This window comes from Puma concolor, chromosome E4 (genome assembly GCF_028749965.1).
Source record: "Puma concolor isolate L17-30 chromosome E4, mPumCon1.1.hap2, whole genome shotgun sequence".
Taxonomy (NCBI): Eukaryota; Metazoa; Chordata; class Mammalia; order Carnivora; family Felidae; genus Puma; species Puma concolor.
The window spans coordinates 3,792,627-3,864,181 of NC_141683.1; the positions used below are offsets into that span (position 1 = coordinate 3,792,627).

The 71,555-nt window shown below is 44.7% G+C and overlaps 4 protein-coding genes and 1 long non-coding RNA gene across 5 annotated transcripts; 1 reads left to right on the forward strand and 4 right to left on the reverse strand.

The window, feature by feature from the left end:
• Positions 1–4,871: 4,871 nt before the first annotated feature.
• OR6K6 (olfactory receptor family 6 subfamily K member 6) lies at positions 4,872–5,829 on the forward strand. Its single transcript, XM_025915143.2, is given in 3 exon segments — positions 4,872–5,205; positions 5,208–5,753; positions 5,756–5,829. Coding segments are annotated over 3 exon segments (954 nt in total).
• Positions 5,830–17,722: 11,893 nt separating this feature from the next.
• OR6N1 (olfactory receptor family 6 subfamily N member 1) lies at positions 17,723–18,926 on the reverse strand. Its single transcript, XM_025915270.2, has one exon. The coding sequence runs from the start codon at positions 18,839–18,841 to the stop codon at positions 17,867–17,869; it is 975 nt and encodes a 324-aa protein (XP_025771055.1). The 5' UTR covers positions 18,842–18,926; the 3' UTR covers positions 17,723–17,866.
• A 9,834-nt stretch (positions 18,927–28,760) lies between these two features.
• Positions 28,761–30,926, reverse strand: OR6N2 (olfactory receptor family 6 subfamily N member 2). The gene is made up of 2 exons (XM_086693491.1): positions 30,355–30,926; positions 28,761–30,103 (listed from the first exon to the last, which is right to left on the reverse strand). The coding sequence occupies exons 1-2, from the start codon at positions 30,809–30,811 to the stop codon at positions 29,616–29,618; spliced, it is 945 nt and encodes a 314-aa protein (XP_086549617.1). The 5' UTR covers positions 30,812–30,926; the 3' UTR covers positions 28,761–29,615.
• Positions 30,927–40,516: 9,590 nt separating this feature from the next.
• Positions 40,517–48,408, reverse strand: LOC147572250 (uncharacterized). Its single transcript, XR_015246094.1, has 2 exons — positions 47,889–48,408; positions 40,517–41,176 (listed from the first exon to the last, which is right to left on the reverse strand). It is a non-coding gene; the product is annotated as an uncharacterized LOC147572250 (long non-coding RNA).
• A 3,069-nt stretch (positions 48,409–51,477) lies between these two features.
• LOC112851657 (olfactory receptor 10C1-like) lies at positions 51,478–56,275 on the reverse strand. Its single transcript, XM_086693380.1, has one exon. It carries the CDS (start codon positions 55,597–55,599, stop codon positions 54,655–54,657), a length of 945 nt encoding a protein of 314 aa, XP_086549506.1. The 5' UTR covers positions 55,600–56,275; the 3' UTR covers positions 51,478–54,654.
• Positions 56,276–71,555: the final 15,280 nt, after the last annotated feature.

The window sequence follows — 71,555 nt, forward strand, 5'->3', positions numbered from 1 at the left end:
CTATTTATGGTTGCTTTTGGGCTATTGCATGGCCTTCATTTCCCCCTTCTTGCTTTTCTTTAGAGAGTAGTTTACCTTCTTATGTCCATTTTGCTTTACATTTTTACCTCTCATTCACACGAACCCATGACCCCAGGTAAGAAAGAACATTATTAATAACTTTGAAGTCCACTAAACGCCCCTCCTCAATCCAATCCTTGCCCCCAAACCCTCAAATGCTGCATATCACCGTTAACCTGGATGTTGTGTTCATTACCCTGTAAGCGCGTGGATATTCAGTCAAAGACAACCCAGTGTTTAGTTTTGTCTATTTAACTCTGTGTAAATTGAATGATATTTTAGGTGTTATTGCGCAACTTGCTTATTCACTCAGCATATTTTTGAGAATCATTCATATCAACCTATGTGGCTGCAGCTCTAAATACATCCTTCCATCTCGTGTTAATGGGGCACAAATTAATCATTCGTTAGGTGTGAACATTTTGTGTTGTCGAGCATTTACGTCTTCAGCTCTGTGAGAGACGGCCAAATTGTTTTTCAACGTCTGTATTCCATCAATGAAGCATGAATTTCTACTACTGTTCATCATTGTGTGTGGCCACATTTGTTGCTGTTCAGTTGTACGTATAAATAATGCACTATTTTTTCGATTTGCATTTCCCTGCTTATCAGTGAGGTTGAGTGTATATGTGTGCATCTGCATGTATATTATATGCATGTATTCACCTGGTTTTTAAAATCATTTTCTTTTTAGGGGCCCCTGGGTGGCTCAGTCGGTTGAGCAACCTGACTCTGGGTCAGGTCGTGATTTTGCCGTTCATGGGTTACAGCCCCGCGACCGGCTCTGTGCTGACAGCTCGGAGCCTGGATCCTGCTTCGGATTCTGTGTCTCCCTCTCTCTCTGCCCCTCCCTGGCTTACACTATGTCTCTCTCTCCCTCTCAAAAATAAATAAACATTTAAAAAACTTAAAAAAACATCATTTTCTTTTTAATTTGCAGGAGCTATTTACAAATACTGTTGTCAGTTATATCATTTACAAATACAGCTTCCTAACAGGAACTTTGTCTTTTTATTTTCTCAATGGTACCATTTGGTAAATGGAAATACTAATATACCTGAATTTAATGATCTTTTCCTTTGTAATTTATATTTCTATTGACTTAAGATTTTTTCCCTATGTGAAGTAATAAAATAGTCTCTCAAATTTCATTTTAAGTATTAAAGTTTTAAAACTAAAAAAAATTTTTTTCAAAGGGAGGCACCTGGCTGGCTCAGTCAGTAGAGCATGTGACTCTTGATCGCAAGGTTGTGAGTTCAAGCCCCATGTTGGGTGTAGAGATTACTTAAAAATAAAATCTTTAAAAAAAAAGCATTAAAGTTGATTTCTCATATTAGACCTTCATTCTACCTGTAGCTGTATGGGAATGTAATGTCAGGACGAGTTTTATTTTATGTCTCTAGTATGTTTAAATCGAGATTCCCGCACCACTGAGTAATAATCAGCCCTTACTCTGTAGACCCACTGTGCATCTCTGCCCATCCTCCCCCCGTACTCTGCTCTGTGGTTTCTGTTCCGCCATATGTCAAAGCTCCACACTGCGTCGGTCTATTCCCTGGCTTCCATTTGCTTGTTATGTCGCTGTTAAAACCTTTGATCCATAGTAGGACAGGCCTTACCATTTTAATCTTCTCCTTTGAAATATCTTAGTCTTGTCCCTCCTCCTGACGTTCCCCACTCCACCTACCCAAATGGAATTTTGGTGGAAATTGCATTGAAGGAATGGACTCATTTGTGTCGAATTGCCGTGTTTCTGTAATCAAGACATTCTATTCATTAATACATCATACCAATCCATTTATTTGGGTGTTTGATATCTTCCAACATAGTTTTATAAAGTACTGCATCTTTGTGTGACACATCCTTTACAGGTCCTTATTTTTGTTAATGTCCCAAGTGATTCATCATTAGTATTATCATCATCGTTCTGAGAGCAGCAGAGGGAATGGACAGCATGGTGAAAGCTGAGAGAGTGTTTCCAGAGAAGCAGGGCCCCAACTGGTCAGTTCTGACGCCCACCACTACTCCAGCCCCAGGGCCCAGCTCTGTACTCCCCTGTGTGACACAAGGTGATTTGGCCACAAGGAGGCCTTTGAGACCCGACCCTGGGGAACCTCTAATTATTATGTGACACTTTCCCCTTAATTTATCCCTCAGAGGGGGAGAGTCAAATACACCACTTGCCTTCGGATCTTGCATCGTCTAAAGAGAAAGTCCCAGGAGAGGATTTTTTTTCTCTAGAAATTCCCCGAAGGGACTTCTAAGACATCACTACCTCTGCTGACAATCGGCAGGGGCTGGTAGCTGCAGAGACTCTGAAGAACGTCATTGTGGTCTCAGGCAAGGTGAGTGCAAAAGACTGTTGAAAGGAAGTTTTCCAATCTAACTGCTAACCCGCCTCCCCTCCTTCTGCGCCTGCCTACTGCTTTCTTCGTATCCTTAACTCCTCCGGACTCGGATTTGCCCTCGTTTTCCAAGGTAAAGTTTCCTCCATGTCTGGGGTAAAACTTCATATTTTTAGAACTGTATTACATGAGCGAAACGGTCAGAAGAATGAAGCGCAGAATCTAGGAGAGCGGTTTTATTCACCCGCAGCTAGCTCTCGATCCTACGGCAGCGACCGGCACTTAGCGGAAGGTCAGTCAATATGTGAGTGTTAACTGAATAAATGTTTGAACGGTGACCAATGGTGCAGCCTTCCTAGTGAGAAGGGCCTCACTCAGGGCCGCAAAGCGGCCACTCTATTTGCCCGCTATGAGCCACTTAGTGCTGAACTCGCTTCCCTTTTCTCCTAACACCGTAGCCTCCCGCTTTGTCCATCTACGTTCTCCATAAAGACCACTCAGCATGGCCATTGTCTGGCTGCTTCCGGCTGAGAAAGGACAGAGAAGTAAGCGGCTGCTTCAGTCAGAGAGCATTTAGATCTCACAGCTCTCCCAATGCAGGCTCCGCCCTTCTGCTAAGCACTGAAGCTTCCTCCCTTCCAAAGCCTTCTTCGAGGCTTGAGGCTGAAGGCGAGAGGCATTTTATATAAATTGCTTTTCCTAACCTGCAATGCATTTATTTTCATCTGCTTTTGACCTGAAAGAACAAAACCCAACAACGCTCTCATCTCACACTCAGGACAGTCCTGAGGATAGAGAGGTACTCAGGGTACGAAGCAGACAGAATGAACGACTGGTGACTCCGGACCTAAATCCCCCACTGTGGAACAAAAAAATAATCGTGGAATTTTAAGGCCTACAGACCAGGCTCCTAGCACTGTTTGGGATCCCCGAAAAGTGTATTTGAACAAGTTATTTCTCCCCTCTCAGTTCTCAGCTTTTTTACTTATAAAACAATAATAATCTCTCTGTCACAGGTAGAAATAAATGAAATGAAATAATGTAGGGGCAGCTGGGTGGCTCAGTCGGTTGAGCGTCCAACTTCAGCTCAGGTCATGATCTCACGGTCTGTGAGTTCGAGCCCCACATCAGGCTCTGTGCTGACAGCTCAGAGCCTGGAGCCTGCTTTGGATTCTCTCTCTCTCTCTCTCTCTCTCTCTGTCCCTCCCCTGCTCATGCTCTGTCTCTCAAAAAGGAATAAACATTAAAAATTTTTTTTAAAAAATAAACAAAATCAAATAGTCCAGGCGAGAGGTAATGCACCCTGCTCTCACGAACATTAAATAGCCTTACAAAAAGTCTAGTTGGCCCTTCTCCCTAACAGGTAGATGCTGGCCTGATTTCCATTGCGGCTGGTTCTTGTGGCAGGCGTAGTTACGTTAGAAGTGATTTTTTATTTGGAATGATTTCCTTCCTGTTGGCTCTTTGATGTGGCTTAGGAGGTGTACGGTGTGTGGAGTGGAGTTATATGCCTGCCCAAAATTCAGTGACAAATAGTCAGGCGCAAGGTGGTTCTGGAGAGACTCTTGGTCTGAGGAACTGTCAGGATCAAGCACTGAGAGAGGCAGAGAAGGGGGAGAAGGAGAGGGATGTGAGCAGGGGTATTTCCTGGCATCTGGGCACTTGGCATCTAATGAGAAACAGATGTCACCGTGAAACAAAACAGAAACAAAGCAGAAGTGGAGATGACCAGCCCGCCAACCTCACGTTAGGGATCAGGGCCAGAAAAAATGGGAGAGCAGCGTGATGAATTATTGAGACAAGGGCTCCTGACAGTGTCTCTGTATTTTTTTTTTAAAACTCACTGTGAAGAACAGGAGTGGAGAATAGTTGGAAAGAAAGGTACACATTTTAAAGTTAAACACAGAGAGGCAGAGAGTGAGGGGGAGAACCAAGGAATTAAAAAAGTGAGCCCCCAGCAAGTATTTCTGGAGAATTCATTTGTGTGTCGCTTTGTGTTTTCTTTGCATCCGCTGAAGATGTTCACAAAAGATGTATTGAGGGGCACCTCGGTGGCTCAATTGGTTGAGCGTCCGACTCCGGCTCAGGTCATGATCTCGCGGTTCGTGAGTTTGAGCCCCGCGTCGGGCTCTGTGCTGACAGCTCGGAGCCTGGAACCTGCTTCGGATTCCGTGTCTCCCTCTCTCTGCCCCTCCCCGACTCGCGCTTTGTCCATCTCTCCCTCAAAAATAAAGAAACGTTGCAAAAAATTTTTTAAAAGATGCACTGAGGGGTCCCAAAGCCAAGATTACAGATATTTCTAGCAGGTTAGAGATCTCTACAGCTGAGAGATATTTCTAACTATCCTGTCTAGGGTCCCAGAGTCAACTTAGGTAACTTGATCACGGAAAGGAGCGGAGCTGTTTCCGGTGTGTGATCGCCACGCCAATTTCAGGAGTTTCTCTGTCTCTTTTCTTCCCCTGGCAGATGACGGAGTTGGTGACCGGTGGGAATTTGACTACGGTGACTGAGTTCCTCTTCTCTGTGTTCCCACATCTGCCTGAAGGTGGCGTCCTCTTCTTCGTTCTTCTGCTTCTCACCTACGGATTTATCGTAACTGGGAACCTAATGATATTCATCGTCCTCCGGCTGGACAGGGCCCTGCACACCCCCATGTAGTTCTTCATCAGCGTCCTCTCTTTCCTGGAGATCTGGTACACCACGACCACCATCCCCAAGATGCTCTCCAGCCTGATCAGTGAGCACAAGACCATCTCTGTGGCTGGCTGCCTCCTACAGATGTATTTCTTCCACTCCCTGGGCATACAGAAGGCTGCGTCCTGACGGCCATGGCCATTCACAGGTACGTCGCCATCTGCAGGCCTCTCCGGTACGCGACCATCATGACTCCCAGGCTGTGCACCCAGCTGGCCGCTGGGTCCTGCGTCTGTGGCTTCCTCCTTGTGCTTCCCAAGATCGTGTGGATTGCCACCCTGCCTTTCTGGGGCTCCAACCAGATCCGGCAGATATTCTGCGACTTTACGCCCGTGCTGAGCTTGGCCTGCACGGACACGTCCCCGGCGGTCATTGTGGACGCCATCCATGCAGGGGAGATTGTGGCCTCCTTCCTGGCCATCGCCCTATCCTACATCCGGATCGTCTTGGTGATTCTGGGGATGCCCTGGGCCGAGGGCCGCTGCAAGGCCTTTTCTACCTGCACCGCCCACCTGGCTGTGTTCTTGCTGTTTCTCGGCAGTGTCGCTGTCATGTACCTGCGATCCTCAGCCACCTACTCCGTATTTTGGGACACAGCAATTGCTATCACTTTTGTCATCCTTGCCCCCTTCCCGAACCCCGTTATCTACAGCCTCAGAAAGATGCTCTTGGAAGGCTTTTCTGCCGTCGGAGGAGGGCTAGCGGGGTTGGGGATAGATCTAGAGGCTGATAGATAGATCTTGACTTGTTCGTGAGTTTGCTCTGTTTCTATTGGCACAACTACTCACTCTGTTATTACAAACAAGAACAGAAAACTGCTGTGTCCAGGGCATTGGTGGCGATGTCACAGCCCGTTCGCATCCGTGCGCCTGCCATGTTTGTGGTCTCCGAGGCAGCCCAAATAGACTCTGCGGCAGCACAGCACAGGCCAGCTTCCTCTTCGCCCCTCCAGCTGGGCTCCTGGCCTTGTCCTCTGTGGCCCCACATGCAGATGAGGCCAGACAGCAGGACAGAAGAGACATGAAAGACACCGTGGTTCTGAAAATTGCCACCATCAACTCGCCCCCAGCCCTCTCTCCATTCGTGAATCCCCCTGATGCTCAGCACCCCACATTGATAAACCATTTCCCGACACTAAAATCGTCTCCATTTTCAGCTTATTTAACCCACAAACTCGATTCGACATCCGTGCACTGATCTCATACACCAGCCACGATGGAATTCGAGGCTCGTTGGAGTGACATAAAAATGAATAGGGGTGGGACCCCTGGGTGGCTCAGTGGGTTAAGCATCGACTTCAGCTCAGGTCATGATCTCAGGTTCGAGCCCCTCATCGGGCTCTGTGCTGACAGCTCAGAGCTGGAGCCTGCTTCGGATTCTGTGTCTCCCTCTCTCCCTGCCCCTCTGCTGCTCATGCTCTGACTCTCTCTGTCCCTCAGGAACAAATAAATGTTAAATTTTTTTTTAAATGAATTGTGGCAATAGTCTACTTCTCTAGCAATTTCCCATTTGAAATACCTTCACATGTATGAATCCTCTTTAAATTTAAAATGTCCTAAAGCAATTAGGTCAAAAATCACCATTATTTACATGTTGGAACGGAAGCCTAGAGAAATTTACTGACTTGCCTGACGTCACATAGGTACTTAGTGACAGAGCGGGTCTTGACCTCAGGGCTCTACTTTGTGCTACGTCCCTAGTAAATGCTTGGTTTGGATCCGTTTGATCCATTTGGTGTTCAAGAAATGAAATTACTTTCCCCCAAAGTTTCAGAAAACCTACAAGTCTCTGATGAGTCATAGGAGTCATTGACTCTGCTCTCCATGAGCATCCAGCCCTCACTCTGGTCACAGTGGCCTCCCAGAAACACTATCGTTCAGACCAGATTTTACACCTTATTCTGCCACTAAACAGTACTGCGTCTGTAAAGCCTTTGGTTGGATCAGATCAGCGGTTTCCCAAACCAATGGATCATTGGAACTTAGGATTTAGCAAATCTGAAAGTGAAGCCCATGCATCTGCATTTCTGAAGAGCTGACCCAAAAATTCTGAGGGCGGGTTGGGGTTGAAAGCAGCTGCATGAGATGATCGCTAAGATCACCTCCAGCCCTGGGGCCCTTTAGTATTTAGAAGAGCTAACGTGTTTTAATAACATCTGAGCTTGCGGTAAGTACCTTACATGTACTGTCCCTTTTATCCTCACGACAATCCTGTAGAAGCAGTATCAACCCTGAGTTTTCCAAAGGAGAAAAGTGAAGCACAGAATTTCAGTAACTGGTCTGGGTGCCCCGGGTTAATGATGAGGAAATCAGGACAGAAACCCAATGACTCGAGCGCCCGCGGCAAGGGCCAATCGCCGTGCTCTGGGTCCCTTTCATACAGCTTGCCTCCCAAGACAGATCGCTAAACCCAGGAAGAAATCCGGAGGAAATGTGGCCTTTCGGTGAGGCAGTGTGATCACTCATTAGTATACAGGACGTGCTAGAGGGTTTGCTTCTCCAGATTTCAAGATTGATTTCTTAACAACTATTTGCCTGGCAATTCTATGTCAGGGACTGTGTCGGGGGCAGTGGATTCACTTAGTGACCATCACACCGGCAGCTTGGCCTTGGAGGCCTCAGAGCCTAATAATCCATTAGCTGCTCTTACTAAGAATGCCACCAGCCATCCAATTTGCCAGCTTCCTTGGCATGAGATGCGGTGGTCCCTGTGCCTTCATTGCTCCCAGCCATTGTATTTTATTTCCTTCAGACCTTCCGAAATGTGCTATTTGTGTTCCAACTCTCTTTGAATGCGCACCCTTTTTGGTCCTTTCCTCTCTTGGCTCTGTGCCTTGATTCTTTTCTTTTCACAAGAACATCCCAACCTTTGCGATCAAGGCTCGGGAGTGATTCTGTTTCTGCCACTGTTGTTCCCTATTTCTCCACGTTACTCCAACTTGCTGGAATGTTCGAGAAAGATTCCTCACGCTGCTGTTGCTACCACTGGTTTCAGGACCACTGTGAGCCCTGGTTTTGACATGAGTCGCTTTCTGTCTTTCTGCTTTTCTGTGGTTTCCTGTCTGCCCCACACAAACAAGATGTTTGGATGAAAGGCCCACAGACCACAAGGAGAAGATTTCCTTCTGAACACCACACTTCAGCACAGGGTTCTGCCGACTGCCTGTCTGCTAGCCGAACTTTGTTCTTGACTTGTGGACCCACTGATCGACATGCCGGGCTGGCTGAAAGGACAGCCAGATGGATGCAAAGGTAGATGTAAGAGGTAGATGTAAGGGCAAAGGCAACAAAGAGAAGAGCCTTGATGGTGATGACAGACGGTCCCCACATCTGCCCAAGGCAGCAAAAGGAGAAGAAATACGGGAGGGAGGGTCTATCATCTGTGGGGAGGCAGGAGCCAAAGGATCCAGGCTAAGCTAATAATTCCATGTTCTCAATTGCTTTGTTTCCTTGACCGCTTCCTAGTCCCAGCCCCGGTCCAGTACGGGAGCGTCTCTTACGCATAATTACAGTCTTGCTTTTTGCTTAAGTTCATCAGTTTTAGAGAATATCTATTTTCCCCACTTGTTCTGAACTTGAAGCTGCCTTGGGAGACATCCAGCTATCTCTGGATAGAGGAGCAGGAACTCCTCCTCAGCATATCTGAGAAAAAGGTAATCTAGGCTCCATTTGAACACTCTGTCAAGACAGTCTGCTACCAAGTTAGGTAGTTATCAGATAACCCCTCCTTACTGGACTGAATTGAAGGTGGTCACCAAGACGGAGGGCTCTGAGGTCATACTGTCTAAACATGAATCTGGCTTTTGTACTTTTTCCAACGGTACAACTTGGAGAGCTAACAAAGGTGTCCTGAGCCTCGGTGTCCCTATCTATCATTTAGGAGCTTTGAGGACTTTAAAGATCAAAGGCCATGAGGTGTATAAAATGCTGAGCACAGTGGCTATAATATTCGTCAAATATTGCTTATTATTTAATGCTTTTGTTACTCTTACTATCGTCCTGAGCGGAAAATCACTTCCAGGGCCCTCGTGTTGTATCACTCCAGGGGATGACATGCAGTCTTTCCTTTTTGCTTTCCGGGATCTCGGTAGCAGAGGCTGGATCACCTCTATTTCACAAAGTAGGTGTCACAGGGCCCAGAATTACAATGGCTGTATGATTTTTGGCACAGAACAAAAGAGCACCTGGCACGTGCGGATGACAGAGTCCTGTTTAGGATGTGTGATGCTTCCCCGCGTTGGAAATTTATTATCTCTCATAAGCCATGGTTCTTTTTATTTTGGAACTGGAAAATGATCAGTCTTATAACTAAATCCCTTCACACAAGAGTCAGACGTTCTCGGGGCATGGGCTGAAACACTGCTCCTCTGGGTCTAGGACAGGAGATTCTCATCCCAGTTGAAATTTCCTCCCCTCAAACAGGGACTGAAAACACCAGGAAACAAAGCAGCAAGCCTGTCTGAGACACATGTGCTGGCCTTGCAAACCCTTGGTTTGGGTCAGTTTAACCAGTGATATCCCTCCATTCATGTATATTTTTCCTTTTTAAAAATAAATGTTTTTAATTGTTTGTTTTGCTACACTAGACTGCCTTCCATGTGTCTTATATCTTTGGACTAATCAACTCCCATGTTGGGTAAACTGAAAAGTAAGATAATCATGGAAACAGTTATTTTGTTGTTTTTCTCTCCCTTAAATAGTCTCTTCCTCTCCCCCTTGTCCACCTAAAATCATATGTTCGGAGAAAGTAGTCATTAAGGCATCTATATTTCAACAGAGAATTTCTTTTTAACGTTTATTTATTTTTGAGACAGGGAGAGACAGAGCATGAACGGGGGAGGGTCAGAGAGAGAGAGGGAGACACAGAATCTGAAACAGGCTCCAGGCTCCGAGCAGTCAGCACAGAGCCCGACGCGGGGCTCGAGCTCACAGACCGCGAGATCAGGACCTGAGCCGAAGTCGGCCGCTTAACTGACTGAGCCACCCAGGTGCCCCATCAACAGAGAATTTCTTTGTGAGTTGCATGAACTTGATAAATACTTCATATGTATGTGTTTCCTCTTTAAGTTTAATATACATGATCTAGCTATCGATTTATTTATATACACACATACACATGGAACATATATATATATGTATATAACTTTATATGTAACATGTATATAACTTGTATATTATTTTTATGTATGAAATTTATGTAATATGCAACTAAAGCTTAATTACATATAATGTGGTATATATTTATATGATATAATATGCATATTTAAGTGTAAGTTTGATTTTTCCATATCCTCACTTATTATTTGCTTGACACAATTATTTTTAATTCTTTCAGAGAAATGTCAGCAAGTGTTAGTGTCTTCCCCTATTTTTGTCAGCTTTTTACATGCTTCGAAGCTATGTTGTTAAATGCAACCAGGTAAGAATGTTATGTCTGGAATGAAATTTTCCTTATAATATTTTAGAGTTTCTCTCTATATTGCTGCTAATACTTCTTTCTCATAGATTCTATTTTATTTGTTATTATACTGCTACGCCAAACATTTTCTCTTTCTTTCCATACTTTGCATGTCTGTATGTTTAGACAGATCTCTTATAAGCAGCAAATAGCTAAATTAAAAAGACCTCTTATGAGAGACTTTGTATTATAATAAGTACACTTAGCCATTTACATGTTTTGTGATTTAAATAGTCTTGAAAGTGTTTCTCCCAAAATACTTGTGTTTCCTGTTTTTTTCATTCATTTCCAATTTGTTTTTCTTCCTTTCCTTTGCTAACTGGATGGATAAAATTTTCTATATTTTTCCCTACAAACTTTTTTCTCTGCTAGTTTGAAAACACGGATAGTCTTCTTTTAATGTTTATTCTATTTCTTTGTTTTTTAAAGTTTTATTATGCAATATTTGTAAACATTCATGAAAGTGTAGAAAATATTAAACCCATAGATTTCAAAGTTTAATCATACAAAATATTTTGTCATTTCCACTTCGTCTATTTTTTTAATAATTTATTTTATTATATTTTTAAATTTTTATTTCTTTTTTAATTTTTATTTTTTTAACGTTTATTTATTATTGAGAGACAGACCGTGAGCAGGGGAGAGGCAGAGAGCGAGGGAGACACATAATCCAAAGCAGGCTCCAGGCTCTGAGATCTGTCAGCACAGAGCCCAAAGCGGGCCTCGAACTCACAAACTGCAAGATCATGACCTGAGCTGAAGTCAGACGCTTAACCGACTGAGCCAACAGGTGCACCAGTGTTTATTTCTTTATTTTGAGAGAGAGAAAGCACACATGAGTGGGAGGGGCAGAGAGAGAGGGAGACAGAGAATCCTAAGCAGGCTCTAAGCTGTCAGTGCAGAGCCCAACGCAGGGCTTAACCCCACGAACCACAAGATGATGACCTGAGCCACATTCAAGAGCTGGCCGCTTAACTGACTGAGCCACCCAGGCGCCCCTTTTTAAAAATATTTTAAAATAAATTCCAGGGGAGGCAAGAGTCCAGGGCCAGATGGCTTTCCAGGGGAATTCTACCAAACATTTAAGGAACATTTAACACCTATTCTCTTGAAGCTGCTCCAAAAAATAGAAATGGAAGGAAAACTTCCAAACTCTTTCTTGAAGCCAGCATTACCTTGATTCCAAAACCAGACAGAGACCCCACTAAAAAGAACCATAGACCAGTTTCCCTGATGGACATGGATGCAAAAATCCTCAGGGGCGCCTGGGTGGCGCAGTCGGTTAAGCGTCCGACTTCAGCCAGGTCACGATCTCGTGGTCCGTGAGTTCGAGCCCCGCGTCGGGCTCTGGGCTGATGGCTCAGAGCCTGGAGCCTGTTTCCGATTCTGTGTCTCCCTCTCTCTCTGCCCCTCCCCCGTTCATGCTCTGTCTCTCTCTGTCCCAAAAATAAATAAACGTTGAAAAAAAAATTAAAAAAAAAATCCTCAACAAGATATTAGCCAACTGGATCCAACAATACATTAAAAAAATTATTCACCACGACCAAGTGGGATTTATACCTGGGATGGAGGGCTCGTTCAATATCTGCAAAACAATTAACATGATTCATCACATCAATAAAAGAAAGGACAAGAACCATATGATCCTCTCGATAGATGCAGAGAAAGCATTTGACAAAATACAGATCCTGTGTTGATAAAAACCCTCAAGAAAGTAGGGAAAGAAGGAGCATACCTCGAGATCATAAAAGCCATATATGAACAACCCAACGCTAATACCATCTACAACGGAGAAAAACTGAGAGCTTTCACCCCAAGGTCAGGAGCAAGACAGGGATGAATAACTCTTGCCAATGTTATTCAACATAGTATTGGAAGTCTTAGCCTCTGCAATCAGACAACACAAAGAAATAAAAGGCATCCAAATCAGCCAGGAGGAAGTCAAACTTTCACTCTTCGCAGATGACATGATACTCTATATGGAAAACCCAAAAGATTCCACCAAAAAACTGCTAGAATTGACTCATGAATTCAGCAAAGTTGCAGGATATAAAATCAATGCACAGAAGTCGGTTGCATTCCTATACACCAACAATGAAGCAACAGAAAGAGAAATCAAAGAATCGATCCCATGTACAGTTGCACAAAAAACCATAAAATACCTAGGAATAAATCTAACCAAAGAGGTGACAAATCTATGCGCTGAAAACTATAGACAGCTTATGAAAGAAATTGAAGAAGACACAAAAAAATGGAAAAAGAGTCCATGCTTCTGGATAGGAAGAACAAATATTGTTAAAATGTCAATACTACCCAAAGCAATCTACATATTCAAAGCAATCCCTATCGAAGTAATACCAGCATTCTTCACAGAGCTAGAACAAATAATCCTAAAATTTGTATGGAACCAGAAAAGACCCTGAATAGCCAAAGCAATCTTGAAAAAGAAAACCAAAGCAGGAGACATCACAATCCCAGACTTCAAGCTATACTGCAAAGCTGTAATCATCAAGACAGTATGGTACTGGCACAAGAACAGACACTCAGATCAATGGAACAGAATAGAGAACCCAGAAATGCACCCACAAACGTATGGCCAAATAATCTTTGACAAAGCAGGAAAGAATATCCAATGGAATAAAGACAGTCTCTTCAGCAAGTGGTGCTGGGAAAACAGGACAGCGACATGCAGAAGAATGAACCTGGACCACTTTCTTACACCAGTCACAGAAATAAACTCAAAATGGATGAAAGACCTCAATGTAAGACAGGAAGCCATCAAAATACTAGAGGAGAAAGCAGGCAAAAACCTCTCTGACTTCGGCCGCAGCAACTTCTTACTCAACACATCTCTGGAGGCAAGGGAAACAAAAGCAAAAATGAACTACTGGGACCTCATCAAGATAAAAAGCTTCTGCACAGCGAAGGAAGCAATCAGCAAAACTAAAAGGCAACCGACAGAATGGGAGAATATACTTGCAAATGACATATCAGATAAAGGGTTAGTAGCCAAAATCTATAAAGAACTTATCAAACTCAACACCCAAAAAAACAAATAATCCAGTGAAGAAACGGGTGAAAGACATGAATAGACACTTCTCCAAGGAAGACATCCAGACGGCCAACCGACACATGAAAAAATGCTCAACATCACTCATCATCAGGGAAACACAAATCAAAACCACAAACAGATACCACCTTACACCTGTCAGAATGGCTAACATTAACAACTCAGGCAACAACAGATGTTGGCGAGGATGCGGAGAAAGATCTCCTTTGCACTGCTGGTGGAAATGCAAGCTGGTGCAGCCACTCTGGAAAACAGTATGGAGGTTCCTCAAAAAACTAAAAGTAGAACTTTCCTACGACCCAGCAATTGCACTGCTAGGCATTTATCCATGGGATACAGGTGTGCTGTTTCGAAGGGACACACGCACCCCCATGTTTATAGCAGCCCTATCGACAATAGCCAAAGGATGGAAAGAGCCCAAATGTCCATGGATGGATGAATGCATAAAGGAGATGTGATACATACACACACACACACACACACACACACACACACACACACACACACACAATGGAGTATTACTCGGCAATCAAAAAGAATGAAATCTTGCCATTTGCAACTACATGGATGGAACTGGAGGGTATTATGCTAAGTGAAATTTGAGAAAGACAAAAATCATATGACTTCACTCATATGAGGACTTTAAGAGACGAAATAGATGGACATAAGGGAAGGGAAACAAAAATAATATAAAAACAGGGAGGGGGACAAAACAGAAGAGACTCTTGAATATGAAGAACAAACAGTGTTGCTGGAGAGGTTGTGGGAGGGGGGGTGGGCTAAATGGGTCAGGGGCATTAAGGAATCTACTCCTGAAATCATTGTTTCACTATATGCTAATTTGGATGTAAATTTTAAAAAATAAAAAATAAAATTTAAAAAATAAAATAAATTCCGAAGATGTTTACATTTCCCCCTAAACACATTTTCTTCACTAATCACAGTACCATTGCCTCATTCTAAAAATTCAACAATTTCTCAGTATCACCTGATATCTAGTCCATAGTCAAGTGTCTTCACCTGCCCCATAAACGTCCTTTCACGTTTGGTTTATTTGAACCAAGATTCACGTTACTTTGGTTGTTGTCTCTTTTAATTTAGAATAGTTCTCTCGTGTTCACTCACCCTCTACCCCTTCCCCTTTCCACAGGTCATCTCTCTCTCTCTGTCTGTCTCCCTAAGTCTAAAGATCATGTTTAAAGGCTTCTGCCCTGTGGAGACATCTAGAATGAAGTCCATCCTGTCAACAAGCTGCTGGACAGGTTGGCTGTGTTCTGGTGACACTGTGTTCATTCACCTGTTAAGCCCAGAGCATCCCAGAAAACTCCAAACAGTGCACCTCAGTCGGTTTTAAAGCAAATATTCATCAGGTGAGCTTAACTTCAGCCCCATTTTTTAAAACAGGTTTATTGAGATACAATTTACAAACCAGACAACTCACTCATTTTGGTGTAAAATTGAATGGCTTTTTAACATATTCACAGATGTTGCAAAACCATCACTACGATAAACTTCAGGAAGGTTTAAACACCTCAGAAAGAAACTGTATTTTCTAACTATCACCGCTCCCTGGCCAGTTGCCCCCCAGCACACATTTCTGCCACTAATCTAGTTGGGGTTTTCTAGATTTCTCTATTCTGGGTATTTTACGTGAATGATATCACAGAGTATGCGGCCTTTGTTGTGTCTGGATTCTTTCACGTAGAATAAAACTCGCAAGATTCCTCCAGGCCGCAGTGTGTATGGAGACTTCATTGTTTGTTATGTATGAAGATATTCCGTTGTTTAGATATGCACACGTTTAGTTCATTCACTTCTCCGTCGATAGACATCTGGATGGTCTTTTTGTTTTGGCCACTAGAAATAATACTGCCGTAAATATTCATGTATAAATTTCTGTGTGGACATATATTGTCGTTTCTTTTGGATATACACCCATGATTGGAATTGCTGGGTCCTGTGACAACTCTCTGTTTCATCTTTGGAGGAAATCCCAGGCTGTTTTCCAAAGTGCTTATGTCACTTTCTGTTCCCACAAGCCATGTGTGAGGGTACTGCTACTCAAACCCTTTGTTCATTTTTCAATTGTGTTATTTGCCTTTTTGTTATTGAGCTGCAAGAGTGCTTCATACATGCTAGAAACAAGTCCCTTATCAGACACATGGTTTGCAAGTAATTTTTCCTATTCTATGAGTTGTCCTTCACTTTCTTGAAGGTGAGACCCCCTTTCACAACTGCCCCTACAAGTCCTCGGGTGCCAACGTCCTGGGGCTGCCACCGTCTGCTTGTTTCCAGACCCAGAACCCAGTTATCAACTCGTTCAACTGTCACTTTCATCATTTCTCCTTTTCCTGTCCTATCCTGGACCTTTTAACCACTAGAGGCACCAAGCCGGGAGGCTGAAGATTTGTTTTCTTAATCAGAATCTCTGACTGATTTTCTCTGTAGGGTCGGCAAGGTGTTCCCTCCACCTGGGTCTCAATACAGATACAATCATTGCTTTGATGCAATGGCTGATTCGGGTCTATCTCTCAGTTTGCATCTTCATTGTAACCTCCTTGAGAAGAGCGTGTAGGGGTATTTATCACTAATTACCACAATTTTAATTAACTAACAGTAACTAAGTATAAATCAATTGTAATTTTAATATTTATATTCTCAACTCTTTCCAACCAGCCTAAGTGCAGGAACTGGACAGTATCTGTTTTGTTCATCCTTCTGTGGCCTTAACAGACACGTGATGTATGTAGTCAGAGCTAAATAAAGAGCTGAATGGAAAAGATGGGTGGTTGGATGGGTACCTTTCAGATAGTACGAATATCAACTTTGGGATTTTCATAGAAAGTTCTATAAAACTGCAAGCTTTCTAATAGTCAATACTTGACTTTATATTCACAGTAGACATTCAGATGCATGATAACCTCTAACACCAGCTAATAATTCAATCACCATATATGTCATACGTTAAGCTATAGGATTATTTTTCACATATTCTCATATGTTTAAGGACATAAGTAGCTTGAAACAGAATAAAGAAGATGTCCAATGTAAAAAGTAATTGTATTTCTTGCTAGTGGTTAGACTCCTACACTCTCCCTGTGAATGGATGTCAAGGCCACCAAGACTGACATGCACAACCAGGCAGAACCCAAGTGCAGTCAGCTAGCTGACTTCTCAAGTAGACCTCTGGCTCCCTGATTCCTGTCCTTTGGGGAAAAGTATCTGGGAAGTACTTTTGCTTAATGACATTTTCCTGGGTATTGTTCTAAGGCTCAGAGTAATGATGAGAGGTTTGGGGCAGATACACACACGCGCGCGCACGCACACACACACACACACACACATTTATATGTATACACACATATATACATATACATACATGTATATATATATATTCTTTTTGAAAGAGAGAGAGCATGAGTGGGGAAGGGGCAGAGAGAGGGGGAGAGAGGATCCAAAGCAGGCTCTGCCCTGACAGCAGCAAACCTGATGTGGGGCTTGAACTCACAATCTGTGAGATCATGACCTGAGCCAAAGTTGGACTCTCAACCAACTGAGCCATTCAGGTGTCCATATATATATATATATATATATATATATATATATATTATCAGTTGTATCCCAGACACTTTACCTGTGGTATACAGACCTTATCACTAACTCGCAAAATAACCTTCAAAAAATAGTTTTAACAAATGGTGAAATTAAGACTCAGAGAGTTTGAGTTCCTCACTGAAGATCATGTCATCAAAGTAACTGAATGAATTAGGATTTAAACCCGCACGTATACAGTCAAAAACACGCTGTCCTCTACTATACCGGTGTTTTCCATTTCAATACACAAACAAATGGTATACATGCAATACCATTTAAGTGTAAATGGTACATGAAAAAAAAACAGTTATTTTTTGTTCTAAAATGTATCTCAATATTATTCAATATTATTGTTTAGAATACGAGTAAATGTATTTACATTAAATATTTATCAAATTTACTGTATATTGACGTATAGTAGGTAAGGCCCAGATGTGACAAAATTCCATGTATGGTATACAAACATCTGAGATTTGAAAACCACATTCCAATTTCTGGTCTCTGGCCGCGTGTGGCTCCAGTGTGGCGGTTATGTAGACGCTGAGATCCAGGCAACACTTGCCGCAGTTCTGTATCCCACGTAGAAAGGCACTCAATGCTTGACTTCTCATCTGCGGTGACTGGCGACCCCCTGGGTCACCGTACCTCATCTTCTCCCTTGGCCTGCCTTCCCCACCTTCACGTCAATAAGTATCCCTGACCTCTTCAACTGCCTCCTCACGGCCTCCTTAATATCCTTGTTGCGCAAGCTATAGACGAAGGGGTTGAGGAAAGGTGTGAGCACCGAGTAGATCACAGCCAGGGCGCGGTCATAGTCCAGTGAGTAGCTACTCTTCAGCCGCACATACATAAAGAGGATGCTCCCGTAGAAGATGAGAACCACGGTCAGGTGGGAGGCACAGGTGGAGAAGGCCTTGGTCTTGCCTGCAACTGAAGGAATCCTGAGCACCGTGCGGACGATCTGGACATAGGAGCTGAGGATCAACAGGAAGGTGGCCAGGATCTTGCAGGAGTTGATAGCAAAGTCCACTAGGACGTTGATAGATGTGTCGGTACAAGCCAAGCTCAGCACGGGCGGGAAATCACAAAAGATGTGCTGAATGCGATTGGGGCCACAGAAAGGGAGACGGGACACCAGGGAAATCTCAGCCACCGGCCCAGCCAGACCTCCCAGCCAACAGCCAACGGCGATCTTGGCGCAGCGTGCTGGTGTCATGAGGGTGGAGTAGTGGAGGGGCCGGCAGATGGCTAAATACCTGTCATAAGCCATAGCTGTGAGGAGATAGCACTCAGTGGCCCCAAGAGAGTGAAAGAAGTAGATTTGCAGGAGGCATCCGGAGAAAGAAATGGTCTTCTCCTCCCTGAGCAGGTTCGACAGCATCTTGGGGACGGTGGCAGCCGTGTAGCCAAGCTCCAGCAGGGAGAGGATGCTGACAAAGTGGTACATGGGTGTGTGGAGCTGGGAGTCCAGGCAGACCACTAGGAATACCAGCAGGTTTCCCAGTACGGTGGTGAGATAAATTAGAAGTAACAAGACGAAGAGGTAAGCCTGGATACCCTGGAGATGGGGGAAGCCCAAGATGATGAACTCTGTTACCTGGCTCCAATTCCCAGCATCCATGGCTCACCATTCATATTCCTAGACTGTGGGGCATGGAGGGATGAGGAAGAAAGTTGAACCACAGAAATCTTAAGAACAAGATCCGTCAAAGGACTTTATCTCCCCTCTGCCACCTCCCAGCAAATACGTTAAGAGGCCAGAGTTTGGATCCCTTTCTAGCCCTTACCATTGGCAGCAGCTTCCTTCAGAGTATCTGCTCTTATAATCAGACTCTAAGTCCGTCTCTGGTGTCATAGCCCATTTTTTGGCCTCCATAATCCATTGTGTAACCCGGTTATCTTGCTTAATGGAAACTATACGGGTTTTGGATACTTCAGTATTCCTCATCCAAGGTTTATCTTATTATCTACCTATATTCCTTGTCATTTATACTGATAAAATATTGGTAGTATATTGGACCAAGATTACATCATTTCAGTTATATATTTTGATTTGTAATTTCAGTTTATTTTCTTCCTCAACTTTCTGGATACCAAAGCATCAGCCCTTTCACCCTCGGCTCCCTCTCATTTCCTCATGGAGACTCGGGTCTGGCAGCATCCTCCAGGAGCAGGTAGGTCAGGGTTTCACCTGTCTCGGACTCGGGGGTGAATCTCAGTCAAGGCAAGGGGGTTTGAGTTAATATAAGAGCCACAGAAAACAAGGAGGCAAATCTATGTCTTTGCATTTCTATTCCCAGCTGTGGCCACTTTGTTGGTCCTTCCTTCCGCTTTCCTCCTCCACCAAGCTGGAATGTGTTCTTCTGGTTTACTGCTTTTTAGATGGCAAATATTTAACTTTTACTGAGAGGTCCATGTGACAAAAATTTATTGAACATTTTCTGTATTGGAGGTATTGTTCCTAGAACGGGAGCTAAAACAGTAAGTGAAGCTAGGCAACTAATATCCTACTAGAGAAAATAGAGAAGGCCACTCATTGCCAACCAGCTCTGTATTGGAACACTCCATCATCACAGAAACGTGCTCCTGTTGTCACTTGTTAAACAAGTAAAAGACAAGCCCCCCAAATTCCTTCTCTTGACTCACTTATCCCAGAGCCACTGGTCCGTTTCCTCCCCTGTTCCTGCAACAACACCCCCCACACACAAAGAGCTGCCTCCACTCTCATTCCTAATGGTTGGTTTTCTCTTAAACCTTTCCAGTCAGACCTTCACCACCTACCTCTCCATCAGACCACCCCTCTTCACACACACGAGTTATATCACATTTACCACATCCAGTTCCCATTCCTTAGCTTGCCCAGGCTATCCTCCAGCCTTGACAGAGGTCCCTGTCCTGCCCTTTGACACACTCGCCTCATTGGTTCTCAGGGCTACATCTTCCTATCAGAGTGCCATCATTCAGCTTCTTCCTCCTTGACTGGTCCCTCCTTACCTCCTTTGCTAGTTCTTTCTCCCTGACCTACCTTCCTAATTCACAGTGGTCAGTGTCAATTCTCCTTTTTTCCTTTCTCTGTAAACTCACTCCTTGGTCGATGCCATCCAATGTCATGACTGAAAGCACCACAGATGTTTAGACAGCTTTCTAAATAAACTCCCCAGCCAACACGGTCTCCCCTACTAGGCCTCGCCTCTCCCCCATGGACCGTCACAGTCTTGCAGCTCATGGACCCAAATTCTCACAGTTGTCGTTGCTTCTGTATTTCTGCCAAATCCAGGAGCTAGTTTTCACTGGGTTCGAGCCATGACCTCGCTCACCTCCATCACTGTAACGGTCTCCTAACAGATCCTACTTGTGTTGGTCCATCTGTAGCCTTCCTCGACACTGCAGCCACAACTGTCCTTTCCATTTCAAGTCAGGCCCTGCCTTCCCTGCTCAAACCTCTTCAGCGACCTGACGGCTTATAGTCTTTGTTGTAGCTTTCTCTTCCTCGAGCCATTTTCTGCCAAATCTCCCCTTGGGTAGCTTTTTCATTTGTTCCAAGCCTTGGTACAGATCTGGCCTCCCCAGCAGCCCTGCCTGAGCTGCCCTAAATAGAACTGGAGTCTGCCTCCTTCCCCACGCCCAGGTCCTGTCCTAGCACCACCTTTCTGTACTCCCCATTGAATCCTTTCCACGGTACTTACGTGTCCTAACGATACAAATGAGCTTACTTGTCATCTCAACTATCTGTGGTTTCTCTCCCCTATGACAACACAAGCTCCACCAGGGAAGGGAGATTTTCTGTTTTGCTCACTGATGAATCTCAGGTGCCTACAGTTGGGTCTGGACCACGATAATGAATGAATCAAGAAATATTTGTTACATGAATAAGCAAATTGGGTAAGGTGGCTAACTGTTTATTTGCATATGCAGGAGGAGCCATGAATGAGCCCTGGGCTGGAAGTGGAGATCAGGACTACCTCACAGAAGACATCATTTTTTTAAGTTTATTTATTTATTGAGGTGGGGAGGGGAGAGAGAAACTTAAACAGGCTCCATGCTGATGCAGGGCTCAATCTCATCAACCATGAGATCACGAGCTGAGCCAAAATTAAGAGTTGGATGCCCAAGCAACAGAGCCACCAAGGCACATCAGAAGACATCACTTTTATTTGAAGTAAAGGGTCAGAACTGCCAGGTGGAAAAAAATGCAAGAAAGGTATTCTAGGCAGAAAGGAACACTTGCTCAAAGGCAAAGTGTTACAAACGCATCCAGTCTCCTCCTCTGTTCTCCAAGCTGCTTTTCACTTCTCCCTCTCATCCCATCCAAACTTACGTTATTTACCCTGCTTGCTCCTGGCTGCACCGTCTTCTAAACCCAGGCAACATGCCGTCTTCTTGTGCCAAAACTTTCTCATTCCAAAGATAGGATGTTTCTCTACTAAGATGTCAGAAGACCATTTCCGGGCAGGATCCTTCTGAGTGATCTTGCTTCAGCAAAGCCCTAATAACCATCTTAATATTAGAGATTTCCCCTTTGCCTTAGTTTTCTTTGCTTCAAATCCATACCTGCCCATTATCCAATTCTGCCTTTACCTCCTTCAAATCTTAGGTGCAGATGTGCCTCCTATAAAACATTATCCCAACATTCCTATCCAACTCAGATCATATTTATTCTAGGCTTTTTACATTCCTTCCCTTCCAAGTATAAATATAAAGTTTCTGCTCCATCTCTGGCCTCCCAACCACACTCAAGATGAATTGTTTAGTGACCTTAGCTAAACTTCCAGATATATGGGGGCTGGCCTCAAGGTTGAATAATGGAAGGCAACGTCTTGCCCTTTCCTTCCTCAGAGGGTAAGGTTTCCACATGACTCCAAAGACAGTCTCAAGCTACAGAGTAGTCCCCCTTATCCACGGTTTGCCTTTCCACAGTTTCAGTTACCTGTGGTCAACTGCCGTCTGAAAGCAGACGGTCCTCCTTCTGACCTATCATCAGAAGGCCACCAGTAGACTAATGCTGTGTCACAACGCCTACATCATTCACCTCCTCCATCTCATCACCTAGGCATTTTGTCATCTCACATCATCACAAGAAGGGTGAGTACAGTATGGTAAGATATTTTGAGAGAGAGAAAAGGCACATGCACATCACTGTTATTACCGTATATTGTCATAATTGTTTTATTACTGTTGTTGGTAACTCTTATTGTTTGTTACTTACAAATTTAATTCTATTTATAAATTAAACTTTATCATAGGTATGTATGTATTGGAAAAAACATAGCATATATAGGATTTAGGACTATTTGTTGTTTCAGGCATCACTCGGGGTCTTGGAACGTATCCCCTAGAGATAAAGGACCTTGTTTCTCTGCTCACTTATGTCCTGCTGACATTCACTCCCTGGATACTCCACCTGGGAAATCAAAGTCAGCGTAACCAGGTCAAGCATTATTTCTCCCTGAGACTAGTTCCCCACACCTGCTTAACTCCGCAGGTCACAATTCACAGAGATTCTGGCTACTCATCTCTCTCCCTCACACCCCACCCAATATAGCAAACACACACACACACACACACACACACACACACACACACACACACAAAACAAAACAAAAAAAACCTGATGGTTTCCCCTTACATTGTCTTTTTTAAATTATTATTTAATTTTCTTTTAATATTTCTAATTACTGTTTTAATTCAGTTTCCAAAACTGAGAGATATTGAGTCAGTGTTGGAAGAAACTTGAGGAAATACCAATTCTCTTTGGAGCTCCCATAATCTTGGGTTTCATTGGATCATGAAAAATATCTTTTTTTTTTTTTTTAAATTTTTTTTTTCAACGTTTATTTATTTTTGGGACAGAGAGAGACAGAGCATGAACGGGGGAGGGGCAGAGAGAGAGGGAGACACAGAATCGGAAACAGGCTCCAGGCTCTGAGCCATCAGCCCAGAGCCTGACGCGGGGCTCGAACTCACGGAGTGCGAGATCGTGACCTGGCTGAAGTCGGACGCTTAACCGACTGCGCCACCCAGGCGCCCCGAAAAATATCTTTTTTAAATATGAAATTTATTGTCAAATTGGTTTCCATGCAACACCCAGTGGTCATCCCAACGGGTGCCCTCCTCAGTGCCCATCACCCAGTTTCCCTTCCCTCCACCTGCCATCAACCCTCAGTTTATTCTCAGTTTTTAAGAGTCTCTTATGGTTTGGCTCCCTCCCTCTCTTTTTTTTTTTTCCTTCCCCTCCCCCATGGTCTTCTGTTAAGTTTCTCAGGATCCACATAAGAGTGAAAACATATGGTATCTGTTTTTCTCTGTCTGACTTACTTCACTTAGCATCACACTCTCCAGTTCCATCCATGTTGCTACAAAAGGCCAGATTTCATTCTTTTTCACTGCCAAGTAGTATTCCATTGTATATATCAACCACAATTTCTTTATCCATTCATCAGTTGTCAGAAATTGTGGATCATGAAAAATATCTTAACTGTATCATACATTCCCATCAATTCATAAAAATAAAAGATCTTTTAACACTACCACAAAAAAAGAATAATAAGGAGGATGAAGTTTCTTGCCCCATAAGACAATTCTGTCTGTTGTCAAAGAACTTCAGTCTGTAAACTGAGTCCTTCCAGTGACCTGAAGTCTGAGATCCACCCGTTATCCGTAGTTCTGCTTACGGAAAATCCCTGTCGTTCTGGTCCAGATTCGTGCTTTAGACACTGTTTTCACCATCATCATAGAAATTTCACCATTTGCCAAATGGGTCCCTGTACTTCGTTTTAATCTTTTTGTTTGCAATGCATCCCCCCAAGACCACACTTCTTCCCGAGTCAGTCTGTAGACATCTAACCATTTGGGGGTTCAAGTCCACCACTGTCTTTCCTTGAGCGTCTACGGTGAACACCAGTCTCCCCCACCAATCTCCCCTGCTGAATTCCCAGTAGTCCTTCCTCACTTTGCCTCCAACTATACCCTGTCAAATGCTGCAGTGTTTTCCATTCATTATTTTATTCCAAAGCAACTTTCTGTGAGGATTTTGAAATTAAAGATGTCTCACTTTACGCCCCACCTCCCGGAGGATTTGGCACAGTGACCGATGTCTCAGTTGTGGGGGGAAATGAAAGAATCGATGGCAGCCAAGGTGATTTGTCCAGACCCTTAGCTCACAACTACTCGTCTTCTCCCTTCGGTCTCCTGATATTGGAATTAGATCTCTCATGAAACCTAACACGTGCATCTCATGTAATCTTAGCAGTTATCTTATGCGGGTCCTTTTCAAACATACTGTGTTCCTCTTACTCCAAAATGCCTTTAGAACAAATCTTTTTCATTCTATGCTCTAGTTCTCACCATTGCATTCTCCAAAGTATCTAATTATTTAGGCATAGGGCCAAAGCGCTGGGTCAGGAGGGGATTCCATTTTAGATGATCTCATTCTGTGTCTTCATGGCGCAAGAGAGGAAACTGGGACCCAGACAAGGGAGATGGCTTGCGCAGGATCATACTAGTTTTAAAAGAGCCCTACTTGCTCATTCTGCACACAGACTGTATGATAGCATTAGGAAGGCAGAATATCTGTGTATGTTTTATTTTAAATAGGTTTCATGTTCTGAATGATGTCTGTGGACCCTAATTATCCTATACTTCTCCTTATTTCTGAATTCCCTCAGTTTCTTCCCAGTGCCCCAACCAGAAAAGGACCTGGGGACAAATGTGCCTGAGCGACAGCATCCTTACCCAGAGCCCAATGGTGGGGAGCACTCTACATGTCTTGCCATGGGCAGTCCAGTCATGGCTCAGAGTCTGGAGCTGGGAGAAAGCTCTCTGCTCACTTCTTCCCCTCTCATTTATGGTCACATGGGACACTCTTGGGGCTGGAAGGGAGTGAAGCACTTTGATGGGGCCCGTGGGAGTCCGTCCCAGCATGAGGGACTCCTCTCTCGTGACCGTGTCCTTGATAGGTCCTCATAGAGACAGAAGCCCCTGGGCATTCAGAGCAGCCCACCTGGGGTTTTCAAAGTGCTCTCTCAGGGAGGGAACTGAGACACAGGAAGTTCACTAACCAGTGGTCCTTCATCACCTGTGAGTTCACCTCAGTAATAGGAACTACCCGCCCGGCTTGAGATAGAACATCTCTCAGGGAGATGATTTTCTTCGACACAATACAGTCATTGGGGTGGGGGTTTGGGCGGCAAACAGGGTCCTGTGAGAACCTCTTTCTCTTGTGGGACCTGCGAGAAAGCACATACCTTCCAATCATAGCAGGGTCTTTCTAAAATATGACTGGCTTCTTGGACCCTGAGTGAGGGCAGGGATGGGCTGAGGACACAACACTCGAAGCAGACCCTTGGTCCTGCCCTTTGTTCCTACCTGCAGTGGCTTTATCTTCGCTTGCACACGGGAGCCACCCCTCTACTCTCCTGTTACCTTGCCCGGAAAAGAGCCTTGCTTCGGAATATTGGATTTAAATCTCAGTTGTTCTTCCGGCTATTTATGTGGCATTGGCTGCCCAACGGAGGGTTTGATTTCCTGTATTTCGTAGGGAGAGGCCACAACTTGCCTCATATGACACTCACTGAGATGACCATGAGCAAAAGACAGACAGTAACAAGTGGGGGTGAGGATATAAAAATTAGGACCCTCGGTACCGCTGTGAGAATGTAAAATGGCGCTGTCACCTTGGAAAGCAGTTGAACGGTTTCTCAAAAATTTAAACCTGCCGCCACCGTATGACCCTGTCATTCCACTTCTAGGCACGTCTACCCAAGAGAACGGAAGTAGAACTCGTACACAGAAGCACTGTCCACAATAGTCAAAAAGTGGGAATGATCTAAATGCCCATCAAATGATGGATGGACAAATAGAATATGGTATATCCACACAACGGAAGATTATTTAGCATTAAATGTATGTTAGCATTTAACTTAAGTATCGATGTGGCTGGATTAAAATCTATGTTACAGCATGGATGAACTCTGAAAACATTACGCTAAGTGACAGAAGCTGATTGAAAGAAGAACACATATCATATGATTCCATTGCTATGAAATGGCCAGAATAGGCAAATGCCTGGGGTAGGGGGCCGGGGGAGGATAGGGTGAGGCAAATATTCTACAATTAGATTGCTATGATTGTTGCACAAGTCTGAAAATACACTAAAAATCACTGAGTTGCACAGTTTAATAGGTGAACTGTATGGCATGTAGGCTATAGCACAATAAAGAAAATAAACATTTTTAAAGAGGTGAAATAAAGACATTTTCAGGAAAAGAGCGAAAGAAATTACTGTCCGTAGGCATGCATTACACGAAATAGTAAAGAAAACTCTTCACGCAGAAGGAAAACAATACTAGATAGAAATTTCAAACCACACAAAGAAACGTAAGAGCACAAGAAAAAGCGTAAGGCAAATAACTAGCATCAAATTGCGGTGTATTCTATAGCAGCCGAGAAAGTAAAAGCACTTACAGCAAAATAAGACAGTAGAGGTGAATCGCGTAAACATGATGCTAAGTGAAAGGAAGCAGAAACAAAAGGCTGGAAATGATCTGAACCAATTTCTATAAAATACCAGAAATGTAAAATCCACCTTCAGTGTTAGATGTCGGGTTAGATGTCCTGGGTTAGGAGAGGAGTTGTGTCAGATGTGAAGGAGCATGGGGGAAATTTTGGAGATGTCTCCAAAGTTCTGTTCTGAATGTCCCTTACATAAAAGTTTATTAACCTGTGGAAGTTCACGGCGTGGCACACTTATGTCCTGCACGGTTCTCTGCATGTAAATTTCAATGCCTTTGAATATCGGTGGTCTACCATCTAGCTTGCACGTTTTCATTTCTTTGCCAAGTTGTAGATTCCATGTAATACAAGGGTTGTGGTTCCAAAAACAGTAGCTGCACGTGGGTCATAACTTACTCGAGTGTAGCAGAACAAAAAAAAAAAAAATCAGAGTGGGTTAAAACAAACTAGGAATCAGGCCAGAAGAAAGGAGAATGTTCTCGTCTATCATTTCTGAATGCTTTGCTTTCTGTTTTCCATGGAAATTTTGGTTCTGCTATATTTAACGTAAGCGTGGAGGAGCTGGATGAGAAAGGAAGATGATGGCTTTCTCAGAAGTAGGAAGTAGGAAGGGATAGAGTGAAAGCTTCCCGCTCCCTATACATATCTAAGGACCATATAGAGAAGTAATAGTTGCAATACACAATAATACAGAGAGAAAAATGGATACAGAAATAAGAAAGGTGAGGCATTAAAATATAGGCAAAGAAATACTAAAGCAGTCTCATCTATAAATGAGGATCATGATTTCTTCCCTCTTTGTTCCAAGGAGTTTTGAAAGTTACATATATATGTGTGTTTATATGTTTGCATACTATATATATATATATATATATATAGAGAGAGAGAGAGAGAGAGAGAGAGAGAATTTTTATAACTTCATATCCATATGCTATACATAAGAAAAATAGTTTCAATGTTCAATTAATCTGCATGGCTAAGAAAGGTCTTATATTTGAGGTAATTGTTTGAACACCTAGAAAATGTAATAAATGTATGAGGAATCTTAAAAGATTCTGGGAAATTTGTGACTCAGAAAAAAACTCTTATGTTTATGATAAATTACTAGCCTTGGAATTCCAGGCCCCCCAAAGAACATCTAAGAAAGTAAAGGGTTAAATGGGGTCTTAGAACTGTATCATGTTAGCAGGGAAAGTCACCTAACGCTGGCTTACTTACCCACCACCGTTTGTGAATAAAGAAATAGAGATCCAGAAAAATCACTGAGAGCAGCACACAGTTAGTGGTTAAGAAGGGTTAGTTGTCAGTTATTAGCCAAAAAGTGTTAAATGGCAAAGTGTTACATGGTTACGGACAAGTTGAGGCTGGTTGTGTAGGAAACACGGGTGAGTTCAACTGGTGTGGATCCAAGCATTCTAGAAAAGAGTGGGTTCCAGCAGTGATCAAAGTAGGGATCAAAATGTGTGAGTGATAGGAGTAGGTAAGATTGATTACATTTTTCATTCTTGGCATTTTTATTGATACTCAGCACGTTTAAACACTCGTTAAATTCTGGACATACAGTGAGTAACAAAACTGACATGATTTCAGACCAAATGCAGTTTATGGACTTGTAGGAAAGAATGACATATAATATCTATATAATACCAATATCTATACCTATCTATCTACATATACATATATAAGTTGTAGAACACATTTTGAAGAAAGCAAACATAATTCAAAAGAGAAAAAAATGAGTGACATACATTAGGTGGGCGTTCAAGAAGTCCTCTAGAAGTTAATGTCACTTGAAAGTGACATTTGAGCAGAAACTCACACAATGAGAAGGATTGAACCAAATGAAGGTCTGGTGGGAAATCGGTGCGAATTCTCGGATCCATTCAAGTCTTAATGCATTTGAAGAATTCAAAGAGTTCTGGCATAGGTATGAAATTGAAAGCCATAAGGATACCTCAAGCATCAAGTAAGATAGGACAAAAAAAGACAGAAAAATGGATTCAGTGAAGAAGGAGAAAATCAAGAGATAATGATGCAATCAAAGCGAAGAGACCAACTTTTTAAAAAAGAACTGGTCATGTATATCAAGAGCTCAAGAAAGATGAATATCATACGATTTCACTTATATATGGAATTTATGAGACAAAACAGATGAACATAGGGGAAGGGAAGCAAAAGCAAGATAACAGAGAGGGAGACAAACCACAAGAGACTCCTAAATACAGAGAACAAACCAAGGGTTGCTGGAGGAGCGTTGGGTGGTGGGATGGGTTAAATGGGCCAGCCCTTGTTGGGATGAGCATTGGGTGTTATATGTAAGTGATGAGTCACTAAATTCTATTCCTGAAATCATTATCACACTATATGCTAACTAATTTGGATTGAAATTTAAAATAAATAAATAAAAATATATAAGAGGAAAGACAAGTCTAACAGATAAGGCAGCATGGAGGTCATTAATGAGCTTGACAAAATATTTTTTGAAAGCTCTGAGCCAAAGCCAGATGGCAGTGGGTTGCAAAATGTGTAGGGAGTGAAGACGAGGAGGTAGACTGTGTCATTAATCACGTTGAGAAGTTTAATTGGAAATGAGAGCATAAGAAATAGACCTGTAGCTGGCTGGGAATGTGTGCCCAGGGAAATATGGGTGCTTGTTTCTAAGAAGGAAGATTCTAAAGTATTCTTAAATGCTGAAAGCACTGATCAAGTGAAAAATGGAAAACATAAAGACGTAGTAAATAAAAGAAAAACATACTTTGAGAAGGCAAGAGGAGATGGGATCCATAGCATGTGCGATAATGGGAAGATTATTCAAGGCCAGGACCAAGGTACATAGAACGTTTCTGAGGCCAACCCTAAAATGGAAGAAGGACCTTGGTAGAGAGTCAATGGTGAGCCCTTGCTGACTTCTGGCAGATGGTCCTCTTGATGGCCTTAATGAGTTCCTTGTTACGAAGACTGTAGATAATTGGGTTGACGAGTGGTGTTAGTACAGAGTAGACTACAGCAAGTGTGCGGTCAAGGGTCAGGGAATAGCTCTTCTTTAGGCGCACATACATGAAAATGATACTCCCAAAAAAGATGAGAACCACAGTGAGATGTGAGGCACAGGTAGAGAAGGCCTTCTTTCTTCCTTCGGCTGTTTTTATCTTCAGTACAGCACTGATGATTCTTCCATAAGAAACCATAATAAAGAGGAAGGTGATAAGGATGATAAAGGCATTGATAGCAAAGTCCACAAGGACATTCGTGGATGTGTCCTTGCAGGCCAGGCTCAGCAGAGGTGGAAAGTCACAGAAGATGTGTTGAATTTCATTATAGCCACAAAAGGGGAGCTGGGAGACCAGGATGACTTCAGAAATGGGACACAGGAGGGGCGCCTGGGTGGCGCAGTCGGTTAAGCGTCCGACTTCAGCCAGGTCACGATCTCGCGGTCGGTGAGTTCGAGCCCCGCGTCGGGCTCTGGGCTGATGGCTCAGAGCCTGGAGCCTGTTTCCGATTCTGTGTCTCCCTCTCTCTCTGCCCCTCCCCCGTTCATGCTCTGTCTCTCTCTGTCCCAAAAATAAATAAACGTTGAAAAAAAAAAAAAAAAATTAAAAAAAAAAAAAGAAATGGGACACAGGAAGCCACAAGTCCAACAACCAGCAGCCAACTTGCCACAGAGTGTCGGGGTCATAACTGCAGGGTAGTGGAGGGGCCGGCAGATGGCCAGGTATCGGTCATAGGCCATGGCTGTAAGAAGGTAGCATTCAGAGGCCCCTAGAGAATGGAAGAAGTAGGTCTGAAGGAGGCATCCGGCAAAAGAAATGGTCTTCTTCTCACGGAGAAGATTGGCTAGCATGTTGGGGATGGTGGTGGCTGTATACCACAGTTCCAATAAGGAGAGTATACTGACAAAGTGGTACATGGGTGTGTGCAGGGCTGCGTTCAGTCGTATGGCCAAGAAGGTGAGCAAGTTGCCGCAGAAAGTGAACAGATATGCCAACAGCAACAGGGCAAAAAGCCAGCCCCTGGCATGTCCCACTTTGGGGAAACCAAGGAACACGAACTCGGCCAGGCTCGAATGGTTTCTCCGTTCCATGGGAGGCTGGGGTGGGGAAGGGAAGGAGAAGAAACTGAGTGGAGGTGACCGCCAAGCCCAACTCAACACTTCATTTCTCTTTATTGTGTTTTTAAATTTATTTAAAGGCCGCCTTTTATTACTCTTTTTTTCATTAAATTTTTTTTAATGTGTATTTCTTTTTGAGAGTGAGAGGGGAGGGGCAGTGAGAGAGGGAGACACAGAATCCCTCGTTTCTCAGACCAGGGTGACTGAGAGGCTTCTCAGAGGAGGAAGCTCCAGAACTTTCCAGGCACAGTAGCAGTTAGTTAGAGAAATGAAGAAAATAGTTCAGACAAGAAGTACATGGGCAAATGCTGAGCGGGAGAGAGCCAGACTTAGGGAAATGCGTGCTCTCCTCTATGGCGAGGCAACGGGGGAGGTTCCCCAGTGACCTGGGACTTTACCCCCTTAGGAAGGATGCCAGCCAGATGGCTGGCATCATCAGATGCAGTTTTTAAAGCATCACTGATGTTTAACTCTTCTAACCTCAACCTCAGAGGTGAAGGTGTGAATTTGCCTTGTGGGTGTTTCTGGCGGAAAGAGGAGTGGGGTGGTTCACAAATCTGGTGAGACTGCGGACTCCAAAAGAACCGATCAGGTGGCAGGAAACATACATCCTGCATTTTCACAAAACTGATTGTATCACTAGAGGTTGGGGATACAGAGCTGGCTTGATGAAATGTCATGCCAAAAAAAGTGTGGCACATTCTAATTGTTTTCAAGCACAGTGTGCAGCAGATACAGAGAGACAGGGAGGGAGAGAGACAGAGGGAGAGGGAGAGGGGGAGGGAGAGAGAGAAAAGAAACCATCAACACAAAACATCGCAATGTGACTACAAATGCATAAAAATGGTGGCCAGTGTCAGCCATGTCATGCCCGGTAGAGGTCACAGTGCCTCTGGAGAGGGCTGTCCAAACTCTAGCTTCCATATTGACAAGCTGCTGTGTCTTCTTTTTGTAGTCCTGATGCTTGGGACAATGGTTTTCACATTCAAGGTATTCAATGAAACCATTTTTTAAATCAAACTAGTTAATATAACAATTAACGCAGCCCATACGCTTTCCCTTCAGCCCATACCACTCACTCAAACTCAAATGTTACTCCTAAACCCAAGTGCCCCGCGGTGCAAATAAACTTCTGAGTTTGAGATTTTAAAATGCTCAACTGATTCAAAGCAATCAGTGTTTAAGGCACTTCTCTTGGACCTCTTGGATCTGCAGGGAACGCGCATTCACCTCTCTAATTATAGGAGACAAATAATGTTAACACACAAATCTTTGCTTCATTGCATTTCTGACATCTGTGCCCCTCCTAACCGTGCGCTTCTGGTTTGCCCCTCTCTCTTTTTTCTCCACCTGGCCACTGTTTCTCATCCTTCAATATTAGGTCAAGTGTCAACTCCTCAGTGAAGCCTTTCCTGACTCCCTTGTTCCTTCTTCCATGTCCTCGTAATGTTTACAGTGCCCGCTAAACACGCTGTAGTACCTTTATAATGAGTGTGCTCTTCCCCATGAATTGGCCAGATCCTTGAGAGTAAAGGTAGTACTTAATTAACTGCTGTGTATCCACACCAATGCCCAGAATAACAAAGCACAAACCTATGAACTCGTTAATGTTTTTCTAACGTGCTTGAACTTTTTTGTAGCCCGAATTTAACTTATATTTTTTAATTGCCCCTGAACACATCCTTCTTTTTTTTTTAATTTTTTTTTTTCAACGCTTATTTATTTTTGGGACAGAGAGAGACAGAGCATGAACGGGGGAGGGGCAGAGAGAGAGGGAGACACAGAATCGGAAACAGGCTCCAGGCTCTGAGCCATCAGCCCAGAGCCCGACGCAGGGCTCGAACCCACGGACCGCGAGATCGTGACCTGGCCGAAGTCGGACGCTTAACCGACTGCGCCACCCAGGCGCCCCTGAACACATCCTTCTTGTTGTCCCCATGGCATCATGGGCTCCATATATCTAAAGGAACTTAATGGGGCACCTGGGTGGCTCAGTCGGTAGGGGGCAGACTTCGGCTCAGGTCATGATCTCACGGTTCGTGGGTTCGAGCCCCGCATCAGGCTCTGTGCTGACAGCTCAGAGCCTGGAGCCTGCTTTGGATTCTTGTCTCCCTCTCTCTCTGACCCTCCCCTGCTCGTGCTCTTTCCCTCTCTCTCTCTCCCTCTCTCTCTCTTTCTCAAAAAAATAAATAAACATTAATTTTTTTCTACAGGAAGTTAGCATCATAATTTTTTCTTGCATCGCTTCCTGTAACCCTGTTGAAGAACCCATTACCCTTGTCCACCCAGAGAAGTTAAATTCAACAAGTATTCTTTATCATGTTTTGTGTGTAATTGTTATTGATGATGTGTTATCCTTCTGCCAATTAGCTTTTCTGAAACCAACTGTTTGTGTAGATCGGTAAGGTCTTGCAAACATGGAATAATTCCAGAAGCACCCACCTTCTGGATCTAAAATTCTTATGTCAGCAAGTGTCTTTAACCCCCCCAGTTAGAGACACTGCATACGCCCCTCTCTAGGTGAAGTTTTGTCCTTCTTTTTCTTTTTCTTTTTTTTTAATGTTTATTTATTTTGAGAGGGGTGGTGGTTGGGCAGAGAATCCCAAGCAGGCTCCACGCTGGCAACTCACAGCCCGACTCAGGGCTTAAACCCACAGACCCTGAGATCATGACCTGAACCTCAATCAAGAGTTGGACGCTCAACTGACAGAGCCACCCAAGCGCCTCTGGGTGAAGTCTTTTCAAATACGTCTGCTTCTGACATGATAAAACACCTCATGATCTTTGTATTCACTGTTCCTGTGTCATGAATAATTTTCACAGGAGCCCTCACGTTCTGCCCTCCGTGCAGCACACACAAGGCAGCTTCCTGTCTCTCAACATTTTCAAAGCAGGTGTTAGCACAGTTAGCCACTCTCTCGGTTGTAGAGTGAATTTAAGTATCAAATGGGGAGGACGATGGACAGGATGGCCTTCAAAGTCTCTTCCAATGTGGTAGTCTACGATTCTCACAACAGGACATTCCAAGTCCTTATTTCAGTCATCTTTCCACTAAGCCAACTCTCTGATTTCAAAATATTAGCTGTTTTCAAATCCTGTGTTCTGGGTCCCAGAATCGCATAGCTAGTGTGGCGGTCGGCTCACCTACCAGCAGCTGAACATCGCCCACATCTGCTTCCGTCTTTCCTGGCTCAGACATACGTGGGAGACCAAGACTGGATCCAGGAGCCTTTTCTCCTCTTCAGAGAGTCCTATCCCCATGGGTCAGGGTCCCCTGAGTCCACTCTGACTTTTTCAGGCCACAAGGGGCACAGGCAAGGGAGAGACCTCCAGCCCCAGAGGCAGGTTAGAATCTGGCTCAAGCCAGCCTCCTGGGAGGCACTCGGACAGATGCCACGTTGCCTTCCACCACCTGGGCTCCAAGAGGCTGTCCCCAAACACTCCCTATCTTGTCACCGCTTCCTCCATGCCCACCCCACTCCCATCACCACTGACTTCTGCACACAGATTCTTGGACTCTGGCTCTGAAAAACACAGCCCCATCCTATCACCCCCCTTCCCATAACCAATGCACCCTTGCATTTCCTGTCTCACCTCACAGGCCCGAAGAGACCGCATTTCCCCACCTCTTTCTGAGCGATCACTTCCCCAATCGTGTGCCTGATTCAACCCTACATCTCTCTTCCTTTGAGATGCCTCTCTGATTGGAGCTGCCTGTTCTGGGGGTCGGAGGAAGCATGGGTTTTGGAGCCTCAGAAATGTTCACTTCAACCACAGCTCTAATAAAATACCCATTTACTGAGCCTCTGCTAGGTCACACGTATCTTGCTCGGCATGGTCCTTGCACTAACCCTCACAGTTACCCGGTGAGGTTGGTGCTGTGGCTACTCCGTTTCACGTTTGAGGAAACCAAGGCACAGAGACTCTCATGATGTGCCCCAGGTTACACAGCTATAAGCGCCCACGCTCTGGCCTCAGAACCGTTGTTCATCACTTCTGAGCTCAGGAATGTTGGTAGCGGTTGAAGAGACATAACCAAAGTCCCAAGTGGTGACTGTCCCAAGGCTTGTACTCCTGAACCCCGTTCTTTGCCTGCCTGCCCTTAGGCAGTCATTTGTGTCCTTGAGTCTGTATTTTCTTGTGTATAAATGTATGTGGTGAGGGTTACGTGAGATGACTGTAAAAAGAAACTACATTCGTTCTAAAATGTGTCCACCTACCTATTGTTTAATGGAATGGGTTCTACTGACTCACCGCCATGAGGGGGGTCACACAGTGGAATTTCCAAAGGATTCATGGATTCGTGTTAGGTGATCTGGGGTCAGGCTCCTGGAAGCAGGGCCTCATCTCGAGTGAATCCCGCCAGTTACTGGACATAAATCTATGAGCGGGCATCTTAATGAATCTTATCTAGAAGTCAGGCAAAAGCTGTAGTTGATAGAGAAGCAGCAGTCATTCATATTAGCTAGGAGAGGGAGATTCTTTTTTATAGTTTGTATGGTGATCTCATTTTTGTACATGCTTCTACAAGATTATTAAGTGGCCTCCTTTTTTTTTTCCTCATATCATCACGATCACAGAGTGGCTTAGTCTGATGTTGGTCTCCTGTGAGAACACCATAGCTGCCTTTCAATGTCTTCCATTTCTCCGACAAAATACATAAAAGGCAGCGCGTCAAAGTACACACTAGGTGATCCATATACTTTAAGTTTCTTCCCCTCCCTGCCATTATACCACTTTCCTGTCTCGTGTGTCCAACATTAATTTATAGTTTCCCGATTGAGGAGTGGACTTGTTACAAAATAAAAGCACCAATCTGAATTGTTGAAATGGGAGTTTCCAGGAACTGAAACTCATCTCTTTGTCACTCTCACACATTGGTCCTGAAGTGACCTTCTGGACCCCATACGACTCTCGTTTCACCAACGCTAGAACACGGCTTTCATGTCCTTACTTGATTGTCTTTGCTTCTAGCGGAAGGACCTCTGACTGTCCCACCTCAAAGTCCTTCAGCATACTGGTCACCCTATCCCAGATGGGCTTGAGTTTGTCACTGCCTTGGCACTGAAAACAGCAACAAGGCTACAAAGATTTCACATAAAAAGAGAAATCAGCTACGTCCCCTAAGTTTTGGAATCACACTCCGCTCTGCTTGGAACATTCTACAACAAAACCCCATTGTTGTGTACCTCTGTCTCCTCCTCCAGGGTAGCACCTCCTCATTCTTTGGTGTCCACCTTAATGTCTCTTCTTCAAAGACGTCCTACCTGACCACATTACGTAAACACCCTATCTTCCAACCTTTATTTTGTCATTGCAACCAGGAGATTCTTTTCATAGCACACATTTTAATTATTGATTTATATGCTTATTTCTCGCTATTTACCATTAAATTACAAAGTCAGTGAAGACAGAGACCAAGTAGATATTCAATTACTGTTCATTGTATGAATTAAGGAAAGGGTTCCCTGGGACACCTGGGTGGCTCAGTACGTTGGGCATCTGACTCTTGAGTTTGGTTCAGGTCATGATCTCATGGTTTGTGAATTCAAGCCCCATGTTGGGCTGTGGACTGACGGTGTGGAGCCTGCTTGGGATTCTCTCTCACCCTCTCTATCTATGCCTTCCTGCTCCCTCTCTCTCTCTCTCTTTCTCTCTCTCTCTCTTTCTCTCTCAAAAATAAAATAAATAAGAATTTTTAAAAAGGGTTCCCGGATAATTGTCCCCCCCCCATCCACCCTCCATAAACGTACTCAACGTTTACAACCAGGGTAGGCCAGATTCTTCTGTTATATGTTTCCAGAAAACTCTGTATTTATGAATTCATCTCATTTCTAGTAACTTACATCCACTATCTATTTGCAAATGGAACTCTAAGCTTCATTAAGGCAGAGATTATGTTTGTCTATCCCATATTTGTCTGTTCCACACTAAATCCCTCTTTCTAACACAGTACCTGGCGTAGAGAAGACCCTAATAATGCCTTAATGAATGGATACAAAGATTTTTTTTTTCCTATCCATATTTGTTTGGAGGGTTTGTTGTGGTTATTGTACTTTCTGTCTTTGTTTTGCTGCCCAGACACAAGTCCCTTCCTTACCTCCATTACAGTCTATCTTGTGTCACTCATCTGTTTTTCAAGTGATTTCGGACACTATTAGATCCTGACTCTGTCACCTGCCAACTTCATGTGACCTACAAACTTGATGAATATACTCTTTAGGTTTCCCTTTGAGGTTATTAGGACAACTTCTGAGTGTCACTGCTGACTGAGTAGAGATCCCTGTGACAAAGCCCTGGATCCTTTTCTTCAAAGTTATATAAAACACATTCTTGGGGTGCCTGGGTGGCTCAGCTGGTTAAGCATCTGACTCTTGATTTCGGCTCAGATTGTGATCTCAGGGTCGTGAGATTGAGCCCCACGATGGGCTCTGTGCTGACAACGTGGAGCCTGCTTGGGATTCTCTCTTTCCCTCTCTCTCTGCCCCTCCCCCACTCATGCTCTGTGTCTCTCTCCAAAATGAGTAAACGTTAAAAAAATTAAAAATATTTAAAATAATAATAATAATAAAAAAAGTGTTCCGCAACACGTCTAAGGATGCCGTCTCCGCACCAGAGCCACCAGTGGTGAGATGCCAAATTGCGAACAAATATAAAAATGATAAGCAAACACTTCATTAATTTGTGCTAAGAATATAATTTGCCCTAGAACTATAATGTAACCTGTTAAAGTTTCCCAGTCTATACTTTATAGGATAACATGTAAATACTGTACAAAGGCATGGGCAAACTTTTTATTGAGCCACACGGTAAATACTTGAGGCTCTGCAGGCCTTTTGGGTTCCAACACAGGCACTCAGTCTGCACTTGTAGGACACAAGTAGCCATAGACGATACCCAGATGAATGTAAGCGGCTGTGTTCCAACCAAAGTTTATTTCCACAAACAGGCTAGAGATCCCATTGGGTCCATGAAGCATAGATGGATCTGGAGCTATAGTTTGGAAACCCTTTCCACGTTCGCGCACGCGCACACACTTTATATTGAATAATATTTCTCCGACTCCAGTGTTTGGATGCTGCTTCTATTTGCCATCGCCCCTGAAAAGGTATCTCGCCCAATCCCAGAAAGACTTTATACAGCCTAAAATCCTCAAGTGTATGTAGAGCAAACAGATATTCTTCTACAAGTTTTCTCTTATGTGAGCTTCAACGCAATCTATAAATATAAACGTCGCCCACCAAGAACAGAGACAGAGCTGAAATTGGGGCGTCTGGGCGGCTCAGTCGGTTGAGCGTCCGACTCCAGCTCAGGTCATGATCTCGTGGTCTGTGAGTTCGAGCCCCGCGTCGGGCTCTGTGTTGACAGCTCAGAGCCTGGAGCCTGCTTCAGATTCTGTGTCCCCCTCTCTCTCTGACGCTCCCCCATTCACGCTCTGTCTCAAAAATAAATAAATGTTTAAACAAATTTAAAAAAAGAGGCAGAGCTGAAATAAAACAAGTGAAAGCATTTATTTGGGGTCTCACAATAGTGATTTGGAGAGCACAGACTCAGGTAGCAACCGAGATTGTGTCACCCTAGGGAACAAACAGGAGGGACTTTTAAGGAAAACCGAGAAATGTGTGTGTGTGTGTGTGTGTGTGTGTGTGTGTCTGTGTCTGTCTGTCTGTCTGTCTCTGTGTGTGTGTGTGTGTGTGTGTGTGTGTGTGTGTGTGTGTTGTTTACAAAGAATTTGGATCGGTGTCGGCAGCAGGAAAGTCATCTTGGCTGAGCATAATTGGTCGTGAGGGCTCTCACCAAGCAAATCCGATATGTAGCAGGTTGTAGATGTTCGCGCAGAGTCCTTGGAATATTTGTGGTTTGGCCCAGTTCAAATGTTTGTGGTTCCACTCGGTGAGGACGTGCATGAAGCCCACTTCCCCAGTGGCCCCCCAGCTCCATTGTAAACCCCCTGACATAAGTGACCCCATTTCAGGTCACCTGTCACAACTTGGAGAGCCCACACCCACCCTGCACCCTGTCACTTAGAGCTCGTAGGCAGAGCCCTTTGTGTGGCTTGCTGATGGCAGAGATGCACTCACAAGCCCTAATGAGAGGAAAGGTCACAGTGGGCATGTCGCATTAGCCCCCTTTCGAAGAAGAAAAATGAAAATTTCAGAGTAGCCAGCCCGCAAGGAAGGAAATTAGCTAGAGTTGAAACTACAAAACCATCGCTTGGACCTCAAAGTTTGTTTAGAAACTTTTTAATAAATCTCCTGATGATCGTTAATAAGAGAAGCATAAAGACATGATGATATAAGGGTCGCCTGTGTGGTGCAGACAGTTAAGTGTCCAACTCTTGGTTTTGGCTCAGGTCAGGATCTCACAATCCATGAGATTGAGACCGCATCAGAGAGACCAAGAGCCTGCTTGGGATTCTCTCTCTCTCTCTCTCTCTCTGCCCCTCCCCAACATGTGCACTCTCTCCCTGTCTCTCTCTCTCTCAAAATAAATAAATAAATAAATAAATAAGCAAACAAACTTAAAAAAAAAACTGTGTGTGTGTGTGTGTGTGTGTGTGTGTGTAAAGTATATAAGATGTAAGTCCCTGGAAACTAGACCACTGTGCATAGGAATCACAGATGTTTGTTTGCATCATCCACATTATTTCATAGATCTGAGGGCATCATAAAGTGTGTCCACCATGAGGGATTAGGATCGGTTCATGAACTGTACTGGTGGTTAATCATTTCAGCTATATCTGAAGGTGGTATTTCCCCACCAAACCAAACAAAAAATAGCCTTTGTTTTCCAAGGTAAAAAAAATTATGAAAATTCATAACAGCTCTTGATTTCTAAAGTGGTAATCACTTGATTTCTAACGTGGTAATCACGTTCACTCTCTTCCTCCCTTCTGTTCACACTTGTAGGAGTCTAAAAGAAATAAAAATAAAAATCTTTTTGGCAATTTTTGAGCTGAAATTATGTGGAGTTTTTTATAAACTATGGCGGACACCCTACAACCTCCTGTTGAGGATTCCAGATGCTGAACATGGTTCAGCTCCTCATGTGGATTTCATACTCTCCCACATGGTCTATTTTAGTTCTGTGTCTAAAAAGCCATTAGAGAAAAGATTTACATTCAAAATGGCTCTTTATCGTATAAAACAAAGTTTAAGTTACAATTTCTTTTAGTACTGTCACTTTCCTAGACCACTGAGTATAACTAAATTATCTTATAAATCTGACTCACCTGATCTACGATGGGATCCCTGTCACCCCACGTAGGACACTTTTTCTCCCTTTTCTTCTTGAATATCATGATTACTCTTGACCTTGGGGAATGACCTTGGGGAAGGTTGTCAAATTCCATGAACACCACTTCCGGAACTTGTATGAGATTTTGTCTTATCAAAAGGTCAATACAGGGTAAGGAGAGGTTTTCCTAATATTGATTTCCCTTCACACAAATGTGTTCAGTCTCATCATTTATATAGAAGTGTTAGGTAATGATGTTGAATACAAATTCACAAGAATTTCTCCAAAAGTCTTGAACATCTTTTGTTAAGTACTTTATACATTTTTTATTGCTGTTGTGAATTCTCTTTAATTATATGTTATGATTGTTGTCATTATGCAATAATGACATTGGCTTTTTGAATTGAATTGTATCCAGCAAAGCTAATCGACACTCCATACTAATTTTAATAATTTATTTGTGGTTATGATGCTTCAACACAAGTAAGAGTACATCTACCAATAGTTACAGCTTTTCCCAGTATTTATTATTTTAATTTCTTTAACCTTTTTTGTTTATTTGCTGCAATAGCCACTATCTCCTCCAACGCTGAATGGAAGTTGCGTTAGCTATTAATCGTGTTTTGCTCTCCATCTTAAATGTTCCTTAAAAGGAAATGCTTTTCACAGTTCACTCTCGGATCCACGGCGTGACTTTTTTAAAGCGCCTTTATCAAGAACTGTATTTTCTATTTGTAGCTTTACTGTTGTTTCTTATTTTTACATTTATGAGTGATTATGGTTTTCTTATTGCCGCGTCAAAGAGATAATCATTCTTTCTCTCTCAATCTGTTAATATGATAAATTACATTGTTCATTTTTTCAAATGTTAGATCAATCTTGAATTCCTGAGATAAACCAAACTCAGCCGTAACCACTTAGTGCACATGAGTGAATCTGGCTCAGGAATACGTGGAGGGAGAATTTTGCATTGATGTTCACGAGTGAGTCGGCCTCTGAGTCTGCTTCTCCCACTGGTTTTGTTTATTTTGGAATCAGCATCAGGCATCAGGCGAGCTTCATAAAATGCATCGCTGAGTGGAATTTCCAGGTTTCTGTTCTCTGCAGGGGTTAAAAGTAGGAGTTACCGTTTTCTTCAATATTTGGTGGAACTCACTTGTTAAGCTATCTGGGCTTGACGTTTTCTTTTACAGTAATATTTTTAACTAATTCACTGTTAAGAGTTTCTAGTGCTTCCGAACTTGACATTGGTGATTTTAAATTTCCCGAAAATGGGTCTAGCTAATTACATTTTAATTAATTGGCATATATTGTTAATACTTATCATCTGGGGGGCGTCTGAGTGGCCCAGTTGGTTCATAGTCCAGCCCTCGATTTTGGCTCAGGTCATGATCTCATGGTTCGTGGGATTGAGCTGCCTTGGGCTCTGTGTTGACAGTGCAGAGCCTGCTTGGGATTCTCTCTCTTTCTCTCTCCCTCCCTCCCTCTGACCCTACCCCTCCCATGCACTCTCTCTCTCTCTTTCAAAATAAATAAACTTAAAAAAATACTTTAAGCCATAGTTATCAACTTAAACTTTGTAGTTTAAACCTGCAGTTTATCCATTTTTCATTTTTAATATCCATATTCTTACCCCCTCTCCCTTTTATTGTTTGTTAGTCTTATCAGGAGTTTAATTGTTTCATTATATTTTCCCTATAACCAATTCTTTAATTTATATATCTTTGTTGTATTTTTTTTATTATATTATTTCTGCTCCTGTATTTATCTTTCTCTTTCTCCCCTTGTTTTTTTCCTCCTGATATTATTTTAATTATTTTATTATTTTTCCTAGAACCAACTCTTTATTTTTTTAGGTTTATTTATTTACTTTGAGAAAGAGAGAGATGGTGAGCAGGGGAGGGGCAGAGAGAAATGGAGAGAGAATCCCAAACAGAGAGAATGTCCACTTGGGGCTCAAACTCACAAACCATGAAATCATGACCCGAGCCACCCAGGCACCCCGTAGAACCAACTCTTTAATTTATATATCCTCTTTGTTTATTCTTTATGTATTAATTTCTGTTCCCATATTTATCTTTTTCTTCTTTTCCTTGTTTTTTTCTCCTGATATTAGTTTTCTAAGTTCCTATTTTAGATCAATTTTGCACATTCCTTCTCTTACAATGTAAACACTTAGGGTTATGAATTTCTCTCCAAGAAGCACTATAGGTTTATCCTGAAGTTTTGAAAGTATGACTAATTTTATTATCCCTTGGGTCTGAAAGTTTTCCACTTTCTTTTACAATTTCTTCTTAGATTCATAGGTTGTTTAGAAGTGCCCTTTAAAATATCAAACATATGGACATTTAAAATTTATCATATAGTTGTTTATTACAGACTAAATTATGTTCTAATTTAAAAACCCGTCTATTGGGCACCTGGGTGGCTCATTGGGTTGAATGTCCCATTCTTGATTTTGACTCAGTTCGGAATCGCACGGTCATGGGATGGAACCCTGCATTGGGCTCTGCCCTGAGCATGGGGTCTGCTTAAGTTTCCCTCTCTCTCCCTCTGTCCCCTCCCTCACTCTGATGCACATTCTCTCTCTCTCTCTCAAATTAAAAATATTAAAAATTAAAAAATAAAATAAAATAAAAATTTATAAAAAAGATCTATATAATATTAACTCTCTTAACTGTGTTGAGGCTTACTTTAACTTATTTTCAGTTTTATTGACATATGATTGACAAGTAGAAATTGCGTGTATTTAGGTGTACAACTTGATGTTTCAGTTTACAAGTGCAATAGCCCCTTCTGATCTGTAGGTAATATGTTGCAAGACCCCCAGTGGATGCCTGAAATTGCAAATACATTATTATATTTATTCTTGTACATAATACCTAGGATCAAGTTTGATTTATAAATTAGGCACAGTAAGAGATTAGCAACAATAGCTAATGATAAAATAGGACAATTATAAGAATATACTGGGCTAGAAGTTATATGAGTATGGTTTCTATCTCTCTCTGTCTCAAAACACCTGACTATCTTGCACTCTCCCTCCTTCTTGTGAGGATGGATGTCAGATGATAAAATGCCTACGTGATGAGATGGAAGAGGTGAAGGGTGGAGGCATTGTGACACAGCGTCAGTCTACTAGTGGCCGTCTGATGATCCGTCAGAGAGAGGATCCTCTATTTCCAGACCATGGCTGACCACGGCTTCCTGGAACCACAGATAAGGGGTAGTCACTGTGAAATGATGGCCACAATCAAGCTAATTAAATATCCATCAGCTCACATACTATTTTCTTTCTTTCTTTTTCCTTTTTTTTTTTTTTTTGTGGAGCGAACTCTGGAGATCTGTTTTAGCAAATTTCAAATATACAATAAAGTATCGTTAAGTACGGTCCCCGTGCTGTGCAGTAGATCTCCAGAACAAAGGGCACACAACTTTAGTGTGCCTTATTTCACAGCCTGGAATGAGTTTAATTCGTGCGTGCTTGAAGTTGATCTGGATTTCATGTGCCTTCAGTGGGTGAGTTGTGTTAATTACTCTCATGAAATGTTTTATATCCTTACTTATGATTTATCAGCCTGATGCATTATTTACTCAGGAGAGGGCTTTCGAATATCTTACTTTGACAGTGGCTATGATTAGTTTGCTTATGGTTCCCCCGTCTGATTACTGGACGTCGTGCATGAGGACAGTTCCCTTCCACTCCCTGGCAGAGAGAACATGCAAACTGGTGGGGGGGGGGGGGGGAGGGGGGGACCCAGGATGGGAGCAGAGGGAACGGCTGGGCCACACATGCCCACAACATCCCCCAATTTCACCAATCAGATCAGATCAGTGGTTCTGATTTGACTTTGCTCCAAAGCATCCTGAGGCTTGTTGAAACACAAACTGCCAGGTCCTCCCCTCAAGCTTTGTCATTTAGGTATTTCTTGGACGCACGTTCTCACTAGGATAAAATTCATTATTTGTGGTTATGGTTTACCTGCGTAGATTCCAGGCAAGCTGTTGAGCCTCATCTATGCCACGGCTAATCAATGCCCCGTGTTTGGGAAAACTCAAACGTGTTGTGACTTGTTCACTAAGTGAGGCAAAGACCTGGAGTTGTTACCTGCAATTTCTTATTTTTAGACCTTTATGATTGTAGAGAGCAAAACACTTTGCCAGTAATGACTCTGCAGTTTCATGTGAATCATGTTTAAAAGTCTGTTCTGCAATTAGCCTACATTTAAGGAAAAGTCCCTTCTGGGTTCCCACAGGCTCGGAAAGGTCCACAGATGGCAGGGGTGGCAGAGAAAGTGAAAACTCAGCACAACCAGACTCTGTTTTGTTAACTGTTGTTCTTTCCTCTTGCTCAGGAGAGTTCACATTTTTTTTTTTTTAATTTTTTTTTTTCAACGTTTATTTATTTTTGGGACAGAGAGAGAGCATGAACGGGGGAGGGGCAGAGAGAGAGGGAGACACAGAATCGGAAACAGGCTCCAGGCTCTGAGCCATCAGCCCAGAGCCCGACACGGGGCTCGAACTCACGGACCGCGAGATCGTGACCTGGCTGAAGTCGGACGCTTAACCGACTGCGCCACCCAGGCGCCCCGAGAGTTCACATTTTTGAAATGAGTTCAGACTCTTCACCTACTAACTGATTTTGCTAAGTCATTCACCCATTTTCCCACTGTGGGAAATTCGGTGAGAAAACGGACACAAAATAGTCCAGTATAAATGGTAGGTCTGCATAAGAGACTATGGAGCTGGGCAGGAGCTCAGGAAGGCTTCCGGAAGGGTGGAACCTACTCCTACCTCTGGAAGGCAAAGTAGAAACGGCAGGAGGCCGGGCCCCTAGTGCTGGCCAGAGAAAGCCTTGTATATACCCCGTGGCAGGCCACGTTCTTTGTATGTGGGAGGAGACAAGCAGGCCCCCCACCCCCCACCCCGCCACAGACCACCCGTGACACACCAGCTTTGCACCACTGCCCCTTCTCCTGCTGTGTGGAGCTCAGTCAGGGCCACGGACTTTCTGCTTCAGGTCAAGGCCACTTAGAGGCCACGTGGCCTAGTGGTACAGTGGGAAGAGTTAGAAACCCTTGGTACTGTTCCATCCCCAGACGACTTCTCAATTCCCATGTAACCGTGGGCAGGGCGTTTCCCACCCACTGACTTCACTTTTATCTTCCATAAAGACAGAGGAGTTTGGGCCACATGGCTGCCTAGGCCCCGCCCAACTCAGAAGTTCAGTGATTCAGGGACTTCCTGGCGGCAGGGACGTGCAGATGGTGTCTGCTCCAAGTAAGTCTTTGTAAATCCTGTGCTGGCTTAATCTGGACTTGAACCTAGTCCACTTGTCTTACCAGGACAGGCCTCTCCCCACCCCACCCCACTCCCACAAGAAAACAACAATCACGTTGCCCGGGGACCCTTGGGACACTTTGAGTTCTGCCGCTGTTGTTGTTGTTGTTACCACACATAAGATTATCTTTCATGCTTTAATAGTATTAAAATGGGTTTCTCTTCGCTCAGCACCCCCCACAAAGGTCAGAGCAGAGAATGTAGTCCAGATCTGGGCTGGATGGTCAGGGAGCTGACCTGAAGCCAAGGCTACATTGCTGTCAGAAAAACCTCAAGTTCGACAGCCCATCTCCATTTAATGAATGGAGATTCCAGAGGTGCCTGGGTGGCTCAGTTCCTTAAGCATCCGACTCTTGGTTTCGGCTCAGGTCACGATCTCACGGTTCATGAGATCAAGCCCTGTGTGTGGCTCTGTGCTGACAGTGTGGAACCTGCTTGAGATTCTCTCTCTCTCCCTCTCTCAAAATAAATAGATAAATATTAAAGAAATAAGTGGAGATTCCAGAACATTCTATGGCTCTAGTGAGGATTACTGATTTGGGAAGGAGGGCAGTGTCACTGTACATCACCCCACATACCTTTTCCTTCCACTAAAAATAAGTTAAAATAAACACCAAGTCATCTTTGCCTTAGAAAGAAAGTGTCTCAACATCATTAGGAAAAAACAAGAAACCCCCCAAATCATTCATTCTACCATTGTTTTAAATGCTGCCCAGAAGAATTCTTTCGAAAACAAGTTTCCTTTATGTATTTTCAGTAGAGATGCCGCCCTGTTCTCTTCAGACAAGGCGTCCCCTCTGCGGATCCCACAGTTCCGTGTCTGGTCTGAAGGGAACTTCCAGAGAAGTCCCAACTAGGCACCCAGGAGGTTAGGATTCCACAGTCTGAGGCTTGGGGGGATTTATCAAAATCAACAACTGTGAAGCTGCTTTATTTTTCCCTCAGCCCTTTTCTGCCAATCCTGCCGCCACTTCCCTCTACCTTCATGGCCTCCCACCACCACAGATATGCATGGAGCGAAAAGCACAAAGGAAACATCCATTTCTTGATATTAGTCACTATGTCACTTATGGTGGTGGTGCTGTGTGTGAGAGAGAGAGTGAGAGAGGGGGAAAGACGGGGGGGGGAGGAGGACTGACTCTTCAACACAAAACGATAAACTCTCTGGAAACATAAATGATGCCTCCTTTTGATTACCCCCTCTTGGTTCTCAGAGCTAGTTCTGCACTCACGGGACTCGGTCAGAGGGGTTGCCCAGATGCCTAACTGATGATTCCCAATTTACACCACAGGGCATATTCCTCTAACTCGCTTTTAACCACCAGCACCCCCAGAACCCTCATCTCCCATCTTCGATCTTCCCTTTTGGAGAATAAATTCCCAGCTCCAGCGTCAAAGTCTCTTGGACTGTGGGATTTCCTGGGGACGTGGAACCCCATACTTGTATCAGCCCCCTTCCCATGGTTTCCCGATCCACATCGGAACACGTGCCCGAGAAGCTCGTTCCCTTTTCTTCAGCTAGCCTTGTTTTTCTCCTTTCTCCATGCTTTTCTAGGACCCCATCTTGGACATAATCCCACAGTCAGACTTTGGTCTTCCAAATCTTTTCAAACATAGTTCCATTTCTCCCTAAGTTCTAAGTCTGCCTAAAGATCTGCACCCGCATCTTTACTTTTGGTTATTTTTTATAAGATGTGTCTTTTCACCCGTATTGGACAGGAAAGGGTTCAGAGGCCATGTTGGCTTGACCTCTACAACTCTCAGTTTGCTTCAAACCAAGATGCTGTCTGTTGGAATATGCAGGGTGTTTGAACATCTACCGGAATTTATTTATATACATTAGAATACACAGTGCATTTGAAAAAATTATTTGATGGATTGTTTGAGCGACTAACGAACTGAACCCTACGGTCACCAAATGACTCCATAGACCCTCAGGGTCCCTTCAACAAAGCCCTGATCCTCGGCGTAACCCTCCTGACAACCTCCTTCACCTCCTTGTTACGAAGACTATAAATAATGGGGTTGAGGAGAGGAGTGAGAAGGGCGTACCCCAAGGCGATATGCTTGTCTGTGCCCTCAGAGCGGCTCCCATGCAGCCCCACATAGACAACAAAGGCAGAGCCAAAGAATAGCGCCACCACGGTCATGTGGGAGGAGCAGGTGGAGAATGGTTCTTTGGGGCAGAGACAGAAGATTAACTGCTTCAGAACTTTGCTTCTTGAAAAATTTCCCCAGAGCCAAAAGTGTAGAAGGAATAAACCTGAAAATGACATAAATGTTATAAAATCACTTTTCAAGCCCTCATTTTTTGGAAGGCACCAGAGGTTTGCATCTCAGTCTTGCTGACAGTTGGAGTGGAGTCCAGCTTCTTGCTGCACAGCCAGTGCTTTTCTGGGGGGATGGAATGTGACCCTAGAGTCAGGTTCCAGTGTTTTCTCCCACATTCCTGATCAGGAATCCTCATACTCACCCCCTTACAGTCCAAAGGAAACATCCCTCGATTCGTTAGAACCTCCACACCTTAGTCCCCGTATCCAACAGTCAGTTGTGCGGAACTGTGGAAGAAGGAAACACCCACATTCTCAAAGGCGCCTGCTGAGTCTCCCTGGAGAAGCCCCTCTGGAATTCCAGAATGTTCTCAGTAAGAGCTGGAGGAAGACGCAGTGAGAGAAGAGGGAAATGTGAGTCCTCTCAGAAGAGCCCCACAGAGCTCAGAATGGTAAGGCCAGAAGAGGAATCAGTGAGTAGACACAGTGCATTTTGAGGAAGGGTCCCCAGGGAGAATTCTGCACTGGGAAGTCCCTAAGGCAGGCGCTTATGAACCGATGAAGTCAGGACTCTATGGTAGGGTTCTAGAAGGGTGGTGGCATAAGAGAAAACTCATTCTCCTTTGGAATTGGCTTTCTGAACTTGTGTTGCCGTTAACTCAAAATGAACATCGAGCTGGCCATTTCTGCTTTCTTTGCCTCAACTTCCTCTTCTCTAAAATGAAAAAGTTTAAGTAGATGTCTTGGTAGCCTTGGACTGCCGCAGTCCTCTAAACCTACTGAAAAATGGTTTGGGGGGAGGGGGGAGGGAGGCGATCCACACTAACACGCCCAGAGTTCTCCTCCCACACCCTTTCACCCTAACGAACCTCCCCTAGGAAAGATCGACGCCCTCCCCTGGTCCTCTGCTTCTACTACATTCACCCCTGCTGCCCTGTCCCTGCCCGTTACCTGACCGTGTGGATGACATTAAGACTCATGGCACCCTCCTCATCATCGCTTGCCCCCCAAGACTCTGCCCTACTTATATCTCATGCTCGGGGACACACTGGTCTCCCTGGGGCTCCTTGCTGCGTGCTCCCTGGGGTTGCCGGGTATGACTAGCCGTCTCCAAGGGGTTCCTCTGGGGCAGGAAGTGGGGCACGGGAAAAGTGAAGCAGATCCACTCTGTTTCTCAAACAACTTTTCTCAGCCCTGCAACCCTCATTGTTGGGCTCTGGAGTCCAGTGTCTTCAAGTTCCAGAGAGCTTTCTCCAAGGAGAGGGAGCCCACCCCCCATAATCTCGGGCACACACGGACAGTAACACCTTGAGCATCCCAGAAGTTTTATCTTTTCAAAATTCTCCTTGCAAAGAGATTCCTCAATCAGCTGCTCTTTCTGACCACCCCTAACCTCAGCACCATATGAGCACAGTCCATGTAGCCACCACTATCACTTCTGTGCCCAACGTCACCACCTCCTTATCATCACATTTGTTGTGCCCCCTGTCGTCATTCATTGTTTCAGTCATGGTTTATTAAACACCTAATACACTGCTCTAATCGCATGTTCCAAATCTCCATTACCAGTATGGCTACCATTAATTACACGGTCTCCATTATGATTACCCCGGACTTCCTCATGAGGCTTATCTACTCATTCATGATTACTTTCGCTTATATTCATATCCCCAATATTTTCATCAAAAGCCCTGGGATTAGCATCTGAGCTCTGATCTCAGGTGGGCACTACTTGTGAGTATATTCTTGAATAAATATGGAATTCAGAACAATGATAGAATAAAAGCATTTATCTGTTGAAAGTAATGCACGTGAATCATTCGTAAATCCAAGTGTACTTATTTTTTAAAATCAAAGGAGGGGACAAAATAAATGCTAACTTAAATTTAAGGTAAAGAGGTAACCGTAGAAGATGAACAAGTACATCAACACTGAAATGGAGGGAATCGTTGAATGTTCTAAGACCCAAGCGGAGAAGCTTCCTACGGGAGCTGAAGAGTTTTGAGCGAAAAGAAAATGCTTTGAGAATGCATTTGAGGCCTTTGAGAATGCTAATGTAATTCCAGGACTGGAAGAGTCCCTTTGGGGAGGGGGGGGCGGGGGCGGAAATCTCAAGTATTTGGACAGAGAGTCGTGGTCAGGCTCAGCCAGCAGTGAGCCCGTATCCCACTTCCTGTGAAATACGGAACTTTCTACAGGGTAGGGAGCTACAACTGCCCTCTTCCTAAATCACTGCACCCTCCACAGTCCCAAATACCAAAAGACTCTTCCGTTTTACCTTCATTTCATGGGTCTATACAGATTATCCATCTGTCTAGACTCTTCAAATGAATAATCAGGCTGGACCCAGAGTGGTCACGTTAATTCTTATTTTTTGTTGTCTCTGTGTCACATCACATTGATATTCCTACATCCCCTTTTATGAGCCAGCCTCTGAAACAGACTTCCTTCCTTATTTGCTGTGTCCAGTTGTACCCCCGGCTGTCTTGGCATTAACTGAGTAGATTAGCAGGCTGTCAGTGTGATACAAATGACTGAACAAAGACTTGTAGACATTACCTGGAATCAGTCATGTAGAAATAAAAATATATATTAAAGGGCCAAAGGCTTCTAAATACAGGCCAACCCAAGAAAGCTGTTTCCTCTCCGTATGTCATCCCCTTTTTGTAGAGAGTGCTTCCCTGGCATTTATTCTGTATCAGGAATGGAACAGGAGAAAGGCACAAGACCTCTTGCCTCTACTAAGTCATTCATGATTTGGGAAGGACGATGACATCTAAAATGATTTATGCTTAAAACATAAATGAAAAAAGTAGGATTCAATGTGTTCAAAGATTCATGGCATCATTGTTTGTATTTGGAAACAGTATATATTTATTAGAAATTAGAAGTAAACAGGGGCACCTGGGTGGCTCAGTCGATTAAGCATCCGACTTGATTCTGGCTCAGGTCATGATCTCACTGTTCATGGGTTCAAGCCCCACATCGGGCTCAGTGCTGACAGCTCGGAGCCTGGAGCCTGCTTTGGATTCTGTGTCTCCCTCTTTCTCTGCCCCTCCCCAACACACGCTCCCTCTCTCTCCCTCTCTCAAAAAAACAAAAACCAAGACAAAAACAAAACCTATGATGAGATGCTATTTTTAAATTTTCATATTTATGAAGGTCCAACGATTAGAAGCACACTTTATAGATGTTGCTGTGGGGAAAAAAGACTTCATCCACTTTTGGAGAAAGAACTAAGGGCATAATCCCTTTTAAGGAAAATTTAGGAATATTTACCCATACTCTGTGCAGCCTCACTATGGCCCAGGAGCCGCATTCCCGGGAATGTGTGTGCACAAATGGGAAGTGAAATATACACAAGATCGTCCCTGTAGGTCTGTACTAAATAGGCAGAGATTGGAAGAACTCAAGGGTCCTCCAATAGAGTACCAGTCAGATTAAACACACAATGGAGGACGATGGGATTAATTTTAAAATGGGAAAGCAGGAGTGCCTGGGGGGCTCAGTCAGTTGAGTGTCTGACTCTTGGTTTCAGCTCAGGTCATGATCTCATGGTTCGTGGGTTTGAGCCCCGAGCGCGGGCTCGGCACGGACAGTGCGGAGCCTGCTTGGGTTTCTCTGTCTCTCTCTCTCCCCCTCCCCCATTCTCTCTCTCTCTCCCTCTCTCTCTCTCAAAAACAAATATTTTTTTAAAAAATGGAAAGCATTCTCTACAAGGAGATGGAAAGATCTCTGAGATTTCTCATTAAGAAAAAGGAAAGGAAGGGTGGAGTGAAATGTATGGTGTGGGGCCTTACGCCTAAGAATCGGGGACTATGAAATATAGTCATCTTCTGAGTGTTGCACATAGAAACACTAATCCTGCAGGGCAAATGTTACAAGCCCTTCAGGAATATTATCTGTTGAAGCAAAAAAAAAAGTATATATTAAAAAAACTTGTTACGTCAATGATAGGCTATGGTCATACGTCCTTGTTTGCCCCCAGACATCTCTGGTTTATTACACCTGATATTCCAGGGTAGTTACTAGTAACACCTCCTTTGCTGTCAGATGCATTCAGCCGGTGTGGCAAGCCCTTTGCATGCCAGAATGTTAGCCTTGACGCCCGTGCAGACCGGCTAGCCTGGTTCTGGTATCATAAGCGCTGGCTTGTTCTCACCGCCTCTCCTGCTACAGTCTTCTCCGGAGGTCACCGAGGGAGAAGTCGACAAAGTCGGGTCTTGCCTTCAGCGCTCACCCCAACCAGGCATTGCTTCTCAAACATTTTTTTCACGTCATAGCACACATTAAAAGTGATGCTATCTGTAGAAAACCCTTGGGTTTCTGCCAGAGGCAGCCAGGCCGGGACTCTAGCTCCTTCGGGCCCCACAGGACCACTCAAAGGGCAGGTTTTAGAGGTAGGAGTCAGCAACTCAGCACCCCAGTTCTTTGTATCGGTGGGGAAAGGGCACTAGGGATGATCCAAACTGCAGGTTGTAGAAGGAAGGACCCGAGGTTGCAAGAGGGGAAAGATGACAAAATGAAGGCGAGGGGAGTTTGGAGCTGTGGAGAGACTAAGTAAGGCCCTGTCTCCGTCTGCGGTTCAAAGCGGGGCGCTCAATCTCCATGACGCTCCTGGGACTCTCATCCGTTTATTCATTGATTTGTTCATAAACCATCGAACACCAAGCCCTGTGCCAGACATCAATGATGCTGCCTTGAGTTGTTAACTGCTTGTCTCCAAAACAGGATTGTGAGCCCCCAGGCACACTGCAGAGTGTAGACACAGGGACGGGATCCCCAGGGCTATTAATGAACATGACCCAAGCCACTGCAAGGGCAAGCGGCCCCCAGCCACTCTCTGGTGCTGCCCCGCGGCAGAGAACAAAGCTGTTTCCATTGTGCCCATAACCACACCTGCGACAAGAGCTGTCTGAGTGAAAAGAGGTACAAGAGGAGAGAAAAGACCAGAGCAGAAAAGTAAGACATAACCGGCCAGCAGAACGGAGTGCTGCACCTTGCATTTAGGGAGGCGGCACGGACTTCCTGCAGCGCTGACGTCGGATGCTTAGGTCCAAAGAAGATGCCTCGCTCGGCATGTTACCAATTCTACTGACGTCACCCATAATAAAAATGTGAGCTCTGTGTGAGACGAAGCATCCTCACAGGAAGAAATTTCCACTGCAGAACTGTATGTGGGGGAACAGTAAGTGTTTACCCAGTGCCTAAAAGTTCTAGTATTGTCTTCATTTTGCAGATCAGGAAACTGAGGCACAGGGAGTTAAGTGCGTTGCTGAGGTCACACAGCAAGTAAATGGTAGAATTAATGTCCGAGCCCAGGCAGATAGCCAGTAAAGCCCACGCTCTAAATCACTACCCTGCCCTGCCTCTAGAGTAATATGGCTAACTTATATATTGAACACTTAGGATGCGTCCTTTCGCTTAATTTTTAGAACTCTTGGTTATAGAATTTTTTAAGGAAAACAAAAAAGAAGTAAAAAAGAAGTTATTTTTTTTTTTTGGTCTGTCTTTTTTGACATAGTCGAAAAGCAGCAAAACCAGGGGTTTGGACCAACACCTTCCTCTCTCTGTGTTGGGTGTCCAGATCTGACCCACGGGGGCCTCCTTCGGGCCCTGCTTTCTCTAAGCAGTGTTGCAATCATGGAATCAAAGCTCCGTAAGCAGGAAGGGATATGAATGGCCACGCGCTCACACAGAGAGGACAAGACCGTGCGACTCACCAAGGTCATGCCCGTGAGGGTGAACCCACTGACCCTCAGACCCGTGGCCCCACGGATCCCGGTCTGGTCCGTGTCTCTTCACCACAGCCCAGAAATCGTACTATTTTCCTCACATAGATATTCGGATGCTTCTTCCTTCTTCCGAGGGATATTATGAAGGTTAAAGGCACACATATGAGAGAAGCTAGCACTGTGTTCCGAAATAGGGCAGACATACCAAACATAATTGGTTTGAGTTTTTTAGCAGTTACTTGTATAAAAATGAAAATAGATAGGGTATTCAAGAGCCATACAGCGGCCTCAGCTCTGCCAAAATTTGGGTCCTGTCTCTCACCCTGTGACATGCTTTGGCAGGCATTTGACCTTCAGTCCACATGTCACCAGAGTCCGGAGGTTGAACCTGAGCATTAACTTTCAGACTTTGCTTGACAGAGGACTTGGTTTGGGGGGGGGGGGGGAGGGGCAGGAGGAAGAGCCGAGGGGAAGAAGGCACAGAACGTGACCCTGCTTTCTCTTTCAACCTGTTTTCTACTTCGCAGGTGAGTGCTTAGTACGCAAGATTTGCAAAGCTCTTTGTCTGCTGCTCGGGTTTTGTTTCTGTTGCTGTTTACTTAGCACGGCTGCGGATCCCTTCTCCGGAATGGTCCGTGACATTGGGCGAGAACTCAGACAACACCCCCGTCGTCACCATCTCCCTCTTGCCCCAAGAGAGCACACTGTAAAATGCAGCCTCCGGCCTCCTGCTCCCAGGGTGGGGGGGTGTTCTCCCCCCACGGAGCTGCCCTCCCCCACCCAATAGCCCACCACCCCTGGCTCTGCCTGTGCTCACACCTGGGAGCCATAGCTTTGGGCTCCTGTTTTCCACTCTCCCACCCTTTCTTCTGGGCAACGCTCCGCCCCCACCTTAGCTTTAGATTATCTTCGTCTGCTCAGCGTTGCTCTGTCTCCCCAGATTGGAAGTTCAGCAGAAGCATTTGCATGGGGTCCCTGGTTTTTTCCTTTCTCCTCTGTGGCATTTTTCCCCCGTTAGATTGGAATGCAATCGAACACACACCTCCTTTCTCCCTACATGTTCACGTCCGATGAACCCAGGTATGTCCCCCTAGTGTGCGTCTGCAGCACGTTCGACAAATAATCTGATGGATTCGTTCACTGGTGTGGACTTCAACCCTGACCAGATGATTGACCAACCAACCGGCCGGTTCCCACTGTGGCCAAGCAGCTGAGCTGTGACCAATTCAGCCCGTCAGGGTCCCTTCAGAATAGTCCTGACCCTGACAGTGACCCTCTTCACGGCCTCCCTCACTTCCTTGTTGCGAAGGGTATAGACGATGGGGTTGAGGAGAGGAGTGAGAAGGGCATACACCAAGGCAATACACTTGTCTGTGCCCTCAGAGCGGTTCCCAGGTGGCCCCACATAGACCGTGAAGGCGGAGGCATAAAAGAGGGCCACCACGATCATGTGGGAGGAGCAGGTGGAGAAGGCCTTGACCCGGCTGGCAGCCGAGGGCAGCTTCAGCACGGCCCTCAGGATGCCCCCGTAGAGTCCCCAAATGAGCACGAAGTTGCAGCCAGTGGCCGCACCAATCACCGCCCCGTGCACTCGAGCGTGCCAGCCTGCGTCCACGCACGCCAACCGCATCAGCGGTGCCAGGTCACAGAAGTAGTGGGCCACCTCTTTCAGACAGAAGGGTAGGGTGGCTGTGAGGCTGGCTGGCACCAGTGCCGCTGAGAAGCCAGCCACCCAAGCGGCCCCTGCCAGCCAGAACCGGACCTTTCTGGTCATGAGTGCCCGGTAGTGGAGCGGGCGGCAGATGGCCAGGTAGCGGTCCAGCGCCATGACGCCCAGCAGATGGCACTCGGTCATGCCCAGGGAGTGGAAGACGTACAGCTGGATGAAGCACACCGCTGCCGAGATGGCTGAGCGCCCACGGAGCCACGTGTGCAGCAGCGTGGGCACCGTGGCGCTGACGTACCCGAGCTCCAGGAAGGAGAGGACACCGATGAAGAAGTACATGGGTGTGGACAGTCCAGCATCCACCTGGACCAGGACAACGATGAACAGGTTCCCGGACAGTGTGAGGAGATAGAGGCACAGCGTCCCCAAGAAGGCAAGAGGTCGCAGGGTTCCGGGGACACTGAAACCAGAGAGGATGAAACTCTGGGTCCACGTGTGGTTGAGCGGATCCATGATACCTAGGAAGTACTTCAGGATCTTCCTCTCTTTGGAAAAGTCTTCCTGGTGCCAAGAACATGAAGTGTGAGCACCTAGCAGCAACCTGACATTGTCTAACCAATGCCAGTCCCTTCACAATAGAGGAATTGCACTCCCAAGGATGGAAGTGGACGGACCCACATCATAGAATCTGCTGTTGACAGGGCTGGAACTAGAAACCAAGGCTCCTGATCCCAGTTGAATCCTCTCTAATTTATAATATTGGGTTCTAGATACTTGGGCATCTGGATCTTGTCTCTAGTCCCCCATCAGCAAATAGGAGAGGCAAGAAAATTCCTACCTCTATCCTTCCTATAGTTACCGATGATGAAACAACCAGCAAAACCGGGCTGTGGAGAAGAATGAAGTCATCCCCTAAAGGTGACTTCCAGGGCCTCTTTGAGGAAGCCCCACTGGAGTTTATAGACTGTTCCCATAAGGGCTGGAAAGAGAGGTGGGAAATGGCAGAGATGGGGGCACTCTGACAACAGTCCCTGACATCTGAGGTCCGCGGTGCCCGACGGTACCTCCCTTAGTAGACTCACCATGTCTTTTGAAGTATGATCTCCACAGGAGACATGCACTGGGATCTCTTAGGGAGGAAAACCATAAGGTCAAAAGTCCCAAGCAAGAAGTCCTATAGCATAAAAAGAAGAGCCTTCTCTGAATCAGCGATTTGGTTTTAGCACCTGCTCTGTCACTGACCGGCAGGGCACCCTGAGCTGAGCAACTTCTCCTCACATACCCTCAACTTCCCTAAAATAAACAAAAAACAGTGTTGAACAGATGTTTTCTAAGACTCTTACAACACAGAGCATTTATGGTCCCCTAAAGTCCCTGAAAAATGGTTTGGGGGGAGGGGGGAGGGAGGCGATCCACACTAACACGCCCAGAGTTCTCCTCCCACACCCTTCACCTTAACGAACCTCCCCTAGGAAAGATCGACGCCCTCCCCTGGTCCTCTGCTTCTACTACATTCACCCCTGCTGCCCTGTCCCTGCCCGTTACCTGACCGTGTGGATGACATTAAGACTCATGGCACCCTCCTCATCATCGCTTGCCCCCCAAGACTCTGCCCTACTTATATCTCATGCTCCGGGACACACTGGTCTCCCTGGGGCTCCTTGCTGCGTGCTCCCTGGGGTTGCCGGGTGTGACTAGCCATCTCCAAGGGGTTCCTCTGGGGCAGGAAGTGGGGCACGGGAAAAGTGAAGCAGATCCACTCTGTTTCTCAAACAACTTTTCTCAGCCCTGCAACCCTCATTGTTGGGCTCTGGAGTCCAGTGTCTTCAAGTTCCAGAGAGCTTTCTCCAAGGAGAGGGAGCCCACCCCCCATAATCTCGGGCACACACGGACAGTAACACCTTGGGGACCCCAGAAGTGTCTCCTTCCTAAAAACTGCCTTGGTAAGAGACTTCTCTATCAGCTTCATTTGCACCAAAGACAAGGGCTGGGTGACCCCAGAGGACTGAGCCGTGAATTTGCCCGCAACTAGCTTTGCCCTGGTTTGAGGAAGATCAGCTGCACACGATTCTCTTCTTGTCCATGACAAGCATCACCGCTGCTTCCTGAGCACATCTGCTATTACTCATTCACTGAGCCCCCCAGCACTGTGTGTCTACTGTGTGCCCAGCACCATCGCAGACGCGGCCATCGCCGCCACCGCCACCATCGTGACTACGACACGGGACGCCCACGTGCTGCTGACCCTACTTCCCACCATCACGCTCCGTTTATAACCACCGGGATCATCGTCATAAAGGTCCTGCAGTCAGCTGTGGCACCCTGACCTCAACTGGACACCATGCACGTGCCTGCACTGGACGGACAGAGAGGCCATATAAATAGTAGACTGAAAGCATTAATCCACTGGAGACTACTGGATGTCCACCACCTACGTCTGTGGATTCAAACGTGGTTTAACATCTAGAAATCAGAAGCAAAGGACAAGATAATAGCAAAACTAACCCGGCTATCAGGACATTCACCATGAAAGATTTGCGCATAGACCACATAAACGCAGAACAAACTCTCTTCAGGTCAACCTAGAAAATCTTGAGAGAGCTGGAGTTGTTTAGTTGGTTTCGGGAAGTTTCTGTAGAAAATTATGTAACCTCTCTTTTTTTTAAATATGAAATTTATCGTCAAATTGGTTTCCATACAATTTGCGCTCATCCCAACAGGTGCCCTTCTCAATGCCCATCACCCTCTTTCCCCTCCCTCCCACCCCTCATCAACCCTCAGTTTATTCTAAGTTTTTTTAAAAAATTTTTTATTACATTTATTTATTTTTGAGAGACAGAGAGAGACAGCGCAAGTGGGGGAGGGACAGAGAGAGAAGAAGACACAGAATCCGAAGCAGGCCCCAGGCTCTGAGCTGAGAGCACTGAGCCCGACTCGAGGCTTGAACTCACTTGAGATCATGACCTGAGCCAAAGTCGGACGCTCAACCGACTGAGCCACCCAGGCGCCCCTTATTCTCAGTTTTTAAGAGTCTCTTATGGTTTGCCTCCTTCCCTCTCTGTAACTTCTTTTTCCCCTTCCCCTCCCCCATGGTCTTCTGTTAAGTTTCTCAGGAGCCACATAAGAGTGAAAACATATGGTATCTGTCTTTCTCTGCATGACTTATTTCATTTAGCATAACACTCTCCAGTTCTATCCATGTTGCTACAAAAGGCCATATTTCATTCTTTCTCATTGCCAGGCAGTATCCCATTGTATGTATAAACCACAACATCTTTATCCGTTCATCAGTTGGTGGACATTTGGGCTCTTTCCATAATTTGGCTATTGTTGAAAGTCTGCTATAAACGTTGGGGTACATGTGCCCCTATGCATCAGCACTCCTGTATCCCTTGGGTAAATTCCTAGCAGTGCTATTGCTGGGTCATAGGATAGATCTATTTTTATTTTTTTGAGGAACCTCCACACTGTTTTCCAGAGTAGCTGCACCAATTTGCATTCCCACCAACAGTGGGTTCCCATTTCTCCACATCCTCTCCAGCATCTACAGTCTCCTGATTTGTTCATTTTAGTCACTCTGACTGGCGTGAGGTGATATCTCAATGTGGTTTTGATTTGTATTTCCCTGATGAGGAGTGACATTGTAGCCTCAAGATTGGAAGAATCTCGACCTGAGTAAAAAATTCTCTGGTGCTTGGGCAATTAGGGGTTCTCATTCAGTCTTTGCCAGTCTTGAGCCTATATTCCACATCATCTGAACACCTGACTTTCCTCCAGGATGGATGCTTGCAACTGACATTTGACAAAATTTCTGCATTCTCCGTAGTCCCAAACACCAAAATACCCCTGATTTGCAGTCTTATTTATAGATCTGTAGGATTCTGAGACAGACTTCCCCCATGCTTTGTAGAGCCCAGCTGTATATCACCTGGTCTGGCAATAAGTGTATTATAATAACTGTGCGCTTGCCTTCAGAAACCTATCGATGTGACACACACATGTGTTTATAAGAAACAAACCCAGATCAATCCAATAATATGTGCCAAAGTCTTGGCAGTGTATATGAATAAGAAGTGAGGTGTTTGACCTAATCGCAAAAAAACAGAGAAAATAAAAATTGGAGGGTTGCTTGGCTCAGGAAGGTATTTATTTTCTTCTCGGGTCATCCTCCACCAGCAGGGTTGGCTCACCTAATATTTTTTCTGCGTTAGAAACTGAGCAAGAGTAAAGAACAACTTCCGATGCCTCCATTAAGAAATTTATAATGTAGCAAAAAAGACTACTGAGAACCCTATCACGGTGTTAAGGGAAGAAAGTAGGATTTCCAAAGTGCCGACATTTTACAATATGATTGTTAATATTTCTTAAAAAGCTTTTGGGCAGGGAAAGATGAAAAATAACAGATAGTAAGTGTTTAAAATGATTTTATAATGGGGCACCTGGGTGGTTCAGTTGGTTGAGCATCCGACTTCGGCTCAGGTCATGATCTCACAGTTACTGAGTTCGAGCCCCCGATCGGGCTCTGTGCTGACAGCTCAGACCCTGGGGCCTTCTTCAGGTTCTGTGTGTGTGTCTCTCTCTCTCTGCCCCTCCCCTGCTTGTTCTCTGTCTCTGTCTCTCTCTCTCATAAAAAATAAATAGTAAAAAATAATAATAATAAATAAAATCATTTTATAAGTGATTTTTTTATTTTTATTCATAAATATTCTGTATCATGGACATATGTAGATGTAATATTGTTCTCCAAGAGAAAAAAGTGATCCAAAGGTTAGAAAAGTTTCATCAAAAGCAGCTGAAATTATATGAAGAGAGGAAAAATCACAGTGATTCTGTTATTCATTAGGTATATTTAAGTTATTGAATGCTCTTTATTTTCCACACTGCCTATTAGGGAATGTATGAGGTGTATAAAACATCCCTTTCCTCAAGATGCTTGATTTGGAGTGAGGGAGACAGACCCCAAAATGGGCATTTATAAAAGAACATGGGCACTTAAGTGTATGAAGAGGTATTCAACCTGACTCATCATAAGAGTCATAGAAATTTTTAATTTTTTTTTTTCAACGTTTATTTATTTTTGGGACAGAGAGAGACAGAGCATGAACGGGCGAGGGGCAGAGAGAGAGGGAGACACAGAATCGGAAACAGGCTCCAGGCTCTGAGCCATCAGCCCAGAGCCCGACGCGGGGCTCGAACTCACGGACCGTGAGATCGTGACCTGGTTGAAGTCGGACGCTTAACCGACTGCGCCACCCAGGCGCCCCGAGTCATAGAAATTTACATACATCGAGGTACTTTCCTCACCATCGGCTTTGAAAACGATCCAAAAGTTTAAAAATACCCTTTGCTGTCAAGGCTGCAGGGAAACATTCTCACACATTGCTTCCAGGAGGACAGAATAGTTAAGAAATTTGAAGGAAAGTTTAGCAATGCTTCCGTACACGACACATTCACTTCCGCATAGCAATCCCACCTCTAAGAATCTGTCTTACAGATATGCGTGTGCACATATGTGAAATGACATGGACACAGAGGTTTTCACTGTGATTCTGTTTGTAATACCAAGACATGTCATTATAGCGACACAGTGCAATCATATATCCTGGTTTGCCCAGGTGAGTTCCAGTCAATGCCTGTTTTTCAGGGCTAATTATCCATAGAGCCCCACTTCGTTCTGAAAAGTACTTGGGTTTATTTAACTGGAAACTATATAAGCATCTGGGTGATGGAGTGTTAGCTTTAACGCTACCACAGAGTTTGTGGTCTGAATATGTATGTGTGCCTGTACACATCATGCTTTGGCGCCTTCCTTCTTCTGTGCTGACAACAGTCTATCACTACAGAATGAGAGAAATAAGTCAATAAAATACTGTACCACCTTGGTTTACGAGCATAATTCGTCCTGAAAACATGCTTGCGATCCAAAGCACTTGTGTATCAAAGTGAATTTCCCCATGAGAAATAATGGAACCTCAGATAGTTCATTCCAAACCCCAAAATATTCATATTAAAAATGATTATAATACAAAATAATAAAGAAAATACAAAATATTAAAAAAAAATAAACAAGTTAACCTGCACTTACCATTGAAAACCTTTGTGAATGGTGTGGGGGAGACAAGAGAGAGGAGGGTTATTGTGTAGGACTTTCACTATCACTAACAGATGTTGGTTACAATACAATAGCAATAAACTCTTGTCATAGGCTGTATTTAACGTAACTGGCAATAAGGCATCAGAGAAAAGGTCTATATCCACAGGCAGCCTGACCTAGAAGGAAGCAAAACATTCCTAAGCTTACTCTCGTACGGAAAACCAAAGGACTGTCCCTACGTGCTTTGAAGTGACAAAAAATACACGAGTGCCAGTGTGGGCACCTTCCAACGTTCTGAAAAAATCAGTGATTTCTGCCAAACACCGTGGCCTGAGACCGAGCATGTGAGCATGGGAGACGATCACCCACAATCCCTCAGCAAGAGAGAAGAACCATTGACTCAGTTGTGATCACGTGACATTTGACATCACACACATCATATCATATTGCACGGCATCGCTCGTTATCGAGTTAAAATTTGTTAGAAATGTTTGCTCGTCTTGCAGAACACCCGCAGAGCAAGTTACTCCCAATCCAAGGTTTTACTGTATAGACATATCTATCTGTATCTAGTGTATATATATATATAGTATACAGAAAAAGATGTATATAGGATATAGTATATAGACATGAGTATATATATACTTATATATAAGTATATAAATAGTTTAGTCTATAGAAATAGGTATACATATAGAGTATATGTAGAAATAAATATACATAGATAGTGCATAGAAATAGGTGTATATTCTTATTTCTTTCTTCTAGACTGATGTGGGTGAGAGGGATGGCTGCTGGCCGGGCTTTGGGAAGGGAACCTGGTCCCTGTCACCCTGGCTCTATCCTTAGGATCCAATCACACATTCCTTTTTTACTCAGCAGTGGGCAGACACGCAGACCCCGTGCTAGAAGGTAGTGGTGACTTTTGGGCTCCCCTGGGTTGTCAGGTAGGCATGCATGTCCCCACAAGAGGACTACAGGCCCCAGGGCTCCCTGCAAGGACCTGGACAATGGCCAGCAATGCCTTCAGACCATCGCTGGGGAAATGCGTTGGCCCATGACCACCCCTCAGGAAGAAGAACTGAGAGAGCACCGTGCAGGAGAAGAGAAAAGGGTGAAGACCCCAATCCAGGCATTGAGGGCAAAGTGTAGATTCTGCAAGGGCAGGGAGAAACACACAGAAGGTTCCAGGCTGATTTGGGAACCTAGGCCAGGAGAAAACACTTGATTTGGAGTCTTAACAGGTCCACTGACTCACACGGGACAGCAAAGAGAAATACGGAAAAAACTGGGCATGCTCTGGGGTGCCCGGGGGGCTCAGGCGGTTAACCTCCCAACTTCGGTTCAGGCCATGATCTCACCATTCGTGAGTTCGAGCCCCGCGTCGGGCTCTATGCTGACAGCTCGGAGCCTGGAGCCTGCTTCGGATTCTGTCCCCCCCCCCCCCGCCCCTCCCCCACTTGCATTCTCTCTCAAAATAAATAAACATTAAAAACAAACAAACAAACAAACACTGGGCCCCCTCCAAGGAAAGGAATCCCCCTGCAGAAACCTATGTGGCAAATTGGAATAATGACCGCTGCTTACGTAGTGTTTAGTAGTCTGTTTGCTTTGCAAGTACAAAATAATTTAACCCTCCCAAGAATTAGTTAAATTCCACTGTGCGACCCATTTTCCAGATGGGACTGAGTGCCTGGTCCGAGCAGGAAATTGGTAGAGACAATGATCTATTGAATCAGGGACTCGGGCTCAAAGGCCCTTCTCTAACCATGACCCTGCCCTGCCTCCAGGATAGTGAGGCTTCTTCATTACGTGTGGAACACCTCTTAGCCATCGGGAGCACTGAAGTGTTCGGCACCTTGCATGTTTTGTTTCCTTTCATGGTGTTAGAACTGTGTGGTGGAAATGATATATATGTAAAAGGTGAAAAAAATGGATGTTTGCAGAGAGGTTGTGTGTTTTAGTGACATCAATGAAAGTGAAAGAAATGGGGTTTGGGCCAGCACCTTCCCCTCTCCGTGCTGGATGTCCAGATCTGACCCACAGGGGCCTCGTTTGGGCACTGCTTTCTGTGAGCAGTGTTGCGGTCGTGGAAGCAAAGCTCCGCAAGCAGGAGGCGATGTGACCGGCCACGCGCTGCAGGGAGGACAAGGCCGCAGGTCTTGCCAAGGTCATGCCCGCTCGGTGAACGGTGAACGGCTGACCCGGGATTGGGTCCGTGTCTTTTCACAGCAAGTCCCGGAACCTTTGTGGCATTTTGTTCTGGGTTTTTGTTTTTGTTTTTGTTTTCATTTTTACAGCAAAACTATTAAAAACAAGTTTATGAGGACAGTGACCTGTCTGCCATGTCTTTGTCACGAACAGCGGGGCCTGTCACCTCCCTGACCCTCAATTCACTGGTCTGAAAAGTGAAAAGACTGACCTAGATGATCTCAGCCAAGGAAGCAGTTGGGAGCCAGGGGAGAAACCAGGGTGTAGGGAGAGGCCTGGGCTTCCGGTCCCCATCTCTACTTTCCCTTTCAGTCTGTTTTCCACTTTGGTGCGCGTCTGCTTCGTGTATTACGTTCTAAGGCCATTTGTTTGAAAACGGGAGGTCAGACGATTTCCTGGGTGTCTCTGCTGTTTCTTGAAGAGCGTCTGCTTCTCATCAGGCGAGGCCGCAGGATGTGGAACGGACGTGAAGAAGGAAAGCGTCCCCGATCCCTGGCTGCCCGCCCACCCACGGCGGACACAGAGAAGTATACATTCTGAACAGGTAACACAACGCAGCGTCCTCACGGGAAGAGTCAACAAGAGTAGGGCCTCAGGCGTATGGGTTGGAGTCTGGGAACCAGGACCTAGATGATGGCCTAAATTAGTTAAAAATCCCTACTAAAGGCCAGGGGGAGAGTTGCATTGAGGATGGAGAAACTGAGGCAGGTCTGAGCCCTCTGGTATATACTCATGACTCCTCTGTTTCTGAGAAACTGGGTGCACTAAGAAACTAGGGATGAGTCTGTTAGTATATCTGGGAGCCACAGGCCAGGGAAGGGAGAATTGGGGTAACGATGAGCTCTGACATTTTCTGAATCTGTTGTCTTGAATTACATCTCCCACTTACCCCCTGCTTATATGCCCTTCCTCTCCATCCATTCTAGACTGTCCCAAATCAGCAAACCATCTCCTTACCTACCTATATGGGTCCTTTTCAAACAATGTCCTCCCCCCCACACCCCCGCCCCGGGCATGAACACCAGATCGGTCCTTTTTCTAGTAGCCTAGACTAGTCAAAACATTCTGAACCTCAGTTTCCTCACATATAAGGTTATCCCCACTTGAGGGGGCACTCAGTAAGTAATATTTCTGCTATCTATTACAACTAGTTTGTCGGCGGTAAATATGTAGGTACGGACTAAAAATTACTGATGGTTGGTCTGAATGGGCTGAGAGATCGGGAACTTTGAATGTCATTTCAACTGACCTCAAAGAATAAACCCACATAGTCAGTGTCTGTTCTGGGAAAGCCCCCAGAGGCTCAGGCCTCTACTTGCGAGATGGGGAGGCCACGCGTGTCCTGTCCTCCTCGCCTCGGTGCAGAAGCACTCCAGAGGCAGGAGAGTGTTTGCTGGGCAGCACAGAGCTGTGCCCACATGTGGGGCATAAGGGAATCCTTCCCTAGGAAGGATCAGCATCCAAGGGCTGGATGATGGCTTAAGTCAGTTAAAAACGCCTATTAATGGTAGAGGGCAGTGAGGAGGGGGAAACTGAGGCCTCCGATATACTAGTGCAGGTCTTGTTTCTGCCACTTCTGACACAGATCCCGGGGCGTGTCAATAGCCTCTCTGCTCACGCCGGCAGCGTGAGATGGCCCTGGCGATCTTGGAGCAGTGTGTCCGGAACAAGCCTCAGACACTGCCCTGCTTCTCGGTTAGATCTCACGCAGTTTTGCTGACCTTCCATATCCTTAACCAGCCCACTTTGGTCCAGCAGAGGCACCCTGGGGCCACCGCTGAATGGTCCCCTGCCACAGGCATCCTGTCAGAAGGAGCTGGGTACCTAGGACTCCCCCAGGGAAGCCTGACAGCCAGCCCCATCCAGCCAAGGAATCCCTCCCACTGACACTTTTCTTCTGAGCACCTCAGGGGACAGAGTAAGGGGCTAACAAGTTTGCTAATAAGAAGACAAACGAGCTGTTTAATTGAGCTGGGGAAGCCAGAGGGTGAGGCAAGAGTCCTGTTCCCCGGAGCGGCCTCTGCCTGCTTAATGATGCGCAGTCTGAACTTTGGTAATTATCAGCATTTTGCCTCCATCCTGCTACACCCCCCCCAACCCCCCCCCCCCCCCCCCCCCGCCAGAGTTGTGAGCGGTGGAGTCTTTTCTGCTTGCCTCCCTCAATTAACACTAATTGGGAACATGCCTCCCTCAATTAACACTAATTGGGAACATGCCTCCCTCAATTAACACTAATTGGGAACATGGGAACGCAGACCCAGGATGTCAAAAAGACAGCCTCAGAACACCATACTTCGGAGAGACTTTTCCCCAGGCCCGGTCAGGAGACACTAGGGTCCCAGCTTCGCCTGAGCCACACCGAACTGGCCCTACCGTCACACGAGGCACTGTGCATGTGGTGTGGCTTCCGCAGGCCTGAGTTGTAATCTAGGCTCGGACTCTGCCTGACAGATTCAGAGTCGGCCACACACGTTCCCTGACCTATATTTTCATAGCATCTGAAACGTGGAGGTCGAATTTTACGACTTGCGTGGCTTCTTTGAACTCTAATTTTAGCAACCATGATAAATGTGTTTTTTGTTCTGATACCCAGGAAAACAGCGTCAAGAATCAAGAGTAGTAGACTAACTTATGCTTTAAAACAAAAAAGAAGAAGAAGAAGAAGGAGAAGAAGAAGAAGAAGAAGAAGAAGTTTCTTGAGGGTGGGGGAAGTGACAGAGAAACAGGGCGTATGATAGACAAATGTGTGCCCCGCTCCCCCCAAAAGAGGGGCGTATACCATCTGAGCTCAAAGGAAGGAATTGCTTACACTTGTTTGCCCTTTCAGAGAGTTTTTTAAACTCTCACTTCCTTTTTAAGAAAAAAAAAAAAAGATTATAATTTCCTTCTAGAAAAAAATGAAATGGTCTGGTCCCCTGCCTGTCCCCTGCCTGTCAGCACATGCCTGCTTGTCTGTGTACCTATTCGCGCATACACGGCACTGAGTCTCCCGGCTCTCCGGGCGACTCAGCCATCAGAACCACAAGGGCAGCGTTCGGTGTTGGTAATCATAGGGAAGAACACGCAGTTGAGAAAACCTTGTGTTTGAATTCCACTGTGCACAAATCAGCAGTTATGAAATGTTGTGCGATTTAGCAAACCCCTTTTGGCCTCATTTTGAAAACTGTTAATGTCAATGACGCCTACCTCGAAGGTTGTCGCAGGAACTGGGATCATTTGCGTTGGCCTGCCCTAGGTGCTGCAAGAACAACATCGAACTTGGTCGATTGCTGTTATTATCCGCATTGTACTTACGCACCCAATTCCTAACAGAACCAAAGAGATGACTCTTGACATCTGTTGAGTAGCAGTCCTTTGAAGCGTTTGACAAAGGGCATAAATCCAAATGAGTGTTAGGTCTGTGGAGTCAGCGTGTCCCTTACGATCACACAGAGATTAGTTAAAAGCGGTCAGAACCACTTGTGACACTGAGCCAGACTGCTCCCTTCTAGGATCCTACCTGCTCCGGACAAGAGGCAAGCACACCAGAATGCTTTCTAGGAGATCCCACGTAGAACATATGGCATCACAACTAACACGTCAGCCTTCATGAGTTATCGGGAGGAATCAAGGGGCGTGAGAAAGGACCCTGACCAAAGCTGAAGTTCAGTCAGTATTAAGGCCCTGTCTCTTCCCCTTTTAGAAATGCCCAGGCTGCTGAAATCTGCCCTCCCCGCCCCCCGCCACCCTCACCACAGTTCGATCACTTCTCAGCTTGCCCACGGGGTTTCACATTAGCTCTGGTCTTCCTGTGTGTTCTGTTGCAAAGAAATCTTCAGCTGCCTTTGAATAACATAGCACAGCCTTTTCTTTAAAAAAAGAAAGAGACTTTATTTTTTCAGGGAGGTTTTAGGTTCACAGCAAAACTGAGCAGAAGTTACAGATCTCCATTATACCTCCTGCCCCACACATGCATAGCTTCCCCTACCGTCACCATCCTGCACCAGAGTGGCCCGTTTATGACAATTGATAATGACGCATCATTATCACCCAAAGCCCATAGTTTAGGGCTCAGTCTTGGTGGTGCACATCCGTGGGTCTGGACAAGTGTACAATGACATGTATCCATTACAGTCTCATTCGCTGTGGTTTCGCTGTGTTCCACGTTTCTCCCCTACTCCCTAGCAATCGCGGATCTTTTTACTGGCTCCGCACCTTGGTCCTCTCCAGAATGTCCCACGGTTGGAATTTTTCAGTATGTAGGCTTTGCAGATTGGCTCCTGCCATTTAATAACATGCAGTTAAGTCACCTCCAGATCCTTCCATGGCTTCACAGCTCATCGCTGTTTATAATGGTCCGTTGTCTGAATGTATGTGTGATGTTAGTTTGGACTAAGACAGTCAGCTTTCTTTTCTGCAGACAGCCTCAGAACGTTTGCCCACATTAGCTCTTGGGAAGCCTCATCCGTCTTGCGGATCAGGTGGGGGCTTGCCACAATACCGTCTGTGAGCTGGTGCCATTTATTTGCCATGTCAGGGTTTATGGTACTCCAGAATGCACCCACTGTGTCGCAGAAAAAAAACACTACAGAACAAAGGGTTCATCAGGCCCCCGAAACTTCAAGAAGCTCCCTGGGAAAGAGAAATTGTATTTACTCACGATGAATGCAGAAAGCACGTGTGATCGAGATTTTAATCATTGCGATGAGGCAGCCTAGTCAAGAGGCAGCTAGTGCCAAACTCCTTTGATATGTTTGAGTAAGAACTTCTATTTATAATGACCTTCTATGTCTTTGAAGTTTCCGGTCTGCCAATTATTAAAAACGGGGTGAATGCATAGGTACCATTTGAACCAAAACAATGTCACAGATGGCCCGCCCCCTTTCCAGAAGATGCAGTCAAGTACTAGTAGATATAGGTGCCTCAACCACTGTCTCTTGTCACTGCTGGTCCTTGAACGGGAACATACGGGGACGTAGCTGGGTGGCAACGCCTTTCCCCGACAATAGGCTGGGTCTCATTCTAGGGCCTATGGGTTTCTCAGGACCCACATGTAAGTGAGGTGAAAAAGAAAAATCTAATGTTCAAAATCCTTTCAGCCCCTGATATTTTTAGGTCAAAAAAGCAAAAGAGGAACTACTTAGCTATTGTTTCTCCTTGTGGCAAAATTACTATTTACAGACAGGAAACTTTGATTTCTCTGGCTGCTGAGATAGAAATCTACAAGCCTGAGATGTGGAGCCTCAAAATCGCTCCCTAAACATGTAACTTCTTTCCCCTTAGAAGTGAGCACGGTGTGAAACAGATGTCAACAACCAGGTTTTTCGCCAGGTTTTTTCTGGCTGGTTTCATTTTTCCTTGCTATCTCTCAGAAAGCTTCATTTTCTCCACCCTTCCGGAGATGATCGCATCCTGAAGGTGCTCTGCAGGGGTTCTCTGACATTTTATTCATTCAGTCAAGAGGGTGGTATCTGCATTTCTGAGCACTGGGGTGGAGGATGCATCCAGTGAGGTGCGGTAAAAAGCCCCGGGGGGTAGAGTCAGAAACCACAAGATCACAGTGGAGAATTAATCATAGGATTGTCTGGGAGCATAAGGGCTGTGTCAACAATATGCAGACAAGTGAAAATGGATTCAAATCCTTCCCCTATGTAGGTGGAAAATAGACATCCCTTATTCTACCGCCCCTGAGGCCTGAACAAAGGGAAATGTGTTTTGTCTATAACAAATTGAAAATTCATTCTCACGTGTGTACTGACATACGTTGGCATTTAGAGGAAAGTTTTGTTTTGTCCACCGGAGGATGAGTAGGAAACTTGGGGACTGGTGTTGGACCTGTGTAAAAGACAGGACATTAACATGAGAAAATCATCATGAGCTAATATTAAGCAAAAGAAGAATCAGGACGTAAAAGCTCTATTCTGCGGTATTAACACTGTGGTATTATCCGGAATTTAGAGTATGCACAAGGAGATACTTTCTCAGTTCCACAAACACACTTGCACCAAAATGGGGCTTCTTTTCTTCGTCACGAGTCTGTTTAATTTATTCTGAGGTTTATTCTACGACAAGGGCCAGAGGCATTATTTCAACACTTTTGAAACTCCTTTACTTAGTCACAGACAACTTTCAGTGGTGCCAATGGATAAGGGAGAGTTTTAAATGCGTCACTTAGCTTTGGTATATATTTTGCCTTTTTTGTTTTCTCCGAGATTCTATTTAAATCCAAGTTAGTTCATATAGATAGTCTTGGTTTCAGGAGTAAAATTTAGTGATTCATCACTGACGTGTAACACCCAGGGCTCACCACAAGTGCCCTCCTTAAAGCCCATCGCCCGCTTAGCCACTCCCACCCCCACCCCCACCCCCACCCCCCTCCATCAACCCTCGGTTTGTTCTCTGTCATTAAGAGTCATTTCTAGCTTGCTTCCCTATTTTTCCTTTCCCCTATGTTCATCTGTTTGGGTACTTCGGTTCCACATATGAGTGAAATCATACGGTATTTGTCTTTCTCTCGCTCACTTATTTTGCTTAGTGTGATGCACTCTAGTTCCATCCACGTCATTTCAAAGGGCCAGATTTCATTCTTTTTGATGGCTAAGTAGTATTCCATAGTGTAGACATAACACTTCCTCTTTATCCATTCATCAGCTGATGGACACGGGCTCTTTCCATACTTTGGCCATTGTTGATGGTGCTGCTATAAACATTGGGGTGCACGTGCCCCTTCGAATCAGTATTTCTGTATCCTTTTGGTAAATACCAATAGTGCAATCGTTGGATTGTAAGGTAGCTGTAGTTTTACCTTTTTGAGGAACCTCCATACTGTTTTCCAGAGTGGCTGCACCAGTTTGCATTCCCACCAGCAGTCCGCATCCTCACCAACCCCTGTTGTTCTCTGGGTTGTTAATTTTAGCCACTCTGACAGGTGTTAGGTGGTATCTTATTGTGGTTGTGATTTCTATTTCCCTGATGATGAGAGATGTTGAGCATCTTTTCATGCGTCTGTTGGCCATCTGGATGTCTTCCTTGGAAAAGTGTCTGTTGACTTCGTATGGTCAGGTACATGATGAATATTTTTGAATTATTTCATGTGTGCTTGAGAAGAATTTATAAGTGTGGGATTCAGAATTCTGTAGGTTAAAGTTTCTTAAGCTTGTTAATTGTGTTGGTCAAATCTTCTAAATCTAAATCTCAACTATTTTTTTTTAATTTGCTCTTTCAACAGTTGAGAGATGATAAAATCTCAACCTCTAATGGTGATTTTGTCAGTTTCTCATTGTCATTCTCTTGATTTCAACCATATGTTTTTATATATAGCTTGCATACCTATACAAGTGTATACACCACGTGTGCATATGTGAAAATAAAGGAAACAAATCGACTAATGCTGCCATAAATGTAAAGTGATAAATTATATATATATTTATTTATTATATTAGAACATAATTTAATTTTGAGAGTTGAATATTTTGTCCTTCTGTAGTGAAACTCTACCTGTACTGACATTTTTTTTTTTTTTTGGTAAATCTTTATTTTAAGCTACCCTACTAACCTGGCTTTCTTCAAGGTGAGGCTTGAATAATATAAGTTTTTCTAAGTTTTTGTGAAGTGACTTAATGCTTTATGTGCATTTTGTCAGTGATGCGTAGCTGGATTTGTTTGTTTGTTTTTTTTAATTTTTTTTCAACGTTTTTTATTTATTTTTGAGACAGAGAGAGACAGAGCATGAACGGGGCAGGGGCAGAGAGAGAGGGAGACACAGAATCGGAAACAGGCTCCAGGCTCCGAGCCATCCGCCCAGAGCCCGACGCGGGGCTCGAACTCACGGACCGCGAGATCGTGACCTGGCTGAAGTCGGACGCTCAACCGACTGCGCCACCCAGGCACCCCTAGATTTGTTTTTTAATCTAACTTGAAAACATTGGTCTCTGAGCTGCTGACTTCAGTCCACGTATGTATGTATTTATGACGATGTTTTTTTTAATATTTTCCAAGTTTAGCTTTATTTTATTTATTTATTTATTTATTTATTTATTTATTTATTTAATATATGAAATTTATTGTCAAATTGGTTTCCATTCAACACCCAGTGCTCATCCCAAAAGATGCCCTCTTCAATGCCCATCACCTACACTCCCTCCCTCCCACCCCCATCAACCCTCAGTTTGTTCTCAGTTTTTAA

What these genes read in the sequence shown, in the direction of transcription:
- OR6N1 (XM_025915270.2), bottom strand. Translation starts at nt 18,841, where the DNA reads ATGGATGCTGGGAATTGGAGCCAGGTAACAGAGTTCATCATCTTGGGC.
- OR6N2 (XM_086693491.1), bottom strand. Translation starts at nt 30,811, where the DNA reads ATGGAACGGAGAAACCATTCGAGCCTGGCCGAGTTCGTGTTCCTTGGT. An exon ending in TGGTTGTTGGACTTGTGGCT is followed by an intron (nt 30,104 to 30,354) that starts TCCTGTGTCCCA and finishes CCCAGGCGCCCC; the next exon opens with TCCTGTGTCCCATTTCTGAA.
- LOC112851657 (XM_086693380.1), bottom strand. Translation starts at nt 55,599, where the DNA reads ATGGATCCGCTCAACCACACGTGGACCCAGAGTTTCATCCTCTCTGGT.